The sequence below is a fragment of the Gastrolobium bilobum genome, unplaced genomic scaffold (assembly GCF_033153095.1).
Source record: "Gastrolobium bilobum isolate Gb01-03AN ecotype WA unplaced genomic scaffold, APGP_CSIRO_Gbil_v1 utg3226, whole genome shotgun sequence".
Lineage (NCBI taxonomy): Eukaryota > Viridiplantae > Streptophyta > Magnoliopsida > Fabales > Fabaceae > Gastrolobium > Gastrolobium bilobum.
Window position 1 is genome coordinate 78,373 of NW_026897987.1, and position 71,828 is coordinate 150,200.

The following is a 71,828-nucleotide window of genomic DNA, read 5'->3' on the forward strand; positions in this document are numbered from 1 at the left end:
AAAATTATAATAAAAAAGACTATTATAACCTTGAAATAAATTATAATTACAAAAATACATTGATTTCCGATTTAAAACGACGTCGTTTTGTGCTCAATGTAGATAAGTTATCTACATTGACCGTAGAAAAAATGCACCCTTAAATAAAATGAAATAAAGCAAAACTTGGTTACATTTGTAACTAGATATATATTTAAACCGGATGGATTATTTATTTTAAGTAATATTCTTATTTTTGCTTGAGTATACAAAAACCCAACACAATTTATTACTAGAAAATTAGTAGCATTTATTATCATTGTTTGGAATCTTAACATTCACTCAAAAAACCACGTACTCGAAGTTAGGTTTGATTTTAATATCCACAACCGAGGCAAGCAAAGGCAAGGGATTCTCATGAAGTTGATACCTTTTTCTTAGGTAGGTTAACCATTTTAACTTGATTGGCGCATCACAGGCGCAAAATGGAATGTACTGGTAACAAGAAGCTTAACAAATTTATGACCCATATTTGAGCATACAAGATGCAGAACAACCAAATCAATAAGAGTTTTTTAATAAGTATTAATTATAGATATTTTAATATTCTTTATTAAATATTTTAATTATTTAAATTGAACATAAATAATTTGGTGATTTCAATAAAATAAATATATTATTTGAGTGATGCAATATGATCAAGAATATCCAATCGGTCAATTATATCTTGGATGAGTATGGCAGCATATCTCTATGGAGAAGACATCGCTATGGATCACAGGTCTATGATGGTCTAAAGCATTATTTTTGTTTAATGTTATTTTTAACCTTTTTTTTTTTTTTTTACTTTTAACCACTCTTTAATAAATCCAATCCAATAATAATCTTCAATCTTGTGCTATTTGTGCTCCCCCATGAACCGTGATTGGTGCTAAATAAAAAAAACAAAGCCATCAAAATTCAAAGTGATTGGTAATTTGGTATTAATGGTGTGAGAATAAGTGTAAGCAGTGATGAGTATGACCATCACATCAACGCGTATCTGTCATCCTTGTCATCCATGATGAATGTTAAGTACCTACCGTTTCTATCATTCCTGATGCACAAATCTCGAGGCAACCCCCAAAACTATATAACACGAAGACAAAAATAAAAGTAAAATAAAAAAAAAGGAAGAGAGAGAGAGAAAAAATTAAACAAGGTATTTCTTTCTCTGAGGGGGCGAACATGGAAGGAGCTGCTTACTGTATCTCTCTCTCTCCAAAAAGCGCAAAAGCGAATAACTGAAACCCTAGGCTCCGTGATTGTTCGTTACTTTTGTTTCGAGGCATCGAATTCTCTGTGATCTGAATCCGTGAAATGTGCTTCTCGAGAACGATTCGGAATCGCAGAGCGACAGCGAGCAACGCTTCTTCCGTTGTCAACCGGTGACTGACATCGATGAAGCAATCTCAACGGTGGCAGAGGACTCTGATCCTCTGCCTGCTCTCTCTCTCCGTCGTTGCTCCTCTCGTTTTCGTCTCTCGCAGGCTTAAAGTTCTCACTCCCGATGGTAAAAACTCGTTCCATGTGCATACTCGAGTTCGCATTGTTCCGAGTGCTCTCTTTCCGTTTTGTTATCTCTTTTTTATTTGACTTTGTGCGTTTCTGTTAAATTCCGTTTCAGGACGAAGAGAGTTTCTCGATGATTTATCGAGTCATGTAAGACTCTTGCTTCTAGTTCAATTGCTTATATAGCTCAACCTGTTTAGTTTCAGGGAAAGGATATCAGTGAGAGGAAATATAGTGAATAATTTTCTTTTCTTTTTCATTAAATTAAATTTTGATTCATCCTGTTGTAGTGTCTGCGAGTTGAAAAGTTTGCCGACCGACAGCTCACTGGAATTTCTTTTGCTTTCTAGGATTTTAATCATCGATAGTCTGATATTTCATATTTAATTATTTTAACTTGAAGACATTTTTCGTTTTTTTTTTCGTGCTTCTTCAGCTGTTAATGAACTTGTGCAGCTTGTGATACTCTCTGCTATAGAAATTGAATTGATCGTTATTTGTTTGTTGCAGACATACAGGACAGATCCTTTGAGGTTAAATGCTATAGAACAGGTAGTGGAAGATTTGATTAGAATTTTTGCTATCATGTGTCAAGTCTTTCTTCTTTTCCCCACGGTGAATTGGAGAATAAAGATATTTAAGTTTTGCTTGTCTTTGGACCTTTTTTTTGGGCAATTCAGGAAGGTGCTGAAGAATTAGAAGAGCCAAAGCAAGTTGTTTATGAAGAAAAAGATTTTGGTTCATCGAATAGTTATAGTTCGGAAAAGATTAATGATTCCGAGGAATCTAGAATTGAGGGGTACAGAAATAACCTTTTGGAAAGAAATGGTTGGTATCTGTAGGTGCACTTCTTAATTTTTTGGATTTACATAATGCTACTCAAGTACTCAACAATGTTTGTTGCTGACTGAAGTTTTCATTGTTATCAAGTTTCAGAATTCGACCATGACAAAATACAAGACCAGGAAGCTCAACAGAAAGGATTATCCTCCATGGATGGAGATAAGGTTTTTACTAATTCCTTTGAATTACTGCCATTAAAAATTGAAGGACGCATGGTGTCTATTTTTTGTTTTACAAGATTTTTTTTTTTTTTACTAAATGAACCAAATTGACATAAAAAACAACTTTTATGATATATCAGCTTTGTGCTTGAGGTTTTAATTTTAAGATAGAAACTTCTCTGACCTAATGTAAATGCTGTTCTGACAAGAAATATCATAAACTTGGATATTTTGCACATTTTGTTCGACCTCTTAAAGAGTGCACTTATTATCTACTTTCTTTTTGCCAATCTAAATTTGAGAATACAGGTTTACTTAACTGTTCTTCTCTGTATTTCACTATGTAGAGATTGCTTTATCACTTGCTGAACTTATAATGTGGATTTAAAGTTATCTAAAAGCATGCCTCAGTTTTGGTCTATGTTGCACTGACAGACACCGACACGGGACACGATATGACACGACGCTCCGATACGTTAATTTTAAAAAATGCCATATTTCGATACATTGGGACACGTTTTGATATTAAATAATATTTTGATATATATATTAAAAATCATTTCTGTTAATAATACTTTGTAATTTAATATTTCCTAATATTTTTTATTTAGAATTTCATTTGTCAGCTAAAAAATAAATCCATTTTGAGTAATGATGTCTGCCAGCCTATAGAGGTGTGTGTCCCCACTCCATCACGCATCCTGTGATTTATGCTACGCGTGTTCATCACTCTCTCTCTTCCATCTAGTTAGTCCTTCTCTCTTTCTCATTTTTTACTTCCATTTCTTTTCACACTCTCTTCTTCAATCTTCGCCCAAAACAAACAATGGCATCCTCCTCCAACATGTTCTTATTCGCAGCATTCTCATTGTTCTTCTTTAAAACATCATATGCAAAACTCACCTTAGATTAGTATAACGCCCGGCCACTTCAAGAATCAACGACTATCCTCACATACTAAAACGAGACTTTTCAGTGTGCTTTTTCCTCACTCGCAGACTTCCCGGGAAAACTTCCCAGAAGGTCACCTATCCCAGATTTGCTCTCAAGTCAAGCACGCTTAACTATGGAGTTCTTCCGTTTCGGGCTACCGAAAAGCATATGCATCTTGTTAGTATAGGTAGTACCAATTAATTCTTATAAGCTATCCCAAACTGTGCAGTCTCATACCTGCACAGTCTTTGGAATCCCTCTCTTACGGGTGTCGATTCGATTCATTCGTTCATGTAACCCCCGCTGGAAGCCTGTCAGGAGCCGCTTCTTGTCCATGCCCTTTCGCACCGGCGATCACTCCCCGTCCTCGTCAGCGCTTGGGATGTTACATGCCCACCAGCTTCCACCTGGTTCGTCCTCGAACCACACCGTACTGGAAGAGAGGCCCTGCTCTGATACCACTTGTAACGCCCGGCCGCTTCAAGAATCAACAACTATCCCCACATACTAACACGAGACTTTTCAGTGTGCTTTTTCCTCACTCGCACACTTTCCGGGAAAACTTCTCAGAAGGTCACCCATCCCAGATTTGCTCCAAATCAAGCACGGGTCGAGGACTCCTTCCCCTTCTTCAAACTCCGATTCAAGACATTGTTGATAAAAAGATGGCTTTTCCCGGATATGGAGTTCTTCCGTTCCGGGCTACCGAAAAGCAGATGCATCTTGTTAGTATAGGTAGTACCAATTAATTCTTATAAGTTATCCCAAACTGAGCAGTCTCATACCGCTCAGTCTTTGGAATCCCTCTCTTTCAGGTGTCGATTCGATTCATTCGTTCATGTAACCCCCCGCTGGAAGCCTGTCAGGAGCCGCTCCTTGTCCATGCCCTTTCGCACTGGCGATCACTCCTCGTCCTCGTCAGCGCTTGGGATGTTACAATTAGTACAAGGACATGTGTCCACAGTTCAACATCATCATCCAAGACACTATCACAAACAAGCAGATCTCGAGCCCAACCACCGCTGACGCCATGCTCCGCCTCTTCCTCCACAACTGCCTCCTCCCCAACGGCTGCGACATCAACCTCTCCCTCCGTGGCATCCTCTCCGCTGCCACACATGACCTCTTCACCATGCTCGGCGGCCCTTACTACCTTATTTGTCTGTTTTTTTGTTAGATTATTTCAATTTTATAAAAATATAAAAAAATTTACATTTTTGTCCCTTGACCGTGTCCGACACGGTCAAAATTGCGTGTAGGAATGGTCAACGTGTCCAGAAATATTGACTGCGTGTCGGAACGTGTCGGTGTCTGACACGCAATTTTTTTTTGGAAAAGATTGTATCAGTGCCTCGTTGGTTTTGGTTCCTATATGAAATTTTAGTTGGACAATCAACTTAAGCATCAGATGTGTGAATGCTCCCCATTTTGCTTGAACACTATCAAGTGTCAATTCATCCCTAGTGGTTGATTCCATCCATGCCTAATGCCTAGCTACATGGGAATGTTTGAATGACTTTGACAAATTAGTTACTCATGAGGATTACTATGTACCTACCTTGAAATTTATGATTTATGCAAAGGATTGGAAGTTTTCGGGTGCATTTTATGAAGGGTTCACATTTTATAATTTGCCCCATGTAATTTTGTTATTGTTGATAGCAAGATCTTATTGTTGCTTTTGGCTTCAATATCCATGTCCAAATGTGAGCTGATGTGCTATTGGAGTTATTTAAAATGGATCAGGAAAGTAGTTTTAAGTAATTTTTTTATTATACATGCTATTTTCCTGTTCCATTTCTGAACTGAAGAATATGATTGTCTTCATTATTTTTTGGCATCTCCATGCTTTTAACTGGATTGTATATCTTCACTGGGGATGCAAATGAATTACAAATACAAAGAAATAGCAGTCATCCATGGTGGGGAACTTTATATTTCTTATATACCTATATGTATTCAATCAAAGTGTGAATGCAAATTAGATCACATAGAAATTTCTCTTTGCAATCTTATATTAATTTTTGAATTTGTTTTTATTTGCAGGGGAAATTTAATAAAACAGTAACCAACAATCAGAATATACTCACTCACTCTCAAAGAATGATAGATGAGAATATTAAAGTGACAGATAAGCAATCTGTTCGAACAGCAACCCATCATCATCAGATTTCACGCTCTCAGTCTCGGAGAGTGACAATTCAGAAGGTTGAGGAGATTAAGGATCAAATTATTAGAGCCAGAGCATACTTGGGCTTTGCTCCACCAAACAGCAACTCCCACTTGGTGAAGGAGTTGAAGCTGAGAATTAAAGAGATGGAACATGCAGTTGGAGAAGCTACCAAGGATTCAGATCTGACAAGGAGGTAAAATTTTCTTTGTAATTCTACAACATGCATTTTGTTCAGCAATTATTTTTACCATTATTTACTAAATACAATGCACAAGTTTCAAGAGGAAACTGAAGCTTTGAAAGATATACCATTTTTTCATGTACTGCTAATTTGCTTAATTGATTCCCTGTTTGTTTCAATTTGCTTCTATTTGGTCATTCCAATCCTTTGCACTGATTGAAGCAAATTAAATGTACATTGTACAAGGCTTCAGAAGAGAAAATTAGAAGTGGAGGGATCATTTTAAGAAACATGTTTTTCAGAGACCAAAACATAAGTTTTTCTCAAAAATTCAAATTCCAATCTGTGAAAATATGGCAGCTGCATGTCTTTCAGTACAAAATAATGATGGAGAAAATCATTCATGTAGAAATTTGATGTGATATGAACTGTTAGAAGAAAATGAATGTTTTTCTATCTGAAAACAAGTGAAGTTCACAGTGCTTTGCAGAAAATGAGACAAATGGAGGCTTCACTCTCTAAAGCCAGTCGTGCTTTCCCAGACTGCACTGCTATGGCTGCTAAGCTCCGTACAATGAATCATAATGCTGAACAGCAAGTTCGTTCTCAGCGAGACCAAACAACATTTCTTGTTCATCTTGCTGCAAGGACCACCCCGAAAGGTCTTCACTGTCTTTCTATGCGGCTAACTGCTGATTACTTTGCCCTGAGACCTGAGGATAGGAAGCTCCCAAATGAAAATAAGATTCATGATCCAAAACTTCATCATTATGCTGTCTTCTCTGACAATGTTCTGGCATGTGCAGTGGTTGTTAACTCCACTGTATCTAATGCCAAGGTAAATGGATTGGCTTTTTATTTTTATTTTTCCTTTAACTCAGTTGTTCTTTGCTTTTATTTTTGGCTAATGTCAAACCCTGATGCAACTGCTGACAGAGAAAAAGATACTAGGAAATTCAATATTAATAAGTTTAGCTGTCAAGTTATTTTCAAGTTAGTCCATTAGTGGTTACTTTGGACTGGAGATGCCCCTCAAGTCTCGTCCATATCAGCCAAAAGGGCTTGTCTACACTTATTGCAGTACATGTGTACTACATAATAATTGTTTATGCTTGAGGATTTTCTTCATTATATTCTTTGCCTTTGGAGTGGGTGATTATAGGACCAGGTGGTAAGAATGCATGATTCTGACACCAACTCCATCTCATTCTTATCCTTCCTTGAACCTAGATTCATTTTACTTGGCATTTCTTTTATTGGATTAATTGAATCTGAAATATATTGTATATTCAAGTGTGTAAGTCTGTATAAGGAGGCTCTCTATTTATAGAGACTAAAAGACCTAATGGGATGATCTAATGGGCCAAGCCCACAATCTAAACTATTCTAGACTATTCTAATAATAATAAATTAATATTATTTCTAACACTCCCCCTCAAGCTGGTGCGTATATATCAAAAGCTCCCAGCTTGTTACAAATATGATCTATTCGGGGACCTCTAAGAGCTTTAGTGAATACATCCGCAAGTTGATCATTGGAATTGACAAATGTTGTCTCGATCTCCCTTGACTGGATCTTTTCTCTAACAAAATGACAGTCGATTTTTATATGCTTGGTCCTCTCATGAAAGACTGGGTTAGAGGATATATGCAAAGTGGCTTGGTTGTCACAAATGAGCTTCATAGGCCTTTGTTCACAGAGATGGAGTTCCTTCAGCAATTGTCTCAGCCAGATGAGCTCACAGGTTGCATTTGCCATTGCCCGATATTCTGCCTCCGCACTGGATCTGGCGACCACAGTTTGCTTCTTACTCTTCCAAGAGATCAAATTTCCTCCGAAGAGAAAACAATACCCTGAGGTGGATCGTCTATCTGAAGGAGAACCTGCCCAATCAGCATCTGAATAACTAGAGATCTCTGAACTCTCTTTATTTGTATATAATAAACCTCTTCCTGGCGCCTTTTTAATATATCGGAGAATTCTAATAACTGCATCCCAATGGGAGTCACAGGGAGAATCAAGAAATTGACTTGCAACACTCACTACGAAGGAGATATCTGGCCTTGTCACAGTAAGATAATTCAATTTTCCAACTAGTCGGCAGTAGCGACTAGGATCTGGCAGTGGCTCCCCCTGTCCTGGTAATAACTTAACATTGGGGTCCATAGGTGTATCAATGGGTTTACAGCCTAACATGCCAGTCTCATCTAGGATATCCAGTGCATACTTCCTCTGACAGATGGAAATGCCCCGCCTAGACTGTGCAACTTCGATCCCCAAGAAATATCGAAGTCTGCCAAGATCTTTGGTCTGAAATTGATTGAATAAATGCTCTTTCAACTGATTAATCCCGGTCTGATCACTGCCTGTAATGATAATGTCATCAACATAGACCAGGAGATAAACGCACTGGCCAGAAGAGCTATGCCGGTAAAAGACAGAATGATCGGCTTTGCTTCTGATTAAGCCAAAGGATTCAACAACTGAACTAAAGCGGCTAAACCAGGCCCGAGGAGATTGCTTCAGGCCATATAAAAATTTCCGAAGTTTACATATCATTCCAGAACTCTCCCCCTGAGCAACAAAACCTGGTGGTTGCTCCATATAAACTTCCTCCTGCAAGTCACCATGTAGAAAAGCATTCTTAATATCAAGTTGGAGAAGGGGCCAGTGATGAATGGCGGCAAGGGCAAGCAACAGGCGAACAGAAGCCATCTTAGCAACAGGAGAAAAGGTATCCCCATAATCAAGACCAAAGATCTGTGTGTATCCCTTGGCCACTAAGCGAGCTTTAAGGCGATCAACAGTGCCATCAGGACCAACTTTAACTGTGAACACCCATTGACAACCAACAACAGACTTCCCGGGAGGAGCACGAACAAGATCCCAAGTGCCATTGGAGTGAAGTGCCTGCATTTCATCAAGCATCGCCTGGCGCCACCCTGGATGAGATAGTGCTTCACCTGTGGTTTTAGGGATGGAAACAGAAGAGAGACTAGAAACAAAAGTAAAATGTTGTGAAGAAAGTCTGTCATAACTCAAGAAAGAATAAAGGGGATGAGGATTTCGAGTGGATCGAATACCTTTCCGAAGGGCAATGGGAGGAGTCTCTGATGGAGGATCCGAAGGAGAAGAGCCGACGGGAAAAGGCGATCTGCAGGTATGGAGGTAATTGGTTGCTCCTCTGGAATAGGGTCACCTGCAGCTGGTAAAGACAAGTCAAGAAAAGGAACAGGAAGGACCTGATCAACCTGTGACACTGGAGACGGAGTAGAGTAAAAAGGCTGCTGATCAAAGAAAGTGACATCAGCAGAAACGATATAAGGCTTGAGATCGGGAGAATAGCAACGATACCCTTTTTGAAAACGTGTATACCCAAGGAAAATACATTTGAAGGCCTTGGATGTCAACTTGTCTTTACCTGGAGTAAGATCATGAACAAAACAAGTACAGCCAAAAATATGTAAAGGCAGAGGATAAGAAGGTGCTCCGGAAAACAAAATACTGTGGGGAACATCATTATTTAGCACAGAAGAGGGCATGCGGTTGATAAGGAAACATGAGGTGATAATAGCATCTGCCCAAAAACGGAGTGAGACGTTCATATGAATGAGAAGAGTACGTGCAGTTTCAACTAGATGTCTATTTTTACGTTCAGCGACTCCATTTTGTTGTGGAGTGTGGGGACAGGTAGTCTGGTGTATCGTCCCATGTGTATCCAGAAATTTAAAAAATTCAAGAGACACATACTCTTTTGCATTATCACTGCGCAAGATTTGAATAGAAGCACCAAATTGAGTTTTTATTTCTGCACAAAACTTTTGATAAATTGAAAATAACTCAGAACGATTTTTCATTAAATAAACCCAAGTACAACGGGAGAAATCATCAATAAAGGTTACAAAATACTGAAAACCCAAAACTGACATAGTCCGACTCGGACCCCAAATATCAGAATGAACAATAGAAAAGGGAGCAGCAGCTCTCTTATTGACTCTACTAGCAAAGGAAGAGCGAGTATGCTTTCCCTGCTGACAAGACTGACAATTCAAAGACTTAAGACCTGACAAAAAAGGAACCATATGCTGAAGCTTCGAGAGACTTGGATGACCCAGACGGCTATGGAGAAGCTCAGGAGACTCTGTGAGAGAGCATGCAACTGGAGCAGAGGGTGCATGCAGATAGTAGAGACCTCGTGACTCACCGCCCGCTCCAATCGTCTTCCCCGTACCCGAATCCTGCATAGAAAAAGACTATTTAGAAAAGGTGATAGAGCAAGAAAGAGAATGGGTCAATTGACTAACAGAAATTAAATTAAAAGGAATGCCAGGGATGTAATAAACAGAGGTTAAAGTTAAGAAGGGAGTTGGTTTGGCTTGCCCAATGCCACGAGCAGGAGCCTTGATGCCATCAGCAAGAGTAACAGAGGGAAGATTATTAGAAAAGGTAAGGGAAGTAAAAAGATCTTTATTACCACAAAGATGATCAGTAGCACCTGAGTCTATTATCCAGGGTCCAAGAGACGATTGAGAAAAACAAGCAACATGATTACTAGTATCTGGAGCAGGTGGCTGAGAAGAACTCTTTTGGAGAAGGGCCTCATAGTCTGCAGTGGAAATAGTCACTGATCCGGTAGAGGGCGGCACAACATCTGTTTGAGCAAAGTTCATATGTGGTGGCTTCAAGTGAGGGTACTTTCTATAACAACGTTCTTCAATGTGGCCCAGATTTTGGCAATAATTACACCGAGGCCTTTGTCCTCGGCCACCCTGTCCATATGACATCGTCTGTCCGCGCCCGCCTGGGCCATATGATGTCATGGGCCCGTGACCGCCTTGTCCGCGACCACGACCGCGTCCACCATTGTTCCAATTACCACGAGAGACTAAAGCAGCAAAATCAGACAAGAGAGCAGTAGAGTCAGTAGCTGGCACGTGTGCGAGGGCCACCTTATCTTGAAGATTCAGAAGGCGCTGAAAGGTCTGGGATATGCTGGGAATCTCAGTACTGGTTAGAATGTTCTCACAAACACTTTCTAATCCGTCAGGGAGACCAGAGAGAGTCACAATCGTAAAAAGACGCTCCACTTGCGTCCTGTACACTGTAGCATCCGCAGCATGAGGTAACATAGCCAAAAATTCCTGCATCAAAGAACGAATCTTACCAACATAAACTTTCATACGAGCTTCGGGTGATTTGCGCAAATCCATCATCTGGGAGACAATGGAATAAAGTTGCTGAATATCATTGGTGTAGAGGTTTTTGGCTTCCGTCCACACATCATAGCAGGTCTCAAAGGAAATGAAAATATTGAGAAGAGATGAATCAATGGATTGCCAAAGAATACTGAGGAGCTGAGCATCAACTTTCTCCCATTCAGTCATCTGATCTTTGGAAATATCAGTCTTCTTAGTGGTGAGATGTTTGTCATGGCCTTGACTGGTAAACCAGATCTTAACGGAGGTAGACCAGGTCTTGTAAGTGGCAAATCCGGTCAATTTCAGAGTTGTGATAGATGGAATAGCACTTGAAATGATGTCGGAAGAATGTTTACTGGTTCCTTCCATCAGGAACAGCGATCAGACAACCAAAAAACTGTAAAAGTCACGCGAAAAAGGAACAAAGTAGCGACTTTTGCACTGGAAACCCTCGAACGGAAGAGACCCACAACGAACGGGCACCGGATCTGGAAGGAGGAGGCAAAGGCGAGCCTGTCTGCCTTGGTTTGGCCGGAATAGGTGGCCGGAACAGTGCACACGCGCCGGAGAGAGGTGGCGCGTGAGGCCCACGCGCAGACGGCTGTGGTGGCGCGTGGAGGCGCATGCGGCGGCCGTTTGGGACGGGTCTTGGACAGAAATGGTCGCCGGCGTGAGGGGATCCTGATCGCGTGGTTTCTCGCCGGAAAGGTTGCCGAAACAGTGATGAACAGTGACGGAACAGTGTTTCTGGCGATGTGAACAGTGTTTTCCGGTCAAATAATGAATGAGGATGACGATCTGAGATCGAAAAAGGGTCTAACAATGTTCGGAGGGTTGAAAAAGGTTGCCGGTATGATGCACGGCAGTAAATAAGAAAGGAAAAGATATATATGCGGAAGCAGAGCCCTCAGATCGAGAGCTCTGATACCAAATTGAATCTGAAATATATTGTATATTCAAGTGTGTAAGTCTGTACAAGGAGGCTCTCTATTTATAGAGACTAAAAGACCTAATGGGATGACCTAATGGGCCAAGCCCACAATCTAGACTATTCTAATAATAATAAATTAATATTATTTCTAACAGGATTTATGAATATTATGTCACAAGATGAAGCTTGCATTATGCTACACTCACAATACAAGTAGGCCCCACCAGTTTTTATAAAAAAAGAAGTGATGCACAGATATCGATCTGTGGAAGGAACAATTGATTTCCTGTAACATAACCAAATGATTTCCCTTCTTTTATAGCTATTCTGAGTGCAATTTGAAGTTTACCTCTCCAGCCTGACTACCTTAAAAGAGTTATCTTGCTGCTTTGGGCACTGCAGAATCAATAAGTCGAACCAGTTAAAACACTAGAAGATATATGATATTTCATTATGGAACATCACTAATGAATCAAAATTCCTTAGCAGTACCTCCCTTCTTTTTAGACATTCTACACCTCTCTCAATTTCTCTACTGCTTTTTAAAAAACTATTGATATATTTTGCTCAAGAAAAATTATTTCTATTAGATATACAATCTCAATAGCTTAAGCTTTCCGGATAATTGATTTATGACAATTTCTTATAATATCACTTACACCATTAACTAATGAATAAACAATGATTTCCCAGTTTCTACCTTATTAGTTTTCTCAGCACTTTATAAAAGTTTCTAACTTGTAGCCCAATACGACAGATACACTGAGAGAGGAAAGCTACATGAGATCCTCTAATAAGTCTTTTTTCCCATAAGAATGCAGTCACCTTTATCTGCATCAAACCCTGTCCCTTATCAAGCATAAGGATAATGGCATCAATTGATTCTTTTTAATTTATATACAGCGTAGGATAATGGCATCAATTGATCCATATTGCTGACCTCACCTTGTGGGATAAGGCTTGGTTGTTATTTTGTTAAAATGTGTGTGTGTGAGCGCGTGTATTTTTTTTTTTTTTTTTTTTTTTTTTTTTTTGAGAATTTGTGATATATAATGGCAAGGAAGCTTGACAATGACTTTTAAATTGCAGGAACAGGAGAAACTTGTTTTCCATGTAGTGACCAATTCACTCAACTTTCCTGCAATCTCAATGTGGTTCTTATTAAACCCTCCTGGCAAAACCACAATCCACATACAGAGCATAGACAACTTCGAATTGTCCAAGTTCAATACTTCCAACAAATATAATTCCAGTGATCCAAGATATACTTCTGAATTGAACTTCCTGCGTTTCTACCTGCCAGACATCTTCCCTGCTCTAAATAAGATTCTGCTCTTTGATCATGATGTGGTAGTGCAACAAGACCTCAGTGGACTATGGAAGGCCAATATGAATGGAAAAGTAAATGCAGCAGTTGGGACTTGTCAGGAAGGTCAAACTTCGTTTCATAGAATGGATATGTTCATAAACTTCTCAGATCCATTCATTGCAAAAAGGTTTGATGTCAATGCTTGCACATGGGCATTCGGGATGAACTTGTTTGATTTGCAACAGTGGAGGAGACATAATTTAACTGCTGTCTATCACAAATATTTACAAATGGTATGGTTAAAGAAATGTCTTTATTTTGTTACACGCTTCTAGTTCATTTTCCTTTGTTCAGAGTGACTATTTTTTATCCCCTCCCTTGGCCCGTTCCCCAAAGAAATTTTCCTACATTTAAATCTCTTTAGATCTTCAGTTTGGCTCTTGGCATTAATAAAGAAATGTAGAGTTGAATTGCGCCATTTAATGGGATCTGCTCCCTTGAAATTGGATTGGATCAATCCTAGAGAATAGTTTTCTTGCATTATTAGAATGCTGAAACTAGAAGTTCATGACTTCTTATTATGATATTTTACCTACGTGTTAGGTTAGTACTAGGCAAAGATTTGACATCTCCATGACATTTAGATTTGTTGTTCAAAGCGACGTCTTCATATTTCTAGTTTTGATGATTGAATCTAATGAGGGAATGTATCGAAGTTCTTGTTTAAATTACAGTTAGATGGGGCACAAATATAAATTCTATAAATTCTGATGCAATGATTATTAATTGCAGGGTTCCAAGAGGCCATTGTGGAACATTGGAAGTCTGCCTTTAGGCTGGCTCACCTTCTATAACAAAACTATGATTTTGGACAGACGGTGGCACATTCTTGGCCTTGGTTATGACTCGGAAGTCGATAGAAATGAGATAGAGCGGGCTGCCGTCATACACTATGATGGAATTAGGAAGCCTTGGTTGGATATTGCGATGGGAAGATATAAAGGTTATTGGTCCAAATTTGTGGGGTTTGGCCACCCTATTTTGCAAAGGTGCAATCTCCAGGCGTAGCCCATAATCTAAACCTTACCTGGCACTTGTTGTTTGACTAGTTTGCTGGCACATTAATTGCCTGCTTCAATCCATTCTTTCTTGTTCTTGGCAATTCTTCTTGTAAAGCCCTTCATAGTTACACAGAATTTTCCACAGATATCTTTTTAGAAGCTTAGCTTATTTGTATTGACATTTAAGATGAAATAAGACTCACAGAGGCATTTTAGCTGCTTGCAGATGCTATTGGTTGTTGTGTACATAATTCATTCTCGTGCTCTATTAGGTTGTGCCAATGCTCGTTGCCATCAATTTACGCCAATTACGGAAAGATTGAAAGTTGGTTATATTTTACTTTGAGAAATAAACTTACTGTTAAAATGAGCTGCCATTTGAATTGTAGTGTCATTGATGCCTTGTGCTCGTTTTTCCCGTTGCATGAGAAACAAGTATTATTTCGTGTAATGGACTCTTTTATGACTTAAATATAATATAATCTGTTACTATTCGTGAAGAATATAATATCGACTATCAGGGCCTAAATGATAATATTCTGGTATTTAGTTCCCTCGTTGTTACTGGTTAGAATAGTGGTAGGGTGAGTGAAGCTTCGATTGTAGGAGTGAAATATGGGACATCAAAAAGATTATATAACACGTGGAGAAAATCTATTGGGTTTTTGCCGATATGGATACCTAACGACGGGTTTTCAATTTATCCATGATGTGTGGTGCACAGAGTGACAATGCATCAACAATAATAATCATAATTTTGACATCTTTGTCAATGTGTATGAAGTAAACCGGACAGAAGTTGCCTAGCCATACTCTGAATTGTTACTGAAGAAAAATGACAACCATCTTGGAGTTATTGCAAACAAAATTCTATAGGATTGCCAGCAAAGGCTAAGATGGGAAGAGTGAGATGTTCCATGGAGAGAAAAACCTCAGTGGAGGAAACCAGCTCAAACATAGGGATGGGGGCATCCTTGGTGGTAGCAGCTGCCTATGCTGCAACCATGTCAAGCCCAGCCATGGCTTTGGTGGATGATAGACTGAGCACTGAAGGAACAGGGTTTCCATTTGGGCTTAGCAACAACCTTCTTGGTTGGATCCTGTTCGGTGTTTTCAGTCTTACTTGGGCTCTCTATTTTGTCTACACTTCTGGGCTTCAAGAGGATTAAGAGTCTGGATTGTTCCTCTAAATCCCAACTGATGTATTGTAGAAATTGCAAACAAGTTCAATCCTTTTCTCTTGTATTAACAAATTTCTTGTCTATTTTGCTCCATTTGCTCCAAGTTCTGTCTTTATCTGGAACTATCACATCGCTTATTCTTTATTTGCTTATTTTGGTTATTTGTTTAATCTGTTACTCTAACACATAGTGTATGGAATTCTAGCCCTGGAAGTGGAAATTGCACGAGTAGAAGGATCATGTTTAGACGAATATGATAACTGATAACAAAATGAGTAAATGGTGGAAACACTTAATGAAGGAAATGTGTTATGTCTTCCAAATAATCATCACTGTACTTCCATTAATCTAGCCATGGATTGGCTGCAACTTTGGTCAGAAGGTCCATTATCTTTCTTAAACTACTATGCATAAGCCACAACACTATCATTGTTTTGTATTGGCGAAACGAGTAAACATAACTTCTAAGTAATCATGATAATATGTAGAATAGTTTCCTGTTATAACTAAGCTTGACTATCAAAATGCCTTCATAAATATTAACATATATTGGTCCAAGTGAAAGAGATTTATATTCTTAATTTAAGCATGTGGTCTTGGGAGGAATTTATGAATATGAAAATAAAGGATAAGGAGATATTCTCGCCTTCAAACCTCGATTTGTATTTTTGTATATTAGTCACTTACCTTCTAGTAAAATGATAAAAAAAAAAGAACAAAATCTAGATGCAATAGCATTAAAATTTAAAAAAAAATTGAACTTATATGATATGCATATCTATAAAGGATTAAAATAAATGTTTATTTTAAGTTTTTATATTATTAAATACCATCATATTGATGAGCACTTCATTCCTAAACTTAGATTCTTCATGCCTATTAATTTGTACTTTTTTATATTTTTGACAAGATATAATAATTATAATATTAATATTTTAAAATAATTATAATTATGTAATAAGAAATTAATAAATATTTGAAGACGACTATAATTAAAGAATCAAATTGTTTAAAAGTTTATATTTTCGAGATATCTTTAAATTCTTAAATGAGTAATGAAATATATTTAATTTTTTTGTATTCATTTAAATATTTCAATAAAATAATAAAATATTTTAAGCTTTATCTTTTTCTATTATTTATGTTTGAAAATAAATAAATAAGTAATTAATAATGATAATTTTTTTAAAATGAGATGAAATGCGCGAATGTGTGTTGCACCGATACGGGACACGAGATACGACACGACACGACACGATACTCCAACACGATAATTCTAAAAAATGTTAAATTTTGACATGTTAGGACCAGTGTTTTGAAATCCCACCCCACCCCCGGATTGACCCGGGTCAACCCTGACCCCTCCCCTCTGAGGGTTGGGGACACAAGTTAGATCCTATATGCATATCGACCCCTAAAATCCGGCCGAATTTCAGTGACTCCCACGTCAGAGGGATCAAAGGGGGTCACTGCATGTTTTTTTTTTTTTTAAATTCCACAAACATCGTTTTATTAAAAAAATAAAAATAAAAATGCTTTCTCTTCTCTCCCAGCGACCTAGATGTTTTCAATTTTCACCTCGTTGCCGTTAATCTTCTAGAAAAGGTAAGAATTTTATCTATTCAAATGAAAACCTTACGATCGTCGATGGAAAACAAAATTTCATTCTTACTTCCTTTAAATTTTCCTTTGTCACGGATCTTCTCAAAAGAGGCAGAACCGGGTCAGCATAATGACCCAATTAGAATATGAGTTTTGTACTTTGGTATCTTGATATTTTAATTAGATTGTGTAATATTGACTTTTGATTGTAATTGATGATTGTTGGTTTGTTTTTTAATATTTTCATATAAGATATATATATTTATATTTTTTTAATATATAAAACCACGTCAGCGTAGTGATCCCGTGACTTTCCGGGTGCATGATCCTGTGACCCCTGACCTCGGCCGGGTCGATGACTGTGCCGGATTTTTAAACACTGTTTAGGACACGCTTTGATATTATATAATACTTTTAATTTATGTAGTGTATATTATATTTAATATTCAATAATTTAACAAAAAAATAAAGCTAAACTTATAATAGCATTAATTTTACAAAGAAACATAAGATATTTTAAATATTTATATTAAACTCAATAAAATAGTAATCGTAATTTAAAGATAAAAGTAAATTACCGAATTTAAAGATAAAAGAAAGGAATGATTACCGAGAATAATTTTATAAAACTAAACTATCATCAGGCAACAATACAACACGCGACTTACTCAAACTCCTCCTACAAATGTATACTCGTAAGCTCGATTCTTTATATTGCAGTTATACTTTACTTAAGCCACTGATTGTGTGATTATGAATAATAATTTAACCAAAACATATTGAAAAAGAAAAGACAGAGATTTGATAAACAATTATGGTTGTTTTATTTTCTTAATTAAAAGGATCAAAGAATCAAAATCTATAGTTAGGGAAGTAGAAGAAAAAGAAGAAGAAGAAGAAGTAAAGAAAAAGAGCAATGAGAATGGGTACCCAAAACCCTCTACAAACGCTTTTCTCCAAAACCTTTCTTCCACTTTCTCTCCCCAAAACCCTACTCTCTCCCTCCGGTTTCCACCGCCACCGTGCCTTCACCGTCCGCGCCTCCCAAAATTACGACTTCGACCTCTTCACTATCGGCGCCGGAAGCGGCGGCGTCCGCGCCTCTCGTTTCGCCGCCAATTACGGCGCTTCAGTCGCTATCTGCGAGCTCCCTTTCTCCACCATCTCCTCCGAAACCACCGGTGGGGTCGGCGGAACGTGAGTTCTCATCACACTTTAGCTTCATCAACTAATTTGACTTGAGTTTTCATTTAGTTCATTTAGTTTTCGAGCGATTAATCTTTTGATTATGTGTTTGTGATATTCTCCAATGTAGCTGTGTGCTACGTGGATGCGTGCCGAAGAAGTTGCTAGTGTACTCATCAAAATACTCTCATGAATTTGAAGAGAGTAACGGTTTTGGATGGAGATATGACAGTGAACCCAGGCATGATTGGAGTACTTTGATGGCTAATAAGAATGCTGAGTTGCAGCGTCTTAATGCTATCTATAAGAATGTTCTGAATAATGCTGATATCAAATTCATTGAAGGCCGTGGAAAGGTGGGGGAGATTGGATCCAATTATCCATCTCTTAGTGTTAAAGAGCTTTCTGATTATAAGTGATAAAGTATGTTTGTCTTTTAATTTATGGTGATGATGCTTTTGTAACACATAGATTGTAGGTCCTCACGAAGTTGATGTTAATGGAAAGCTATATTCAGCAAAACACATTTTAATTTCTGTTGGGGGTCGCCCCTTTATTCCTGATATTCCTGGAAGGGAGTATGTGATAGATTCAGATGCTGCCCTTGATTTGCCTTCAAAGCCTGAGAAAATAGCTATTGTTGGTGGTAGTTACATTGCCTTGGAGTTTGCTGGTATCTTCAATGGTTTGAAAAGCGAGGTTCATGTATTTATAAGACAAAAAAAGGTTTTGAGGGGATTTGATGAAGAGGTAAACAACCATGGGTTGTACTAGTATTTCAATGGATTGCACATGATAAGCTCCCTTCACTTTCAAATTGTGAACTATGTTTGCAGATTAGGGATTTTGTTGCAGAACAGATGTCTCTTAGAGGTATTGAATTCCATACTGAGGAATCTCCTCAAGCCATCGTGAAGTCAGCTGATGGATCATTGTCTTTGAAGACCAACAAGGGTACAGTTGATGGTTTCTCACACATTATGTTTGCAACAGGACGCAGACCTAATACCAAGGTGTGGATTTTTTAATTAAGTATTTTTATTTTTCTGTGCTAGTATGTTTGAAAATTCAATAATCAGTGCTGAAAATGAAAATTTTCAGCATAGAAAGTATAGCGTTTTATTCTATTAAATGCCAATAATTTCCTTTATCACACGTTCAACACTTAAAATATAAGTCCTTTCAAACATTATAAATTCAGTTCAATCTTCATGACAATTTGGTGCTGAATGGTAATTTTAATATTCATCGAAGATTTGGAACTTAAGCTCCAGTGTATTACACACACTTCTTAGTTGCCTTGGTTTTCTTAAGGGTTTGTCCTTGAAGTTTCTTAGTTCCATTTTGCCTGTGCCACTTTATTTTCTATTTTATGCATCCAATAGAAAGAGAGAACATAGTAGATTTATTTATAAACTGCAACTTCATTGCAGAATTTAGGGCTGGAGTCTGTTGGAGTGACTACGGCTAAAACAGGTGCTATAGAGGTAGTTCACACTTTTCTTTGGTTTTCCATGGAATATTTATCCACATGATCAGTCACTCTCACTCTTCTGCTTCTTAATACTCCCATTTTATTCAGGTTGATGAATACTCCCAAACATCGGTTCCTTCAATTTGGGCAGTTGGAGATGTTACAGATAGGTTAAATCTCACTCCAGTTGCTTTGATGGAGGGCGCAGCATTAGCAAAAACGCTGTTTCTGAATGAGCCAGCAAAACCTGATTATAGGTATTTGTTGCATTATGCATCGTCCTATAGTCTTAACTGTAAAATGATTTGAGTGTACGTTGTAAGTTCAGTGCATAGCATTAGATTCTTATACTGAAAATCATTGATAGTCAATTGGTAAAATGATTGAAAACAGGGGAGGGGGAAGTTAAGTTTGTAAATATCTAACTTTTGACCTGTTGCATTTTTGCTTTTCCCTACTCAAATCATCTAGACAATTATTGAAACTTTGTCCCAGTTTGATCATTTAAAAGAATCTATATTCTCAGTCTACAACCTTCACTAATATATCGTAACAAAGCTGTACTGCCAATTAAAAAAATACTGTATGTGTTATATTTGACCTTAAATGCTCATTTTTGTTACATTTGTAGTGGCAGCATCAATGAGACTTGGCACACTTATATCTTAAATGACTTCTTAATGCTTATAAAAAATTATTACTATAAATCCGACCATAAAATTGTGCATAAATATCATGCTGATCTTGCATGCCAAGTGTTAAAAAATTTCAGAATAAAAAATATTTAAATAAATAGTTGATATTTGTTTTTGGTTTGAAAAGTATTTTGTTAGTTAATTTACATTAATTACAAAATAGTCTTAGATTAACTTTGATTTCAATTAGCATGATGATCAATGATGGATTGATTTTGTGAGCAATTCATTAGGGTAAAATTGTTTTTGATTTATACTAATGTCAATGCTTGATGCTCATGTTAATATTAATATGAGAATTTATGAAACCAAATTTTTCTTTAAAATAGTGGTTCTATGTTGAATTTCTTTAACATATTTGTTAAAATTTAGAACAGAGCTCGATATTTCGTAAGAAGTGGAAAAATGAAAAAAATAAATAATAGATTGCTAACATGACAAATTTCATACATATTAGCATTAATATTATTATGTTTTAGGCTTTTAGCTTTCTGTTTCATTTTTCCTTCTAATGTTAAGCTGATCACTCAAATTCCCCACTGTGCATGTAATGTTGGACGCTAGCATATAGGTAAATCTTTTTTTTTTGGTAAGTCATGGCCTCCTAGCTGAATTATTTTATGTTCCTCCTTTTCTAGAGCTGTTCCTTCTGCTGTTTTTTCCCAGCCACCAATTGGACAAGTTGGTCTTACAGAGGAACAGGTGACAGAACTATGGCATGTCTGAACCCATTGAGATGAATGATCTTCCAAATATTTTATTGACCTGTGCGTATTAATGCTATGCATTACATTTTGATGGTTTGCACAGGCTGTAGAACAGTATGGTGATGTTGACATCTTCTCAGCAAATTTTAGGCCACTAAAGGCTACACTGTCTGGTTTACCGGACCGGGTTTTTATGAAATTAGTAGTTTGTGCAAAAACAAATAAAGTTCTGGGATTGCACGTATGTGGAGAAGATTCGCCTGAAATTGTGCAGGTTCTTGTAGTTGTTACAACTCTTTCTAAATATCTGTTGATAATGATCAGTGAGATGTCAACTCACTTAGTTATACAATTGCTTGATAACCAGGGATTTGCTGTTGCTATTAAAGCTGGTTTGACTAAGGCAGACTTTGATGCCACCGTGGGCATTCACCCAACTGCAGCTGAGGAATTTGTCACCATGAGGACTCCCACTAGGAAGATTCGAAAGAGCCATCCTTCTGAGGTCAGTCAAGGACTCCCAGCTTGTGTCTTTGGTTCTCAATTCTCATCTTGTGTAAGATGATGTCTTGTATACTGGACTTCTAACTGAATACTTTGCTAGACGAGACTAGAGTTACCCCAAAAAATGAAAAATGAAATAAATAAAAACACTGCAACCCTGTCGGTTGAGCCCTCTAGACTCCAGATTAATTCAAATTAACCATATTATGAATTATTCATAATGCAAGTCACTCTGCTATTGTCGAAGCAAATCTGTATAATAAATTTATATTTGGGTAATGGTTGTTCTGTTTGATTTATTACAGGGAAAAACAGATTCTGAGGTAAAAACTGGAGCAGGGACTTCACATTATTAACCCAATTGTTATACTTAAGGAAACCAGCTGGTGCTTAAGGCTATGGTTGGATTGATAGAAGGAGATGGAACGCAGGGGAATGAAATGAAATAGCATAAATTGTCATTATTTAGATTGTTTTAAAAAGGATAGGAATGGAATGATGGAATCTATTCTATCTCTCCATCCCATATCTCTGCCCTTTTTCTCCTCCAAATTGGAGGGTAAGGAATGGCACTAAATTGTATTTTTATCATTTTAATAGGAAATTTATCCTTATTACCTTCTCCTTGCTCGTTGGTGTCGTCGTCAGCTTCTTGCTGTGGTCATAGCTCGTCGTTCCTTCACAATGACATGGTGTTGGATTTTCTTACTATGATGTGAATATTGGAGAGTTCAACTGATACGCTACATTTTGTTATTAACAAGTTTCTTTTATTTATTATTATTGGATATTTTATTTTGTTTTATTAAAAAAAAAAAAAACTAGCCATTTGGTCATTTTTATTGACATGAGCGTTCTGCTATTTTCAACTTTTTTCTATTTATATTTAATTTCATGTGCTTTTGAATGAGGTCTGCTGCTATTTTCTAATTTTTTTTTTTTTAATGTATACTTGATTTCGTGTGTGTTTTAAGTACATATTAGTGACTATAATTTAGTTTTATTTCTTCCTTCTGCTTATGTTCTCACTCTTTAGTACACTACATCATCATTAAAATCGAATAATTATGTTAGCTATGTCCTAGTATGACATGTGAAATTATAAGTTGATATTTAATTTCAGTTTCTGACAGTCTAGATGTTCTCCAACGAAAATATCTAATATACTCCTGTAGCATCATTTGTTTCATTTGTTTGGTACTACCAGCCAATAAAAATTCATAAATAACTGTGATATTTGTACACATAGGAGAGAGAAATGTTTTTTTATCCAAATGTCAGTTGTTCAATGGAAGAGTTACCTACTACAGTTGTATGGAAGATGTTCTCGAACTAGAGAGTGTCATTCTGTGAAAGTGCATATTATTATTTACTAAAGTAAAAAAAAAGGAAGTGCATATTTGCTTCTATTTTATTTTTATTTTATTTATTCATTTATTTTATATGAATTAAGTTCATATGAAATATTCAATTAAATATTTCCGTTTACATATCAGCGGCCATGGATCATATTATTTTAATGTTAACAACTATGTTACTTTGAAGTTTAAATTATTAGATATCATTTAATATTTTTTTTTTTATAATTTCAGTTTAACTTAGATAGCATTGAGCGTTTACATCTCCCAAGTGCGTTGCATGTGCCTTTTAATATTGATTTTTTAACGTTTTTTATTTGTGTTTAATAAATAAATATCTTTGAAACAAATAAAAAATAAGTTGCGTACTTGTTATCAAAAAAAAAAAAAAATAGTTGCGTACTTATCAAGGAACAGCACCCATTTTTTAATGCCTTTTAAAACATTTTCATTATGTCCTCTAAAAACTTTTTCAAGTTCTTGGCGATGAAGAAAGGGATATGTAGAAGCGTCTCGTTGAATTACTTGTTCATCTGCTATAATGTTATGCGAATTAGTTTATCCCTAGCAGCATACTCACTTCCACAGGGGAAGATAGAGAAGATCCAACTTGCTTCTGCTTCGCCATACCGAAAAATATTTTCAGTACTACTGTTTGTGCATTCAGTGTATCACCTATTACGATTAGAAAAAGGAAAAAGACAGTTTTCATATTATACAAGTATTTTTTTATGCTGTGATAATTCGATTTCTATGTAATTTTTTGTTTTATAATAAACATGGGGCCTACTAGTAATTAAGTCAGTATGAGAAAGCAATTCCACTAACCCAAACGTATTTATTGCATCATTACTTTATGGATAAAGTGTGTGTCATTTTAAAAGATGTAAAGTTGTGTCATTTTAAGAGAGAGAAAGAAATAGATAAAGGAGGAGAGAGAGTTGACAAAAAAATAAAGATATGGGTCCCACTTCTTTGTGAGAGTGAAAGGATATAAGTTGTGTCATTTAAAAGGATAAAAACTTTTCCCTTACTTTATAGACAAGTCTTATTTATTTTATGGGAAAAATGTGTATCATTTTAAAGTATTTAAAGTTGTGTCATTTTAAGTGAGAGAAAGAGATAGATAAAAGAGGAGAAAGAGTGGACAAAAAAATATAAAAGTGTGAGTTCCACTTGTGAGAGTAAAATGATACAAATTATGTCATTTACAAAGACAAATATTTTTCCCTTTATACATAGTCCTATTTATTTTTAGTTTATAATAAAGAAGTAATACAGCACGAGACTACCAAATATTTCGTGGTAATCGACTAAGCTCAGCCATACGTACAGGAAAGGAAACATGGTAGCCGACTATCTTACAAACCATGGCAGTATTTGGGATGACTGGGATATACATATTCTTTAGGATCCACCTCTGGAATGTAAAAATCTTTTAAGTAGGGATTTGATGGCCTAGACTTTGTATTATGTCTTAATTGATTTTCCTTATTTAAAAAAAAAAAAAAAAAAAAAAAAAAGATTTTGTGGCAGCAAATAGGGGTGCTAAACGAACCCAGGAGTCTTTGGCTCGGATCGTGAAGACCTGAGCTTACATGTCTAAAATTGGTTGTTAGCACCAGACTTAAACTTGTATAAAAGTTCGTTTAATAAAAAGGTCTCAGGTTCCAATTCAAAAGTTCGGCCTTTCTCAGGCTGATCTAATATATTATTTTTTATTTATATTTTATATTTTTTATACTACTTGTAATAACCATCTCTTTCTTCTCAATCCATTTCACCTCATTTTATCGGTTAAACAGACTTTTTGAATTATTTTGTTCTATATTATGCTGCTTGTATATACATTGAATTTATGAATATGTATGAAATTACTAATGTTGTGGATTGTATATTCTGTTAGGATAAATTTTTATTGTCTTATTTTTTTTAAACAGGCTAAACCAAGCTTTTATTTTTTTGTAAATAAGTCAGACACACCCAGTCCGATAATTTTATTTATAATATGTAACAGGCTTAATCAGGCTAACACATTTAAACACAAACTTAATCTTTGAAGACCAAAGCTCAGCTCGACACGTTAACGTCCATATTAGCAAAGCACAAAATTATCTCCCAAAACTGCAGTATATATATCCATTCAATTATATATCTGATGAAGCGAGGCCAAGTTGCTTGAGATGGTGATCAATATCTTCAGGGTGATCCACAAGTTTTGGGCGCTCAGCTAACACCCACCGTCCATCTTCGGTCATGATCATGCCCTTATTTAAATCTTGCCTCCACCGTGGTGGCACCGTGTGCTCATCTTTCAGAAAGTCACAGTCCTTGTTCACCAGAGCAATGTCCCTCCCACTCGTTACCTCAAATTCACGATTCCTCCCATGGTATCTGCACATCATCAAAACATATAATACAGCAAAAAATCTCATAGCTTCAACTCCTAAAACTCTGATCGAGTGAATTTCGCACCCCCCACTTTTTGGTCCTTATCTTTTTCTCATTTATGGAAAGATGAAAATTTGTTTTTTTTTTCACTTTTAAGGGGATGGCCCAGCTTGTCCCCTCAATCCATCCATCAGATAAGATATTTAAAGAAAAAACTTAAAATTCGTTAAAATAACGATAAATTTCAAATATATGAAAAAATTTATTTTGATGAAAAATGAGATATATTATTCTACTTAGCTATTTTTTTTATAAGTTTGGTGTTTGTCATTCTAGATGAGTTATGTCATTTTAGAAAAGAGATAGACACAGCAAAACAAAAATTATAAGAAATAGAAAGTAAGTGATTTTTTAATTTAAAAAAAAAATTATGTATCTGTCTCTATCTTAAAATGACATATCTTTAAATTATTTAAGATGACAAACATTTTTTTCCTTTTTTTAATACAATTTTATATCAAATTAAAAGAAAAGGAAAAAACAATAAAAATTAATTGAGATTCTAACCTATCGATAAATAAAAATTAAGTAGGTAACATATTCCATGCAAAATTAGTGTAGATTCGTGTTTTTTTATAATTATCATTAAAATTCAAAAACTAGTGAAGATTCGTGTTTTATAATTACTGATTCATTGAACAGTAACAACACTGACCCGTCAAGAAGATGCAAGTGAGCCTCCAAGTTATGGGCACATGCACCATCTCCATTGGGATTCAGATACGGCGATTTTTTATGGTCCAATTCCAACTCTACGCCAACATGCATATAACACCACGGTAACCCCTCCATCAGCTTCAGCACCCACGCCGGCGAATTCTCATTGAAAAATATCCCCGGCGACTTCGCCACCATGTCATGAGCGTTATGAACCCTCAACACCTTCACCCCCAACTTCGATTCCAACCTCTCCTTGAACCTCAAATTCCCAACCCTCGGCCCCGAGAATGAAAACACAGAAACATGCACTCCACGTCCATCCTTGGTCACGTTCAACCCAGTTTCCACTATATCAAACGCGCTCAAAATAGCCATGGCACTCCCCAAGCTGTGCCCTGTTATGGTGACACTGAGTTCCTCATTAGGGTACATCTCAACCAACCGCTTCACCTCCGCGAGTACCTGTTCCCTCGCCGAGTATTTGCAGTAACCGCAACTATTGTCCTTAACCTTGTCGGTGTATATGTCCAAGAAACCCGCTTCCACCTTAACTTCTTTGTCGGGACAGGGGATGTCGGGTGAAATGGGTTTGAGGAAATTCATGAGGTCGGCCACCCATTCCACGTGCGTGACGGTTCCTCTCCATGAAACCGTTATGTCCCTGCGGCCGACGCGCTTTGTGGTTGCGTCGTCTGAGACTGCCACGTAGCCTGCCCAATTGGCGTGCTTGCTCCACATCTTGTGGGGCCACCGTGATTTTTTGAAGAAGTTTGGGAGGTTCACGTTCGCGGTCGAGTAGAGGTAGCGCGTGACGGTGTAGCCAAGGTGGGTTAGGTTTAAGGATTCGAAGAATTTGTCGATTGGGAACCTGCAGCTACCGCAGTATTTGGAGTAAGGGTCGAAATCGAAAGCGTCGTAACAGGCTTGGGTCATGTCGCCGTAGCGGATCAGCTCCGAACGCATTCGAGGGTCCATTGGGTCAAGAAGCCCGGCCCAATTGTCTTCGCCGGGGATCTTACGCCACACATCTGAGACTGTTGGTTGATTTGGTTTTTGTTTTGTAACTTCTTGTTGTTCGAGGCGTGTGATTGTGGAGGACAAGGAAGAGTTGTTTTGGGTTTGGGAGGCGTTGCATGTTGTTGTTGTTGTTGTTGGAGATAACGGTGTTGCTTGCAATTGCAATTTGGAGTGATTGAATCTTGAGGTAGATTTTCGTTGGGTTATGGGTAAGGCAAATAGTATGTTTGAGATTGATGTGGCCATTGGAGTGGAAATGTTGGAGCCAAGCTTCTATAAGCTTACTCAAATGACCAAGTGACTGAGAAAGGATATGTTGTGCTCGGCAATACACTCTATTTATAACAAAAGTTTTTTTCTTATATTTTAATGGATTCAGATGGTAATATATTTAAAAGTAAACACCATTTTTGGTCCCTGGCAATATCTACGAAATCCTTTTTAGTCTCTGGCAATAAAAAAAGACCAAATTGGTCCCTAAAATTATGAAAAAATGGTCACATTAGTCCTTATGTCAACTCATCCGTCACTAATGTGGCCCTTTTTGCATACTGTTAGGGACCAATTTGGTCCTTTTTTATTGCTAGGGACTAAAAATGATTTCGTAGATATTGTCAGGGACTAAAAAAGGTGTTTACTCTATATTTAAATTAAATAAAAAATAAATTTACTTTAATTTGGAGAAGACATTATCTTACTTTTTTTATGAATTCAGTGGTGGACCCGTGAATTTTGAAATTTTAGATGGACGGTGGACGCGGATGTTTTCCTTTTACAAAAATAAAAATAAAAATTAAAGTCAATGCATGCTTCACTTGAAAAGTTTATAGATTTTTCTATTTATATTATTTTTACTTAATTAATCTATTATCAAATCAATGTAAAACTCCTTTGAATATTGACAGTTGCATTCTCGTTGAAGTATAGGAATAAAAGCAGAAATCGTCCCACGTAAATTTTACTTTATAGAAACTTTCACAAATGTTGGTGAAGTTTTATTTGTTTAATATTTATAATAAAGAAGAAGATAAATATAGTATTTTTACATAATTATTATATAAAATTCTCACGTGAAGAAATTTACTTCCTTCGTATCGCATTTGAAAATTACAGGAACTTGCAGTTAGTTGGAAATCAAAATAAGCTAAAACTTTAAACAAATATAATAATTAAAAAAAAATTAATTTCGCTAAAAAATGTGTGCAATATTTCATATTATCGTTGCGATGATTGACGTCAAATGCAATATGACAAAATTAGATATAGCTGTCATCAGGACCATTGCATGTTATGGAACTTGTATAATAATAATATAATATTGGCACGTGGATCGCGTGGTGTGTGTCTATAACTACTTAACCTGATATTTTCATGGAAGCATCGTAGTCACAAATCATTCGATCCCATAAATTTCAAAAAATAAAATATAAAAAATGAAGAAAACGTAATAAATAAAAATAAAAATAAGCTCTCGTCTATAAAAAATTTTATTCGTTCATCTTTGATATTGTCCTCTTCCTCATAATGTTTTAGTTCCACACGTGGTATGGAACGGGACAGTCACAGAGGGACCACACTTCACAAAGACATGGACTTCCTAGTAGGGATGTGTATGGGTCAGGTCGAGTCAGGCTTTGGTGCTGATTCGACCCAACTTGATTTTTATAGGTCAGGTATTTTGACTCGACCCGCTTTAATATGATCCAAGTCAAGTCTGACTTGTTTGGATTTTTTTGAACTAGTTCAGAATCGGGTCGGATCTGACCTGAAGTGGTTTCTGAAGTGAGTCTGACTTGGTTTCTTAAGTGGGTCAAATCCGACCTGACCCGTTTTTGACTTGGTTTCGTAACAAAATTTCGTCGAAATTTCTGCGTTGCAAACGACGAAAATTTCGTCACAAAATTAATTTTTCGTCCGAATACTTTTTGTCGAAAAGCGACGAAATTTTTTCTCTAATTAAAATTTTTACAAAAATAAATTTTCTATCGAAATTTAGTTTCCGTCAAAAGTTTTGACATAAATGATTTCCTTCATTAAATGTTTTAAACGAAAAAAGAATTCCGTCAAAAATTTTAACGGAATATTTTTCGTTCAAAATTTCGATAGGAATTTGTTCTCACGAAAATTTCGACGCAAATTATTTTGAGGAAAATGTTTCATTCGAAACTTTCGACAAAATTTAGATTCTCTAAAGAATTTTGACAGAATATTTTTTTCGTCAAATTTTTTTATCGAAATATTTTTTGTCGAAAATTTTTACGAAATTTTTTGACAGAAATGTATTCCGTTGAAATTTTTGATAGAAATATTTTTTATCAAAAAACTTGACGAAAATATTTAGTCGAAAATTTTCGATGGAAATGTGTTTCGCAAAAAATTTCAACGAATTTTTTTTTTGTCAAAAAGTTTAACGAAAATGTTTCCGTCGAAAACTTTCGCCGAAATTTGAATTCTGTAAATAATTTTGATGAAATTTTTTCTGTCAAAAAAATTCGATCGAAATATGTTTCGTCGAAATTTTGGATGAATATGTTTTTTTGTGAATTATTTTGACGAAATTTAGATTCCGTAAAAATATTTGACAAAAAAAATTTTCCGTCAAATTTTCTTACAATAATATTTTTAGTCACAAATTTTGATGAAAATATTTTTCGTCAAAAATTTTTACGAAACATTTTGATGGAAATATTTTTCGTAAAAAATTTTGACGTAATTGTTTTACGTTAAAAATTTTCTTTTAATGTAATTGTGATTTTTTTCACATAATGGGTATGGGTCAAGTTTTGGGTCAATGAGTCATTAATAAAACAAGTCAGGTCTAAAATTGACCCAAATAAAAGTTGGTCAGTATTTAAACCCAGTTCAAAAAAATAGGTATTTATGGGTCAAGTCAAGGTCAGATCAAGGATAGGACAAGTGAACCAGTTTTTTTGCACACCCCTACTTCCTAACCATCAAATCGAGTGTGGGATGATTTATATGGGCAATGAAAAAGTAATCAACATGGACACGACAAAAGGAAACATTGCACGAACCAATTCTAAGTCATATATAACATGAGTGAAACTACAACAATACGGAGTTTCATTTTTCATTTCCATTCACCATATTATTTGAAAGGGAATATGTTTATAATGTTGTATGAAATAATTTTATCTCATACAACAAATAAAAAAATGAGTGAGATCTACTAAGAAAAAAAAAAGTGAATCGATCCCACTCATTTTTTGTGTATGCATAAGACAAATATCTCATACAACATGAAAAACATATTTTAAACGACTCGTAAATACGAATAAACACAGACAATTAAATATTCAATTTCCTACACCAATCATTAACTGATATAGATACACTCTCAAGAGAGAAAAGAATCAAGAAAACGTTTTATTATTATCGCCCCCAATTCAGTTACATCTCTTTATACAGTACACATCACTACTTTGCTATTCTGCTAGCTTTACACATTAGTTACACTTTATATTCCAAGTCCTAACACGTGTCACATATTCAGATTACACTACATTCTACAATAGTCACGTAACCACAATGGGTCCTTCTTCACGCGCTTTGCTCTCTTACTCGTATCAACTGCCCCTAGTCTAAAGAGACCTTGTTCGCAAGGTCTAGGGATAGGCTTTGCGTAGGTTAACAGCAGACTCCCAGGTGGCATCCTCTGGAACAGATTGGGACCATTGCACCAGAAAGTGTTGTTGCGGATGTCCTCTAGAAGAAATAGTGCAAGATGCCAAAATGGCTAATGGTTGCTGCACGGGTTTGTTGTATATAGCCTGTAAGGGAAGGCTATCATAGTGAAACTGGGATGAAGCACAAAATGGTTTGAGAGCTGAAATGTGGAAGGTGGGGTGGATTTGGGAGCCTGCTGGAAGTTCCATTTGATAAGCTACGGGACTGTGACTCGATGCACTGGAAATGACCCAAAATAACGTTTAGCTAATTTGTGATTAGAGCGTTTCAGCACTGAAATTTGGCGATATGGTTGCAGCTTTACAATAACTAAGTCACTCACCTTCAATTGCCGGTCACGACAGTGTTGATCTGCCTGAACTTTCATACGATTCTGAGCTCGAGACAAGTTCAACTCTTTATACAAATGATAGAGATACACTCTTTGAGAGTGTATCTTTCATTGAGTTCAACTCTCAATGAAAGCACCAGATAATAGAGATACACTCTCAAGAGAGAAAGGAATCAAGAAAAACATTTTATTATTATCGCCCCCAATTCAGTTACATCTATTTATACAATACACATCACTACTTTGCTATTCTGCTAGCTTTACACATCAGTTACACTTCCTATTCCAAGGCGTAACAGGTGTCACATATTCAGATTACACTACATTCTACAATAGTCACGTAACTACAATGGGTCTTTCTTCATGCGCTTTGCTCTCTTACTCGTATCATTAACATAAATTTAACAAGAAAACACTAAGACAAATCAGATTAGCCTACAATCAAACTCGTGGCAACGTCAAAATTGTTAGAGAATAATATTGGTATTGGGGTGTGTTTCTCCTTAATTCTTCTTTGGTAGTTGAGTACGTACTGTATTTATTGGTGCATGATTCAATATTTGAATAACCACCCCATAATTACTACCTACCTCATAATTGAAGAAGAATCTAAGAAGAGGTGAAGGGTTTCACCTCATCTATATAAAAAAATGAAAAGCTTAGTAAAAGGTTAACTTAGCTGGTGTGAAAAATTTCTAAAGAGAATTTTGAGTGAGTGACTTATTTGGAGAAGAACTTTAATTGCCTCCACTATAGTGAAGTTTGAGTGTAAATCTCTAGTGATACTATGGAAGTTTGTTTATTGTGATCCTAATCGTAGTGGAATATTTTTATGGACTAAGTGTAACACCCTAGGTACACCCAGTGTATTATCTCATTATCGCAACATTAATAATTCTGAATCAATAATGATATTATCTTACTTTGTTACTTATATTTGTAACTTAGTCAATTATTCCCTTTATGAAATATGACTAATCTTTTTTTTTAGGATTAAAAATCTTTAAGTAGCTTCACATGATTTCAAGTCTCACTCAATTCGGAACTCTCTAGCTCAAACAGTCAACCCAATTATCAATATTATACAATAAATAGCATAAATACAACTCTTGCAGCTCATAGTCTAATCTAAATGCATACTGATCTTAGCTCTTTTAGTCTTGATATTTTAACACATAAAACTAGACATTTAGAGCTTCCATATGACACCTTATTTGCTGTATTTGGGTAAGAATTGAAAGAGTTATGATTCTTTCAAAAAGGTTGTTAAATTCTTGATAACCAGCAAAGCAGGGTTTATGGCAACTTCGGTTTCTCACCAAACTGGGAACGCGTTGGCTACCCAAAAATTCTCAAACTCAGATACATGAAACTAGATTTTTGGGGCTTTAAAATGATATAATATGTCCCGGTTGATTAAGGAACAAATGAGATGTTGCCTTTACAAAAATTGGTGAGAACCTGGCAGCATGAATTCGAACTTGGGTAATGTTTATTGTTTTGAAAACTATGAATGAATCACAACTTGAAAATTCTTATATTCTAGTACGTGAAAGTAGATATCATAAGCTGTAATTTGATGCCTTACATGCCTCATTCGGTTGAGAATTGAATAAGTAATGAATATTCTATGTTGGTTATCATATTAGGCCAAATAAAACAAAATGGACAGCACTTGACTATACTTTGGTGGTTGGGTCTTGGTAATTATGTAAGATGAAGTAAAAAAGGTGAATGGAATCACTCCTCTTAAAGGTTTGGTTGATCAGCAAGAAGAGAAGAAAGAAAAGAGTCATTTCGCTATAAGGGAAAAGAAAGTTACGATGGAAGGGTGGAAGTGAGGAGAGAGAGTGTTTTTAATTGGTTTTATATAAAGCAAAATATATAGGGTGGGTAAAGACTCTTTTACCCCCTCAAATGACTGACTTTTTGTGTACGTGTCACCACGTGAATGGTTTTGGATCTTGCGCTTTTTTTGGGCACGAATGGTCTTGCCCATTTTGGGCTCTCGTCCACTTTTGGAGAGCTTTTATTATGCTTAGGGACCACCATTTTTTGGGTAGTCTCTTAGTATAAATAGAAGGGTAAAAATGAAAAAGAGCAAAAATAACAGGAATAAAAAGGGGAAGAAAAAATTAGTTGTGAGAGGGAGCACCAAGTTGTTGGGTGGTCTTGGACCATACAAAATATTTTCCCATTTTTGGCGTGTCTGAGTAATGATTCATAAATTGATTCCAAATTGTTATGTTTTTGTAATTTGTTATTTAAATAACAATTGAGAAGGGTTATATTTACAAATTTTTTGTTTACAAACTCTTACCAACTACATTATGTACTTGTTGAAGTACACTAGGTTACACTATATTCTATGTACTTCCGAAAATACATAGTGTAATTTATAAAAGTTTGTAAAAAAAAATTTATAAACAGGTTATTCCCGGTAACAATATACTAATATTTTCGCCCATGCTTTAGTGTTCCATTTTATTTTATTTTATTTTGTATGTGCGTCTTACTTGGAAAAGTTGAAAGCATATTAGTAGCAAGTTATCTCGGGAAAGGATTTAAAAATTGCATAGATTTCATAAATCGTGTTATGCATTGTATTGTTGTACAAGTTTGGAGTTGAAACTCGGCTATTTTATCTTTTTAAACATGACTAAGCTTGTAATTTTGTTTCATTGTGCAGTCACGTGAGGATGAAAACAAGCAGTGGAGAATTGAGAAACGACTGTGTAACGTGGTTGTGAACTGATCCTTGTGCAACCATTGGGGCTGATTTTAACGGAGACATGTCCGATATCTTAAATGTTGTCACTCAAGCTCCACTAGGTGCCCAACAACAAGTCATAAATTTTCAAGCTAGGCTATTCAATTAGTGCCTTAGAACGTGGAAGGCGAGAACTGCATCTAGGGATGTGCAAAATATCCAAAGAACCTGAATTGCATTGAGAACCGCACCAAATTAAACAAAAAAAAAACTAGTTCTTCCAATCAGTTCACAAACCAGAACCGTTTTAATGTTTTAAAATAAATTCAGTTATCAATCGATTCAGAACCAATTAATAACCGGTTCGAACTGAACCGAACCATCTAGACATTGGGTATTCGAAATCATCAAACCCGAACCATCTTCTTCACTCAATGACCCAGTGAGCTTGTCTCCTATTCTTCTGGTGAAGACGAACACGAAGACGAACACATCCACGATTTCGACGACAATGACGACGGCGACTTCGGCTGCGAACCCTCTGCCGCGAACCACCCATCTCTAGTCGACAGATCAATCTTCGATCACCTTCCCCAAAACCCTTTGTTTTCAGGTTCTGATTTTTATTTTTGTTTTTGGTTTTGTTTCAAGAATGGGGTTTTCCATTTATCATCAACTATGAACTCATGCAAGTATTTTTGTTCGTGTCTGCATGTATATTCTTCGAAGGGAGAGGGGACAGAAACAGAAGGCCGTGGATTTGTATCTAAAGGCTGCGAAACTTCGAAACCCTTCGCCAATGGCACAGTGCAATTTGGGATTCATATCTACAAGGTTTTCTTCTAACCCTTTCTTTTGGTATGAAAAGTAATGAAAAATTGTTTTTGAGAGGAAAAGGTGGGGTTTGTGTGTATCTTTGTGTGTATGTTTGAATTTTGTTGTTTAGGTAAGAATTTTGAATGGATGTTAGTGTTACCTTTTTGGTCTTAGGTAGTATATTTTGAGTTTGTGAACATTGTTTGTCATTGTATTTGAAGGAAGAGTTGGTTGCATTTTTGTTATGTTTGTTAAGTAAATGAAGAGTTGGTTGCATTTTTGTTATGTTTGTTTAGGTAAGAATTTTTTTTTTTGTATCCTGGTTGGGAAAAAGACCCAAAATAGGTTAAGCACAAGAAATACAACGAATACTACTAGTACCTCCTAAATCAGCTTAAATCAGCTAAGTACAATAAAAAAAATACTAGGAGGAGGAGACAGAAAAGAACAAAAGTCCTCAAGTGCCGGATTAGCCAAAGGTAAGTTTGATAGCCAATCTGGACAACAATTACCCTCTTTATACGTATGCTTTATCTTTACTGACCATTCCCTGTTCGTCCATGCCCGTATACGAGACATTTTAATTTTTGTGTATTATTATTTTTTACATCAAATGATCCCCATTATTTTTTTAATAGGGAAAATATTTTCTCACTTTATAAGAGAATTATTTTTTTCAATCAGTGATCCTTTGATTTTCGTGTAATTTTTTTTTTAATAGATGTGAATCTCAAATAAGATGTGTCTATAGCATGAGAAATTTTTTTTACTGTATGAGAAAATTAAATCCTTTTTTTTTTCTCCTACCATATAAGAGTTTTATGATACGTGCTAGTGATATGTTTATTTTTTTTCTATTAGTAGTTTCTATTGTAAGAATTTCCTTTACTTTTAATATTAATTTTTATTTAACATTTATGATAATCTTATTAATTGATTATATTAAATATAAAAAATTTAAACCTCCAAGGGTAACTCAGATGGGAACTGAACTTTCGATGATATGTTTTGGTCATGGGTTCAAATACTGATCAAATAAATTTTTGAAAAATCTTTGAGGTTTAAAGGATGTGTCTCTCTCCTTAGGAGAGAATTAGTCTCATCCTTTTTTCAGTAACAAAGCTTAATATTCGTTGCTTCAATATGAAGGTAGCCTTTAGGGCCGTACTATGAGAATAAGGTAACCCGAGTATATTGAAGAAGATACCTCCAAGTTTATAAAAATATATATATATAAAAAACTTAGAAGCGATTGATTTTTTTATTGTTTATAAAGACTATATTATTTTATATCATCACAGCATAATCGCACTAGTTTTTTGGAAACAGTGAAGGAGTAAGTAATCATTGTTCAGATTTTAATCTTTTATGTACTTTTCAATTCAAATTAGCTCATTCTCACACCCTAAAACATTTGAAGTTGATGACTAAATAAAAAATGTAAAACATCGCCGTTGCCGGGGATCGAACCCGGGTCACCCGCGTGACAGGCGGGAATACTTACCACTATACTACAACGACATTGTGCCAATGAGGTAAAACTGAAAATATATATAATATCTAATACCGCTGTTAACAAAAACATTCATGGCAGTGTCTCCGTGGTTGAAGGTGGTTGAAATCGAGTAGATGGAAGTAACATTCTCTCCCGCGACGGCAAGTGGATATCGGAATCAGGCATGTGCTTCAGCAGGTATGTAATCTTCACGGTTTTGATTTCTCAATGGAATTTCTTTTTATAAATTATTCTATCACCAACAATATCCCTCCTCTCTTTCGTGATCGTCTTAGTGTGTAATTACACACTACTTCAATTCTTCTTCCTAATTCCCTTCACACAGAACCTTTGTTGCAGAGAAGAGTGGCGGCTCGCGATTTGAATCGGTCTTCACTGTCCATCGCGCGGCCTAACAAGTTTGTGCAGCTCTCATTTGCTCAAACCGACTATCGCACTAGGAACAGTGCTCTCTTCAAGGTTCAGATCTTTCTTGTTTCGAACGCATCAATTAGACATTTGAAATCCTCGAAATACAACACAAAATCGATTTGTAAATGAGAATTGATTTATCAAATCCACATCATTCCATAACAACAGTTCATTTGCATGCTTAACATTCCAATCGCACACCAAGTTTTCATTAGAGTGTTGGCACTGCATGCATTGTTAATTCTGTTTTGGTAACTTCTTTTGCTCTACCAGGTTTTATCTGCTGAAAAGGAACATGTTCGTGTGGTGGAGGGAAGGTATACCGTCTTTCGTGTCTTAACTTTGACGTATTTTTTACTATTTGCATGTACTTTTTCTTTCATCCATTTCAAATTTAACATGAATATATGATATAAGTGTCAAGTTCATTTGTGGAGTATGGTGCAGCAAACGTATTATGTTCATGGCCAAGTTTTGCTAATTGTTTTAAGGGAAATGTTGTCAGAAAATAGAAACCAACTTTTCTCATGTTATATATGCTAGAAATGTGTCTGTAAATGATAGACACTGATTCTGTGTCTTTCTTTTCTTGTCCCCGAAGAGCCATAGCTAAAAGCATGTTTAGCTGCTAGTACTGAAACTTACGTGGCAGTTTATTCCCCAGGAAAAAAACCTAGGTTAACAAGTTGAAAATAGCATTGTAATTTGTCTACCATGTTAGAAAAATCCATGACTTGAATTGTCTAAAGATTTTAGTTGTGTTGATTTAGTTACTTCTATTGCTTTGCAGTAGCGTTGATGAGTTATATGATACATTGGTTAAGCGTCTTCTGCCTCCAGCATCAGTGTCATCAAATCCTAATTATAAGTAAGTTCTTGTTTATGTTGCCAGTCCCATTCACTGTATCATTCTGCCAAAGTATTCTAGGTTTACCATAATTATAGCCTATAGGTATGATTTATTACTTAAACTTAACCTTTATCTTGTTGCCATGAGTAATTTTTCTTACTGTGCTTCATTATAGTGAATCAAATTCTGCTGTTGTGAAAGCTTCAGTTAGTTTGTGCAAAATTGCTGTTTTGCTGACCTTCTACTTGCCATTTTGCATTAGATTATCAGTTACATATTCTATTCTTTAATTAAATGTGTCTGCTACATTAGATCTTTTATTCTATCAAGAACTTAGACAAATAAAGTAGTTAGATCTCTCTTTTCTTGTTTTGCCAGGTTGGTGAACTAGAATGATATTGTTAAATGTTTAATAATTATGTCATCCTTTTGTGTGCTATTCCATTTATATTCATGTTAATCATGATTTCAATGATACTGCACAGGCTTTTAGTTGGCATGACTGGTCCTCCAGGTGCTGGAAAAAGCACTCTAGCAAATGAAGTAGCTAGACGTGTAAACAAGCTTTGGCCAGAGAAATCTTCTTCGTTGGACTTTCAGGTTCAACCTCCTGATGTTGCTATCGTGATTCCTATGGATGGTTTTCATCTTTATCGTTCTGAACTTGATGCGATGGAGGTTAGTGTCCTTTTGTTGCTCACCATTTTTGTTATCCATATGAAACTGCATTCCTAATTCATTTCATTATTCTTAGTACCGATGTTAAGTTTATAAGTTAGATCAAGCAATCAAATCAAATGTACTTGAAAGTGCAACAACTGGGTGTTTTGCCGTCATTTTCCATTTGACAAAGCATGCAAATGATTGGGATATGAACATGTCCTGAAGTTTTGTTTGTTGGGATATAGTGTCATTTTGAATCAATGCTACATTACATCAGACTATTGGGAGATTAGATCACAAATTATGTCCTCTTTCCAAAAATAAAATAAAATAAATAAAAATTCTGTAAAGTTAACTACATGGAGTACACTTTATAAATACTCATAAACTAGAATCCTTAGATATTGTCAATAGCATGTGGAATCATAATTCTCAGTGATGTTTTTCATAATAGAATCCAGAGGAAGCCCATGCCAGAAGGGGAGGTAAGTTATCTCTGGTTATTACTCGTCAATTTCAGGCATTGTATTGTATTCATAGAAAAAGCATTGATCTTTCAATTGGAATATCAGCTCCATGGACATTCAATCCCCTGCGACTACTTACCTGTCTCAAGAATCTAAGACTTCATGTAAGGTTTATTTACTTTTTTAAAGGTTAATGGTTTATTTAATTATTATTATTATTTTGCATGACTTGGGAACTTTAGAATTGGTTTATGTGTCATGACCTTTTTCTTTCTCAAATCATATGGATTATCTTTATGGGCCAATTCTGTGATAAAGCTGGGATGCACAGAAAGAACTGTAATCATCCATGCATTGACATTGATGGAATTCTTATTTGCTTTGTTCTTTTGCATTTTGGTACAACAATTCTTCAGGGATCAGTTTATGCACCATCATTTGACCATGGTGTTGGGGACCCAGTGGAAGATGACATCTTTGTGAACGTTCAGTGAGTATCTTAACATTGGGATATGTCCCAATAGTCAGAATTTTATTAATTTCTTGGCATAAAACATGGTATATATTTAACAAAAGCAAATGATGAATACTTTAGAGCCACCACTCCGAAAAAGATAAAAGGTCATCATGAATGAGGTCAAAAGATAAAGTTCAGGTTATTATCTGAAGATTCTCCATCATTATAATTGTGCAGAAATCCATTGTCTTAAAAGACTTTGTTATAGCCAACCTATAGTAACACTTATAAGCTGTATCAAGCGGTAAGCAGAGAGTTCAGGTGATTACATTGAAAATCTACATGTTCAAGAACTTTCTGTTGAGTAAATGTTCTAATTTTAACTCAACTCTATGGTAGTTTTATGCATGTTTAACAACTCTGAGAGATTGAGCCCTTGGCAGTCATTAGTTTTGTTGTTTATTATATTATTGAGAAATTTTGTAAAATTTCCCTTCCCCAGACACTCACGAAGTGGGTATTTGAACTGGGTCGGCCCTTTAATGCCAGTGATAGCTTATATTTTGAAATTTTTATTTAATACTTGTATTCTCATTTCTGTGCTTATCTCCATTGAGCTTTATCTTTTTTTCAGATCAGGGTAATTGATTTCCCAAGTTGTTGCTACTTGCTATGTTGTCAGCTTATTTTGGTTATGCTAATATGCACTGCATGAACAGATTCCTTTGTTTTCTTCCTTTACGTAGGCACAAAGTTGTTATTGTAGAAGGTAACTATTTACTCTTGGAAGATGGGGTATGGAAGGAGATATCATCTTTATTTGACGAGAAATGGCAAGTATTGGTTTTACTGAGGCCCATGTTTCCTCTTATATTTTCCTGTTGGCCTTGATAGTTTTGGAAGTTGTATGTTAACCCTGTTGTGAAAATGCAGCTGTGAGCCTGTGACTCTGCTTGAAAATTCTACTGGAAAATTATTCTTATGGAAGAAAATCTTATGTTAACTGGACCACATATTTTGCTGATCTTTATTTTTCGTTTGTCTAATAAATGCTGGGAATATATCTAAAAGAGGCTTTGATTCACTTTGAGCTCACATATCAATTTTTCTGTAAATTCAATAATTGGCCTAGTATTCACTGGTTGAATTGTAAAATAAATTTAACCGTAAGAGTGTACTTAGCTGGAAGAAAATATCACCGTTGTTATTCTTCACTTTTGCTTTCTTTTTTTCTCATTCTACAGTATGTATTATTTACCTACACATGTACATGTCATTAGGCTCCTACCTAAAACAAAAACGTCCAGCTTTGTTTTGTATTATTTTTATTCTGGCTTAGCCTTGTATTATTGTTTTGACATTACTATTAATAGCCTGTCTAGTGCACCATTTGTTGAAAGAATTCACTGTATTTCAGAGTAGTGTATTCTTGGTCTCCAACATTGTAGCTTATGTTGCTCATCCCTCTTGTTAATAAGAGGTACTAAAAGCAGGGCATAACTTGCAATATGTTTCAGACTAGAAAAGACAACCTATGAGACTGGGTCTACTGGTTACCGTTGTGGTCTTGGGGAATGACGCATGCCTTCGTTCATTTCCAAAATCTGTTGAAAATGGTTTTATATCCATCAAGAAAGACGCAACCTTATCAGGGATACCAGTTTGTCTAATTTGTTCTTGCTGTTCTTTTCAAGGTTTATTGATATTGACATTGACAAAGCAATGCAGCGAGTTTTAAAAAGGCATATTTCAACTGGTATTTACTATGTACTACTCCGTAATATATATCATCTTCCTCCGAGTATAGAAGGCATATTGAATTTACATGTGATTTTCTTTTCCATCCTCAATTATAGGTAAGCCTCCGGACATCGCTAAACAGCGGGTAAAATTCACGTCCTTTAACATAAGTTTATTTGTTTTTCTTCTTATCTGCCCATCCCGGATGTTGTCTATATATTTGATCTATTTTGTTGGTAATCAGTTACATACTTACATGCAAACACTAAATATCATGATGCAGATAGAGAACAACGACAGGCTCAACGCAGAACTTATAATGAAGTCCAAGAAAAATGCTGACATAATAATCCAGTCAGTTGATTTCTGAAGAATCTGTTTCTGTTTAAGTCAAGCCCAAGGAGAGTATTATAACTTTAGAAGGATGTCTGTAATAAAAGAATTATCCTTGTGATTTTTCAGAGTCCAACAAACTGATCTGTAATTACTTATACAAACAGATTCTTCGTGCATTTCTTGTAATTTTTTCCTCAGCCTTACATTATCTTGTTAACAACTCAAATCATACGAATTCTGAACAGCTTAAAGGTAAGTGATATTTTGGACGTGGTGTCCAAGTAAATACTAAACAGGCAAGCCGCTACTACCTCAGATTGTGGGGGTTGGTCGGGTGCATACATACTATTATGTTTGTGCTTTGCAGCCAATGATGTTCTGTTAATCTTTTAATTCATCTCAGTCAATTCGTCTTACCGTATGTTTGATTTCACGTTTGAAGCACGGAATGCATTTTGAACAATTAAGTCAGTTTGGGTCGTTAGGCTTTTTTACCCCTCATTTTTGTTACAGGTTTTTCTATACCCTTACGTATTAGAGAATAAATATCCTTCGGGATTCGATTCTCAGGTGTTTTCTTATGACTTCGAATTTTTAACATTATAGAAATTCTTTGACCACTATGTTCAAATGTACTTATTATTGCAAATGATGGGTTAATTGGCTAACTGGAGCTAAAAATGGCTTTTACTTCCATGACAGTCGGGTCAAATGTTTAAAGATTCTATACATCATTATGTATTATATGCATATCTTCCTTCTGGTGTATGTGCAGGTTAAGTCGAGAATGATGGGAGATTCTATTTACAAAAGCAACCTTGATTGTTTTGTCAAAACATTAAGGAATGATGTATGTTGCTTTCCACTGTAACTATTTTGCTTTCGTAAAATCATTTACCGCCATTTTCTTTTAGTTACAACCATTCACCGTAAGTGGATTCTTTGTTGTTGAGCTGGGTGAATAAAATTCTTGTAGTATTAGTTAGAATCGACCAATATGCTTTTGGCTCAGATAGTGTGTGGGGGTACTAACCATGCACAACCTGTTATGATTTGATTGAAGCTTGAATGTCATTGCTTATGCAATTTATAATGGTGTGTTTTTAAATAGCGAGTCTGAAAATTGATGCTAGGATTTATTTATCTTGTAAAGGATATTGCTTCAAGACTTAAAGCCACTGTTAATACTGCTTCAAGACTTAAAGGTATACTGAAATTTTTATGCCATAATAGTTAAAAGAGAAACTTATCTGACCCATTGTTTACCAATGCCTGCAATGTAAATGAAGAAATTTAAATGTCTTAATATTTGCTCTAGTTCTGATTTTGTTATGGCAATTTTGAATATGTTCAAAACAAGCTACTGATCATGGATGAAAGCATCTAAACCCCTACTACAAAAGCAGAGTTAGCAGTTTTGAGCTCAATTTTCAATATAGTAAACAGGTAATAATAGAGAAGTAGCAATCGAAATCTGACTAATGTAGTAAATTATGCAGTAATAATAGCTTGACCTTCTAAGCCATGAAAATCCCTTTGCGTGGCCAAACTAGGAGCATGTCTTTTGTGATATTTTCACAGGTCCTAATACTGTTTCTCTCACACACAGGATACACACACAATTCTCTGAATATACCTCTATTGTATTACTGATTCTACCAAGCCACTTTTCAAAAGTTACAATGTGTTTTTTATAAGCAACAACAAATGATTAAGAATAATAATGACTAACATAGGAAATCTAAACATATTAAATATCCACTAACATATGCCTAGGGACACACCATAAACCAAAACAAAACCTTCCATATTTCCATTTTCTTTTATATAAATTAAAGATTAACCTAACAAAACTCTCCCTTAATCTTTAATATCTCTACCGTCCTTCATGCCCATCTTCTTCTTACAATTTTCTAACAGCAACGTCGACAGTGACTTTGTAAAGATGTCACCAACTTGATCTCGACTTGCAACATGAATTAGCTCCCTTTTCCTTCTTTAACTTGATCCCGGATAAAATGAAATTTGACATCAATATGTTTGCTCCCCTCATGATTGACCGAGTTCTTAGCTAACTCGATCGTGGACTTGTTGTCAACTCAAATCTCGGTTGGGCCGACTTGCTCTTGCTCCAGCTTGCTTAGTAAATTCCTCAGCCATATTGCGTGGCAAACACACCAAGATGCCGCAACATACTCGGCTTCACATGTAGACAGGGTCACAGTGGGTTCCTTCTTCGACACCCAAGTAAACGCTGTGTTTCCCATGAAGAACACATAGCCAGCCGTGCTCTTCCTATCATCAACATCTCCGCACCAATCACTGTCTGAATAACCCGTCAGTTTGTATTTGTCCGACTTCGAGTAATGAAGTCCTTGTGAGATTGTTCCCTTCACATATCTCAGAATTCTCTTAGCCGCCTTCCAGTGAGTGTACCCCGGGTCTTCCATAAACCGATTTATGATCCCAACACTCAGACACAGATCCAGCCTTGTAAATGTCAAATATCTCAGACTTCCAACTAGACTCCGGTAGTAACTCGGATCAACTCTCTCTCCTCCATCATACTTCGAAGGTTTCAAACCGAGTTCCATTGGCGTTGAAAACGGGTTGCAGTCTATCATTTTGAACCTTTTCAGAATATCTTTTGCATAAGCTTCTTGAGATACAAAGATTCCAGATTTGTCTTGTCTCACTTCCAGACCAAGGAAGTATCTTATTAGACCGAGATCCGTCAGCTCGAATTCTTCCGTCATTCTTTTCTTGAAGTCTTTTATCATTCCTTCATCATTACCCAGAAAAATTAAATCATCAACATATAAGGCAACAAGTAAAATTTTACTTTCCTTCTTCTTTACATAGAGAGCATGTTCATACGGACACTGCTCAAATCCATCATTCTTAAAGTAATTATCAATCCTCGTGTTCCAGGCTCTTGGGACCTGCTTCAAACCATATAAGGCTTTCTTTAATCTCAACACTTTTCTTTCTTCTCCGACTTTCATGAACCCCGGAGGTTGTGTTGCGAAATCGGCAAGTATACCGTTCGTTTCAAGTAATAAAGTGATAAGTAGAGTATCGTTCCCACGAGGATTAATGCACCAAGTACTAATTTAACTATTCTTTTCTTATTGGATTAACAAAAAGAGGTTTTTGAAAGTAATTGTGTTTGTAACAATTTTGAACTATTCAATATTTCGTGAACAATTCAAAGAGAAGTTTGAAAACTTTAAAGTAAAAGGTTGAGATTTGAGAAAAATATTAAAAGAAACTATTGCAGTAAAGGACGCCAACACCTTTCCGATCCCCGCCTTGTAATCTTGATTAATATTTATATTTAATTACCCAATTGATCAAACAATTCACCATCTATAATTAATTAGTTAAGCCCTAATCCCTTAGTGATCTTAACTTTATTAACCTATTAGAATCCTAATCCCTTAGAAATCCTTTTTCAAGTTAATCTTTTAACCCAATGAATTTTCCACGTTTGCAGTTCATGTAGCCTATCCCTAGTGCATACATGAACTGTTATTTTACCCTTGTCAGGAACTAGAATCCCAATATTCCTATTAAAAACCCTAACCGTTGCAATCCTAATAGAGTGATCAATTCTAAAAGAATTAAAAGATGAAGAATAGGATAAAATAAATGCAATTTGAAATAATTAAATATAAATTTAACCAAACTACAAGGGTTCACATCAAGCGTTGTGCCCTTACCACAATATAAAAAGACTAGCCAGACATACTCATGTCTGACAAATTAATATAAAAAGAATTCATAAAAGAAAAAGAATAATCCTGATCTCCAGTGTGAGTCTCCAAGAATTCTCTCCAGCTAAAGATTCTTTGCTATGAGGTCTGGATCTCTATTTATAGAATTGTGCCTTGCTTAGAAATCTTGATCAAATCCTCATCATATATCTTAATCAAATCTTCATCATATATCTTGATCCAATCTTTCTGTTACAATTTTGAGATAAGTTGAAGATTTTCCTACAAAAATATAATAAAATCAGTGACAAGATATCTGATTGAGATTTATCAATTTAATAACAATTATAGCCCTTTTTATCCAAGATTGATCAAGATTCTTTCTCTTTTTGGCTTAAAATCATATATATGCTGGAGGCATATCAGGTTGTTCGAGATACACCTCTTCCTCGAGTAATCCATTCAAAAATGCCGATTTCACGTCCATCTGATAGATCGGTCATCCAAATTGGGTTGCTTGAGAAATCAACAGCCGTATTGCCTCCATTCTTGCCACAGGTGCAAACACCTCGTCATAGTCTACTCCAGCCTTATGCTTATACCCTTTCGCCACTAGCCGGGCTTTGAATCTCTCTATCTCCCCCTTAGCATTCATTTTCTTCTTGTAGACCCATTTTACACCAATTGGCCGACTTCCCTTTGGTAGCTCGACTAACTCCCACGTCTTGTTATTTTCTATCGCCTTCATTTCCTCATCCATGGCAGATTGCCATTTCTCATCTCGGACAGCTTCCTCAAAGCTCAACTCCTCAGAATCTGCTAACAAACATATCAGGTGTGCTTCATTGGTTGAGTCATACAAGTCTTGTAGGCTTCTCAATCTCGGTTGTCTTTGCTCTTTATCATTATCAGATTCATTCGGATTCTCTGGAATCCGGGTCGAATGTTATCCGACCTCAATTGATATGTGTCCGGGTTCCACATTGACCCCGGATGGACTACTCCAGTCCCATCCATCTTACTCATTTACTTTCACATCTCGGCTCACCAACACCCTTTTACTGACGGGGTCCAGCAACTTGTACCCCTTCGTCTTCTCATCATAACCAATGAACACGAACTTCTTACTTTTGTCTTCAAGCTTCGTCCTCAACTGATCCGGTATGTGTGCATACGCAATACTCCCAAAATTTTTAAAATGACCCACTGAGGGCTTCAAACCACTCCACGCTTCCTGCGGGGTTTTATCATTCAGACTCGAATGAGCATATCGGTTTTGCACGTACACTGCACACTGTACGGCTTCTCCCCAAAACTCCTTTTTGCATGTTCTTTGTTTTCAGCATAGATCAGACCATATCCAGGATAGTCCGATTCTTCTTCTCAGCTACTCCATTTTGCTGGGGTGAGTATGGCGCGGTCAGAAACCGCCTTATCCCGTGTTCTTCACAATATCTTTTAAACGCTATTGACACATACTCCCCACCTCGGTCTAAATGGACCGATTTGATGTATCTTCCAGTTGTATTTTCAATCATCACTTTAAACCTCTTAAAAGTATCCAGCACCTTGGATTTTTCTTTCAGAAAATAAACCCAAGGCTTACGACTAAAGTCATCAATAAATGAGACAAATACCTTTTTCCACTGAAGGACCCCGGAGTTATGGGTCCACACGGGTCGGTATGAATAAGTTCCACAGGCTGCTTAGCCCGGTATCTCGCCGTCCTTTGGAATGGTCTCCTTGCATGTTTTCCCAATACGCAGTCCTCACAAAACTTTCCTTCAGAGTTTATCTTCGGCAGTCCCACCACCATGTTCTTCTTCATCATCTCGGTCAGACCACCATAATGAAGGTGTCCAAACCTTCTATGCCACAAATCCATCTTATCTTCTACCCCGGGCTGCAGACAGCCGACCTCTAAGCTCCTTACTTTCAGTTTGTACATCCTATTCTTCTCCATCTGAACTCGGGCTATCAACCGCCCTTGCTTATCTTTCAACAGTAGAACTCGGTCTATCATTAGAATCGAGTAACCCTTCTCCATCAGTTGTCCAATGCTCAATATGTTACTCTTGAGCTCGGGCACGTAATACACGTCCTGAATCATTCCAACTCGTCCGTCCTTTTGTAGAAAACAGACCGTACCACGGCCTTTTACATCAATTTTGGACGCGTCTCCGAAAGAGACATGTCCGGCTTCCACCGTCCTCAATTCTTTGAACAAATGTTTGTAACCACACATGTGATTACTGGCACCAGTATCCTAGTACCACTTTGTTTCACTCTTCGAGCTAGTTTCACCATGTGCAAACATCAGAACTCCTCCATCTCTTATTTCTCCTTCTGCAACAAAGTTTGAAGTCTCGACAACTCTCCTTTCATCTCGGATATCCTTAGCGAAATGCCCAACTCGGCCACAGTTGTAGCATCTGTCCGAGTTGCAGTCTTTTGAATAATGGCTATACTTGCCACACTTATAACACTCTATATTACTTTGATTTGACCACCGGCCTCTTCCACCTCGGCCGCGTCCTCTACCTCTCCAGTTTTGCTGACCAGTCTCAGCTTTTTCTTCATGTTTCACCTCCTGACCTCGGCCACGACCACCTCGGCCATTTCCACGTCCACCTCGTCCACGACCTCTACCTCAGACATTCTGAGAGTACAACACATTTTCATCCTTAATTGTTTCTTTTGTCTGGAGTGCTTGCTCAAGAGACTCCTCCTTCCTTTTCTCTTGCGTTGTTCATGCGCCTCAAGGGAACCTGCTAGCTTGTCAACAGAGAGCGTAGACAAGTCCTTGGACTCCTCGATTGCACACACCACGTTCTCAAAGTCGTCTGTCAATGACCTCATAATCTTTTCTACTACTCTGGAGTCGGCCAACGCCTCTCCATTCCGCTTCAACTGGTTCACGATGGTCTGAACCCGAGTGATGAAGTCTGACACTCCTTCGGTCTCCTTCATTTTCATCCCCTCCAACTCTCCTCGAAGAGTTTGAAGTCTGACTTGCTTAACAAGGTCTGCGCCTTTGTAGACTGTCTCCAATATTTCCCAGGCCTTCTTTGCCGTCGTTGCGTCTCCAATCTTTTCAAGACCATCGCTTTCTTCAACAGCTTGAAACATCATAAAGAGTGCTACTGCATCCTTTGTTCTCATCGCACTCTACTACTTGAGTTGATTTGCTGAATATCCTTATGTTGTTTCAGGTTCTACGAACCCATTTTGAACGAACCCCCAACTGTCATAGGCTCTTAGAAGAGCCTTCATTTGGATGCTTCAGTTTTTATAGTTCACTTTTGTCAGGCAGGGCACTGGCAGACCGTTACTCATATTCTCCATTGGCTCAAGCTCTGATACCAATTTGATATTTTCACAGGTCCTAATACTGTTTCTCTCACACACAGGATACACACACAATTCTCTGAATATACCTCTATTGTATTACTGATTCTACCAAGCCACTTTTCAAGAGGTACAATGTGCTTTTTATAAGCAACAACAAATGATTAAGAATAATAATGACTAACATAGGAAATCTAAACATATTAAATATCCACTAACATATGCCTAGGGACACACCATAAACCAAAACAAAACCCTCCATATTTCCATTTTCTTTTATTTAAATTAAAGATTAACCTAACATTTTGCAATAAAAACTCATGAAGTCTTAGAGGTCTATATGTAGATTTTCTGGTTGTCTGTTTGAAAGAGAATTTAGAATTTGAAATAGTTCAATTATTCACTATGGAGAAATAGTTCTTCAACAAGGGTTTTTGTACAATATGTTTTGTGCTTTCGTAAATGTAATCTCTCTTTTATGCATACAACCTGATTAATATTTTCTACTCAAAGTATTTTCCCAAATTTAGCGACTAGATCTAAAAGCGCACTAGTTGAAGTGCCGAATCCAACTTGGCCTCAAACTTCAACTCTATCTCTCAAGTGCTCCCGTGAAGAATGAAGTAGTGTCTACCTTCCCAAACCATGTATGAAACTGGTCATCAGCGGTTTATTGCTTGTTATTTTAAGCCACCAAAAAAAATGAAGATAGACGGAGAGAGGAAAAAAATGGAAATAGCCTACCAACTTGCAATGGAGCTGAAAGCAGCAATTTGATGTTATTTATTATGTATAGACTTCTTTTCCCCAAGTAATAATTTTCAAAAGAATATGTCACACTATATTAAAGAGTCATTTATTCGGTTGAAGATGACTCATTATATCTTATCCACGTGGGTGATGTAGTAGAAATGAGTTGTTTCTCAAAGAAAGGGATGCATTCGATCTTTGAGTAAATTATGCGTAAGAAATCAATCAAACACATGTGGTTCTTATTCTAAAAGGGCCAGTCCCCAGTCAATCAAGCAGCTCAGACCGATTGCTCTTTGTAATGTCCTTTATAAAGGACTTAGCAAAGTTATTGTGAATCGCATTAAACCTTTCTTGGGGAATTTAATTTCTCCCAGCCAGACTAGTTTTGTTCCTAAGCATCACACCCAGGACAATATTATCATTACTCAGGAACTGGTCCACACGATGCATAAAATGAAAGGAAGGAAATGATTCATGTCTATTAAGATTGATTTGGAAAAAGCATATGATAGGCTCAATTGGAACTTTATAAGGAGAGTCTTAATTGAGATCAATCTACCAGAAAAATTAATTGATGCAATCATGAGCTGTGTCACAAGTGTTCAAACCCAGATTCTTTGGAATGGAGCAATCACTGAAGAATTTAGACCGCAACGGAGGTTGAGACAAGGGGATCCTATCCCCTTACCTCTTTGTTTTGTGCATGGAGAAATTAGCTCATCTAATCCAAAGAGAAGGTATGCATAGCAGCTGGAAACCAATGAAGGCAAGTAGAAGGGGTCCAGAAATTTCACATTTATTTTTTGCTGATGATATTCTTTTTGCTGAGGCATCCATGGAGCAACTAAGTTGTATTATTTAGTGTCTGAAGGATTTTGCTGATATGTCTTGGCAACTCATAAGTATTGAAAAAACATGTATTTACTCTCCAAGAATGTTAGCAATGAGGTGGCTTCTGAAATATCCCAAGCCAGTGGTTTCAAGAGAGTGAATAATTTGGGGCGCTATCTAGGTGCACACATGAAGCATGGTAGAATCCGAAAGCATCATTATGCAGATGTGATCTCAAGGGTACAGAATCGTTTGCAGGGATGGCAGGCGCAATGTTTGTCCCTCTATGGTAGAATTACACTTGCAAAAAGTGTGATATCTGTCATTCCTTATTTCCAAATGCAAAATGGTGCCATACCATTACCCATTTGCGATGAAGTTGAAAGAGCTCAACGAAAGTTTATATGGGGAGATACTGCCCACGAACGTAAGGCTCATTTAGTAGCTTGGGACCAACTGTGTAAATCAAAGAAGGCTGGAGGTTTGGGCATAACACGTTGAGAGAGCAAAACACAGCCTTTATGACAAGATTATTTGGAAGCTAATAAACCAACAAGACAGTTTATGGGTTCAAGTAATAAGAGGAAAGTATGGGAGAGGAAGTGATTGGAGCCGACAAGCAGAGGCAAAGGTTGGAGATTCAGCGTTATGGAGAGCTCTCTGCGGAACCTGACCATCAATTCTGCAACAGTTGAGTTGGTTAATAGGAGACGGAAGAACCACCTTTGTTTGGACGGATAAGTGGTGTCGGAATGATAGAGTTCTTCTTGATTTCACACTTCACACTCCCCCTATTTTTGAGCTCCAGTTAACAGTTCGAGACTGTGTTGATTGTAACACCAATGATTGGAAGTGTGATTACTTCTCCAAATATCTTGGGGAAGATTCTTTGAGGAGTATCCAGGCCATTCTTCCCCCCTACGAGGACGAGGAACCTGACTCTCTTCATTGGAATAGGCTGGCTAGAAGTGAGTCCATTGTGCACCATGCATAACATAATATTATTGGAGAACCAGCACAGAATGCTCCAATTTGGACAGCGCTTTAGCAGTGGAAATGTAACGCCCGACCGCTTCAAGAATCAATGAATATCCCCACATACTAACACGAGACTTTTCAGTGTGCTTTTTCCTCACTCGCACACTTCCGGGGAAAACTTTCCAGGAGGACACCCATCCCAGAATTGCCCCAAGTCAAGCACGCTTAACTATGAAGTTCTTCCGTTCTGGGCTACCAAAAAGTAGATGCATCTTGTTAGTATAGTTAGTACTAATTAATTCTTATAAGCTATCCTTAGTTGTGCTGTCCTATACCAGCACAATCTTTGGAATCCCTCTCTTTCTGGTGTTATTTCTGTCCTATACCACCTTTGTTTGGACGGATAAGTGGTGTCGGAATGATGGAGTTCTTCTTGATTTCACACTTCACACTCCCCTATTTTTGAGCTCCAGTTAACAGTTCGGGATTGTGTTGATTGTAACACCAATGATTGGAAGTTGGATTACTTCTCCAAATATCTTGGGGAAGATTCTTTGAGGAGTATCAGGGCCATTCTTCCCCCCTGCGAGGACGAGGAACCTGACTTTCTTCATTGGAATAGGCTGGCTAGAAGTGAGTCCATTGTTCACCATGCATACCACAATATTATTGGAGAACCAGCACAAAATGCTCCAATTTGGACAGCGCTTTAGCAGTGGAATGTAACGCCTGACCACTTCAAGAATCAATGACTATCCCCACATACTAACACGAGACTTTTCAGTGTGCTTTTTCTCACTCGCACACTTCCCAGGAAAACTTTCCAGGAGGTCACCCATCCCAGAATTACCCCAAGTCAAGCACGCTTAACTATGAAGTTCTTCTGTTTTAGGCTATCGAAAAGTAGATGCATCTTGTTAGTATAGGTGGTCCCATTTAATTCTTATAAGCTATCCTTAGTTGTGTTGTCTTATACCAGCACAATCTCTGGAATCCCTATCTTTCTGGTGTTTTTCGATTCATTTATGTACCCCCGCTGCTGGAAGCCTGCCAGGAGCCGCTCCTTGTCCGTGCCCTTGTGCACCGGCGATCACTCCCCGCCCTCGTCAGCACCCGGGATGTTACATGCCCACCAGCTTCCGCCTGGTTCGTCCTCGAACCCACACCGTACTGGATGAGAGGCCCTGCTCTGATACCACTTGTAACGCCTGACCGCTTCAAGAATCAATGAATATCCCCACATACTAACACGAGACTTTTCAGTGTGCTTTTTCTTCACTCGCACACTTCCCAGGAAAACTTCCCAGGAGGTCACCCATCCCAGAATTGCCCCAAGTCAAGTATGCTTAACTATGAAGTTCTTCCATCCGGGCTACCGAAAAGTAGATGCATCTTGTTAGTATAGGTAGTACCAATTAATTCTTATAAGCTATCCTTAGGTGTGTTGTCCTATACCAGCACAATCTCTGGAATCCCTCTCCTTACTGTGTTATTCGATTCATTCATGTACCCCACCGCTGGAAGCCTGCCAGAAGTGCTCCTTGTCCGTGCCCTTGCACACCGGCGATCAATCCCCGTCCTCGTTAGCACCCAAGATGTTACAGGAAAGAACCTCAAAGAATTATTATTTTTATGTGGTTAGCTATTCTTAACAGATTACCAACTCGAGAAAGAACATCTAAGTGGGGTGAGGGGACACAAGATTGCCCATCTTGTCCAGGCCAAACAGAATCCCTCATGCATGTTCTTAGAGACTGCAAGCGTGCAAAGAAGCTTTGGAGTGAATGGTTGGAAGGCAGAGTTCCTAGGAGTTTCCGTAACAGCATTGGTATAATTGGTTCAACCTCAACATCAGAGCTCAAGGCCAGGGAAGATGGAGCAAGAATTGGAGAGACATATTCTATGCATCTTGTTGGTTCCTGTGGAAATGGAGAAATGTTGATATTCATGATAGTGAATTCAAGAGACCCGATAAACCCAAGATTTGCATCTTGGAGGTCATACAGAGCATTCATAATGCTTATTTTGAATCTATCCCGCGAAATTCAGCGAGTGCAGTTCATAATCATAGTGAGGGTTGGATCAAATAGGTTACTTTAAAATCAATGTGGATGGAGCTGTTGGTAGACATAATAGTATTGGTGCTTGCAGAGGTCTAATTTGGGATGATACGAGAATGTGGTTAAGTGGCTTTGTCTATTATGTTGGGAAGTGCAGCAGTTTAGAAGCATAGTTGTGGGCTATTTATCAAGGCATCCTTCTTGTTAGGAGACTGAACTATAAGAATGTGACCATTGAGTCAGACTCAAAGGAAGCTGTGGCAAATGTCTCATCAACTAGTGATCAAAAGAGTGATCTGCAAATTACTATAAGATCAAGAAGCTCCTTAAGACTCAAAGAGATATTGGAATCAAGCACATCATACGTGAGGCTAATAAACCGACGGATTGGCTAGCAAAGAATAGTCTGTAGAATTGCCATCAGATAAACATACTTGTGCTCAATTCACCTCCTGATGAGATCAAGACATTACTTGATGCTCATGCAAATGGAATAGTTGAAGCTATGTTGGAGACTAGTGATAGGTTCCAGACATTAGAATCTGTTTAGTTTTTGTGTTTTTTTAGGCTAAGGCCCTCCTTTGTTACCTAAAAAAAAAAATTATGCGTAAGAATAATAAATTTTACTAGTTGATTTTCGTAAATTTAACAGTTGTAATTTATTGGGTCATACATTAATTAATTATTAATTTCTGATAAAATATAATCGTTAGACACACGAAAATTAACGGCTAAGATTTGGTCTTACACCGATATAAATTGATCCTATATATATACATATATATATATATATATGAGAACAATATTTCTCAAGTTGTTTGAGATATATTTATCTCCGGCCAGCCCAAAACTACGTCTTTTTGTTTATTTATTTTCTTATATTTATTGATTCAGCTTTGAATGGTTATGATTTCTTTTTTCTCTCTTCCTTTATCACCATTGATCCATCTTTATACGATTATGATTTAGTGGCCGGAGATAAAGTTATCTCAAGCAACTTGAGAAACAAAAAGCCCTATATATATATATGATATAGGATCAACTTACACCAGTGTAAGAATAATAACTTTTACGCCAAATCTTAACCGTTGATTTTTGTGAATCTAATGGTTATAATTTATTCAGAATTATGTGACTCAATAAATTATAACCGTTAAATTCACGGAAATCAACGATTAAGATTTGATGTAAGACTTATTATTCTTAAACCGATATAAATTGATCATATTATATATATATATATATATATATATATATATATATATATATAATTTATTGAATCACATTTATTAATTATTAATTCTTATTCAATTAGAACCATTAGATTCACAAAAATCAACGGTTAAGATTTGACGAAGGGTTATTGTTCTTACACCGGTATAAGTTGATCGTATCCCACACACACACACACACACATACATACATATATATATATATATATATATATGGGTTAGGATCATTTTACACCAATGTGAGTTACATTCTTAATCTTGTCCGTTAATCTCACTTATATCTAATGGTTCAAATTTTTTAGTAATATGAGTCATTGGATACAAGTGGTTCAATGATCAAGATTGAGTGTAAGACTTCTAACTCTTACACCGGTGTCAAACTTCAGATGAGGTGTCAAACTTCAAATTTGACACCAGTGTCAAAAGAACCTACCTTATATATATATATATATATATATATATATATATATATATATAGTTGGGATCATTTTCTATCGGTGTAATTTACACTCTGAATCTTGACCATTTATTCTATATTTATGTCTAATGGTTCTGATTTATTACAAATTTAATCCTTTAAATGCAAGCAAATATATCAATGATCAAGATTTGGTGTAAGACTTCTTATTCTTACAACTGCGTAAGAATATCCTACGTACCTCACACACAGTCAAAGGATCATGTCTCATATATATATATATATGGAAAAAGTCCACCAATGCCCCTGTGGTTTGCTTCAGAATCACCTATGCCCCTGTGGTTTTTTCTATCACATATGCCCCTGTGATTTGCAAAAGGGTATTTTTTTATCACATATGCCCCTGTGGTTTTTTATTTTTTACAAAGCACATGAACATATGTGATAAAAAAAAAACCACAGGGACATAGGTGATTCTGAAGCAAACCACAGGGAGATTGGTGAACTTTACCCTATATATATATATATATATATATATATATATATATATATATATATATATAGGTTTACATTTGTCCAGCCGCTTGACGTCCAACAGTTAATTATTTGCCATATATATAGGTGACATAATTAAATGAGGGGAATTATAATCATACACTTATCATTGTTGGACATCGAGTGGTTGGAGAAATAATTTTATCATATATATATATATATATATATATATATATATATATTTGTAAACGCTATTTTTTTTTAATTTTTTTTTAAGAACAAGTTGTAACCATGCATAACTTAAATCTACCAACTGCTACAATTCCCCTAATTATGAGGGGCCATTTACGCGTCTGGATGCTTTTGCACTAATATTTTATCCCCATCAGCTTTTAAAAGTTTGTCAAACACACCACTATTCACATACAGAGTATATATAAATTATATGGAAAATTAGACACCAATATCTTGGACGGAATATAATAATAAATTAAAGAACCTATTTCAATGGGCATGCATAAATGCTCCATGAACACGCACATGTTCTTGTTTCCCCATCTACCATGTTCAGGGAACATTTCCATTATCTATTCGATCGGTTCTTGATTCAAAACAAAAACTAACGTAAGTGTAAATACAATTTTATTATTATATAAGAACTGATTATTGCCATGGAATCACATTATGAAAAGAAAAAACTTTAGAAGACAATTTTAAATGTAGAGCATGAAAAATATCAATCGCTACAACAGACAAGCACATTTTTAAAATTATTATTAAGCAAGCACTCACACAAAACAAGCAAAGATCGATATATAAGATAGCCAAGTCTAACAGCATAATTTAGAGGCATTATTGTTTCTGTTCATAATTAATACTTAGACTTCTCATTGTTTTGTTTGAAATATTATATAACAAACCATAATGATACACAAATCAACTATAATTTAACACCATGCTATATCCATCTGTCTCTGTGGCAGCTTATCCTTCCTTTTGTTACTAAGCCAACTAAGCACCACAACTAAAAAGGATGAGTAGGTCATGAACTGGTATGACTAGTCTAGCTCCTGTTCTTGCATTTCTCCATAGCTCTTGGTGCTGAAATAATAAAAACGTTTTTTTTTTTAGAATGTGCTTCTAAATAAGATCAGTAGAATTGATTATGTATATATGTACATATATTTCATGGCTGAATAAAAGGTTTATAAATGAAATCATGACTGATTAATAGGATTTCTTTCTTGCAAATAGTAATTTAAAGACTTGATACTAACCAAGACCAATAGCCTCCTTTCCTTTCATGATACGTAAACGCTTGCATGATTCAACAAACATCCTGGTTGACAGGAAGAAAATCCGTGTTATTATACAAAGTCTGTGCTATATATAACTTGCAGTTAGGTTAGCCCTTATAATACTCAAGTGGTTCCAATTAGAAAGTTTAATAAGGGTAAATTTGAAATTAATATTCATGCGGTTTATTAATCTATTAGTGTTTATACCGAATTGGACTTATCATCAAAATACACATTTTATATTTTCAGATATTTTTTGTGCATATCAATAATAACAAAAACAAACAATAAGATAATTTGGCATAGAATCACAAAAGGAGGCATTTTTGACACAACCATTGAGACCCAATTTTTTGTTCTCCTGTTACAAGGTACAATTATCGTGGCCAAATTCATTTTAGATTATGTAAAGGTGAAACACTTACTCCCATGGGACATCCCCGACAAGCATCCAGTCACCATCCTTGTCTTCATAGGCTGGGACATAATCAGAGCTGTCCAAAAGATCCATCAGCTTACTCTCATTCATGAAATCTTTCATTCCTTGGTATCCACAATTGCCTTACATGTATCAAGAACACGCATTAATTAGTAATCAATATCATCAATATGACCTGATTCATTAGTCAAAGCTAATTCTAACGTTAGATATGCATATGGAAGACTAATTAATTTCCCTTTTTAAGAAATTGAACTTAAGTTCCATTTTTAGGGCTGTATATTATTTCACTCAAGTGTTTTTTTTTTAATTTATTTTAAAGGTATAGACCCATACAAAAATGGGTTTAGTGTGCGTTCTTTTAAAGGATATAAGCTTATGTCCTTTCGGTCCTTATAATTATGTATTCCAGAGAGTACGTAATTACAATATGAAATTATTTTTTTCTCTTTCTCCATGTTAGCCGACAAGTTTCTAAAAAATTTATGAAAGAGTAAAAAAAAAAAACATTTAATATTTTAACTATGTATTTTCTGGACTACATAATTATAAAGGGGTGAAAGGACGTAAGCTTATATCCTTCTTCTTTAAAGTATATAGTTTTCCCTAAAAAAAAATTGTGCTTAATTTACCAATGGTGAAGGAGCTGAACATTTTGCCTAAAGAATCGGAGAGGTCTTGGTAACTCTTGTACATCTTCAAGTCCACTTTGCGGAGGTAAGGTGCTCCATCCATGCTAACTTTAACAAAGCTTGCATTAGGGTTGTTCTTCTCACTCTCCTCTCCAACGCTTTTTTGCACAGCCAACATGTTCTTCCGGAAGGACCGGACAGGTGGCCAACCCACCACTTGTGCCCTACACATTCCATTTCATTTGAATTTATATATGGTTATATAAATAAAGCTAAAAAATATAGTTGGTGATCACTGAAAGCCATGTAGCTTTACTTCAAAAAATAAATATTAAGCACGTAAACCTGTTTCTATTTTACACTAATTCAATCCTCTTTTTTATCCTTTGCATATAAATAGATAAGCATCGATATATTTAAATTTGCTTAATTATTTACTAGTGCAGTTTGAACTCATCCAGTATTTTACATGACCTATACTTGTAAAAGAATCTACAAAAGAAGATATCATACTATGACTGACTAGGACAAGAAAAATATGACTTTTCTGTGGTGTTTAACACATCATCAAAACTAGCAGAAATAACTTTAGATTATTGGCATTTTCTCTATAACTGGCTAGGCACGTAGAACACATTTCAAGCACGAAATCCGTGATTCTATATTTATGTTGCAGGAGAGTTGACTGAAGACGTCTAGAATTTTCTGTCGTGTGTTATAGAAGAAATAAACATAATATTTCTTTTTGAGAAAGAAAAAGAAAAAAAAAAAAACACCCTTTTTTCTATATATAATCTCTCTCTATCTCTCTGTCACAAATCTATATTTCAGCGTCTTTCATTTGTTTCAAACTTGCATGATCTAAACTAATTCACCTCCGTTTCTACCTCTTTCTCGTGCAAGCATAAAAAATTCACATGCTTAGCCTTAAACATACCATGAATTAATATATGGCAGTATAAAGCTATGTTTACATGCTTAGAAATTCTAATGAAGATCATGAAAGTTACAACTAGCTAGAAAATTAAGAAGAAACCCCATCTTTCTTATATTATATTATATATAAAAGCATGATATTAATATTTAAGAGTACAATTAAATATACTTACTTGGCTGGAGGCTTGGCAGGATCTGCAGGCAGAAGGGTTTTCTCATTAGGCAAAGTGTTGTGCTTATGACTTAGATCTGACCCAGAAGTTGCTTCCTTAGATGAAAGATTAAGCATAAAATCCACTGTGGTTATTGTCTCATCAGTTTCAGTCTCAGAGAATCCTCTCTTCCTTACTACTTCTTCAGTGGCTGTGGTTCCGTTTCCAGGCAATCCAAGCCTCAGTTCAGTTTCCTCAAACCCCATATTCTCCTTCTTCATCAGTCCAACCTCCATGAGTTTTTAATTTCACTCTCTTATATCTATCTTTCTATCTATCACTCTTTCTCTCTCTAAGCATTGAGTAATTTGATTTGGTTGCTCTGTGCCAATTAATAATAGGGGCAGGGAAGGACAGAGAAATGTTTAAGGAGGGGATCGAAGCGTTTTGGGCGTGGTGGGCATTAACACAAGGACACATGGTGCGCTCTGTCTTTTTAATCAAGTTTTAGCAGGAATCGGTTTCTGACACGTGGAAGAAATGTGTGAGCTGGAATTTCCTGTGCTTGCTGGGCTTGGTGACGACAAGGTGATGTTATCTTCCTATGATTGTTGAGTGGAAGAAGAAGTCCAAGTCGACACATCCCATGTTGGTTGCTTACCACTTTCTTTATTAGTCTCCTAGCTAGGGTTTCCATCATTTCACACACAAGGGTGAATCAATTAATTATCATTTTAAATTATTATTTTTAATATCAGACCTAATGATATGGTCTCATTAATTCTATTTTTCTACGAGTTACGACTTCAATTATATCCATGTTTTTTCCTCCCTCAACTTATATGTATTTAGTATGTATAGCATATAGCATTTTATTTATAACTGAACCGCATGCACACCCAGACATGGATAAATCTATAGAGTAGTTGTGAGTGTTATTTTCCTAAGGAAAATTAAACAAAGAAAGGTATACTTTATGCAACTTTCTTTGTATTGATAAAATATAATTCTATTGTTTCTATTGAATTAATTGTGATACCCTTCTATTAAGAAAAGATCATCATTAATTGCAGATGAACTGCAATATTTATCTTTGGATTTAGCACCAGGTATAATTCGTCTTAGATCGATGATCCACTCAGGATCGATAAAAAAAGATTCGAAACTCAAGTAGTTCTTTTCCCGAGTGAACTCGTACGTGGATGCCTAAGGGAAAAAAAAATTACTTCCAATATAATTGATCATTAATCAGGAATACATTACTTCAAACTAAACTCTCTAACTTTCTACGGCATTTGTCTTAGGGTTTATATTTCTTATGCAATATGAGAAGAGTTTCCTCATGCTATATTCACATCATTTTGCGTTTTAATTTTTTTATTTACTTTTTCCAGTGGGCCCACCAAAATATGTGTGTGCTATAAAAATTCTCTTCTTATGTTGTATAAGAAGTATAAAACCTTTTGTTTTAAGACAAAAATAGTTATCATGTTGCTACAAAATCATCTTCTCATGTCACTCTGAGTTCATTTTTCGTTCCAAGTGCTTTTTTTTTTTATGGTGGAACCCACTTAAACTATGTGTCTCCTTGAAGAGTTACTCTTCTCCTATAACATGAGAAGTGTAACTCCCTTGTTTTTTTTTTTAGATATTCCAATCGATTTATCGTTTCACGACTAGTTCGATTCGGGGCGGGTCACAGGATTAAGGCTTTAAACCCTTTCCAAAGATTGTATTGAGGAGGATTGAACATGTAACATCCCGAGCGCTGACGGGGGCAGAGAGTGATCGCGGGTGCGAAAGGGCATGGACAAGGAACGGCTCCTGACAGGCTTCCAGTGATGGGGGTACATGAATGAATCGAATCAACACCCGAAAGAGAGGGATTCCAGAGACTGTGCTGGTATGGGACGGTACAGTTGGGAATAGCTTATAAGAATTAATTGGTACTACCTATACTAACAAAATGCATCTACTTTTCGGTAGCCCGGAACGAAAGAACTCCATAGTTAAGCGTGCTTGACTTGGGACAATTCTTAGATGGGTGACCTCTTAGGAAGTTTTTTCGGGAAGTGTGCAAGTAAGGACAAAGTACGCTGAAAACTCTTGTGTTAGTGTGTGGGGATAGTCGTTGATCCTTGCAAGTTATCAGGCGTTACAGAACACATGCTCTCACCCTCACCTCACTCTCACCTGCTCAGTTCCATGGCGTCAACTGAGCTACAATCATTTGGTTAACCCCTTTGTTTTAATGAAGTGAATTCATTCTTCTCTATATAAAATTAAGAAAAAAAATGTTACATATCAATCGGAATTATTTTCTATATAGATTGAATTGTCAATCAATACAATAGCCATGCATAACGCACATAATACATATTTTTTTTAATACAATGGTGGCAATGAGGTCTAAACCTATAACCTTATATAAACTATCCAAACCTCTCACTACTAAGTCAATCCTAGTAACGATAATACATATTAAATCAGCATATATTACTGAAAGTGACGATACTTGATCTCCGATAATAGGAGGATTTATGTTGTAACACTTTATTCAACATACGTGTGAGACCCATATTTTCTTTTCTCTCTCTTCTCTTTATATAACCCAATATTGACTTCACATACTTTTATGTGTGTGTAGGAGATAATTTTATCTCCTACAACATGAGAAACATGAATCCCATATATATATATATATATATATATATATATACGAGGCAAGATACATTGACACCGATGTCAAACTTTAAATTTTTACACCAAATTCTAACCGTTGATTTTCACCAATCAACGATTATCATTTATTGAGAATTAATAATTAATTCATAAGTTTGATTGACAAAAATCATAACTGTTGATTGGCAGAAATCAACGGTTAGGATTTAGTGTCAAATTTCAAAGTTTGACACTGGTGTCAAAGAATCCTGCCCTACACACACACACATATAGTGGGTCAAGATCATTTTACATCGGTAAAGTTACACTCTAAATCCTCATCGTTGATCATATTTATTTCTAACGGTTATGATTTGTTAGATATTGGAGCCGTTAGATGCAAGTAAATAAATTATTCAAATTTGGTATAAGACTTCTTATTCTTGCACTAATGTCGGTAAAGTTACACTCTAAATCCTCATCGTTGATCATATTTATTTCTAACGGTTATGATTTGTTAGATATTGGAGCCGTTAGATGCAAGTAAATAAATTATTCAAATTTGGTATAAGACTTCTTATTCTTGCACTAATGTGTGTGTGTGTGTGTGTGTGTGTGTGTGTGTGTGTGTGTGTGATAGGTTATACTTACTACCATTTTTTCTTACCACCAATAACATCAAGTAAGAGCCGTTGATTTTATTTTAATCCAACGATAATAAAGTTGATAGTAAGAGGTGGTAAGAAAAAATGGTAGTAAGTTACACTCTCAATCTTGATCGTTGATTATATTTATATCTAACGGTTCTGATTTATTAGATATTTAAGTCGCTAGATTCAAGCAAATCAATGACCAAAATTTGGTGAGACTTCTTATATTTACATCGGTGTAAGAATATCTTTCCTCGTATATATATATATATATATATATATATATATATATATATATATATATATATATATATATATAAGTCAAGATCATTTTACACCGGTGTAAATTGCACTCTTAATCTTGATTAATGTTTATCTTATTTATATTTAACTAGATATTTGAGCTATTAGATGTCAATAATTCAGATTTAGTGTAAAATTTATAATATTTTTTATAGCGGTGTAAGAATATCCTACTGTCATATGACTAATTATGCTGTGGCCTTTCATTTTATGTAAATCTATCTATATCTATGGCTGGTGATAATTGTCAAACTAATGCGTTGATTCTTTCTGAAGTAGGCGTGTCGCCTGTTAAGAACCATTGAGCTCAGATTCTTGTTCTGTGGCACAGAAACAAATGAAACACAATAAATTAATTAATCACAAATGAGAAGCATGATTGGGGTTGTAGCCTACAAATGATTCTAAACCTCATTATAATTATGTTTCTTTTATGCTTTATATTTAATTATGAACTTCGGACATATCACCTATTATAATTAATTATGTTTCTTTTATGCTTTATATTTTAAGAGCATGCCTTCTTGATTAATTATAATAGGTGATATGTCCGAAGTTCATAACAAGGAATTAATAACCATAGCTTAATAAGTCATATTACGAATAAAAGTACACAGTGCTTTTTCTAGCCAGACCAAAAGTTTTTGTTGGGGTGTGCCCTTATGGTACATGCGCGAAAGGTGTGTCTCACAAACAATAGAAATTGTAAAAAAAAAAAAAAAAAAAAAAAAAACAACGGATATAGGTGTGCAATTATTTGACAGGCACACTTAACTATTTGTTGTTACGGTGTACATATATAAAAGATTTTTGGTTTGATATGTAAGGTTTTACTCCAGAATTGCAGGCACACGTGGTGGCCACGTTCACCAATTTGGCCCCAATTATGTCCTCCCCTCAACGTCTGGGGTGAATCAAACTGGACACTGAGAAAAAGAAAAGAAAAGAAACTGAAGATTGTGTTCAAGATTACGTTAGAGAGGATCTATATACAGTTAACGTACGAACTAGCTTCCGTTAATTGAGACACCAAAATCTTGTATTTTGCAATGGCCTTTAATTTGTGGGATGACTGGGATCCTCATTCATGCAAGTTGAGGGACATCGTGTCAAGGAAATCCGTATTGTAATCAAGTTTATTAACTTATCAAGTAAAGCAATATATTTGTGTTTTCAAAGATTATATCTCCTGGAACTTCTCTTTATATTAGGTACAACATAACCTAACGTGTATTATTATTATTATTACTATTTTTTAAATGTCAAGGAATATTACTATGAATTGAACTCATAACTTTTATTCAAATATCTGTCTCTCTCCCCCTTCTACTTTGCTAAGGTCAAGCCGTACTTAACATGTATGCATTTAGGCACATCTCAGGTGAACAATTAATATTTGATTGAGTTTGAACTCATTAGGTATTTCTTTAGAAAAATCATTCCCCCCCCCCCCCCCCCCCCCCCCCCCCCGTTTTTCAAACTCGAATCTTTGTATAGTATAAAATTTATAGTTCCCTTAAAAAATATTTAATTGAGTCCCCAAATTCATCTTATCGTTTAGCATTTTTTACCTTAATTATTTTAAAAAATTAAAACTGCAAAGATTACATTATAAATTTTAAACCATAAGAACTTATTTAAAATTTTCAAAAAGCACAAGAATTTACTGAATAATTTGACTATATTTTATAAAAATTGGACATTTTTTTAATTGCTTTTCCCTCTGAATTTGATACATATTTATTGGGAAATCAGTAATAAATAATATTTCAAAAACAATCCTTCAGAACCATAAGAACTCCCTAAAAGGGTACATCCATATCATTTTCCTGAATACAAATTTCTAAATTGGAAAATGGCAGCATAACGGTCAAACATGCATGTGAAATTTCATCAAAAGGAGGGAATATCGATTAGGAAGCAATACAATATAATATATATACCAAAATAGGTATATGAGCTGATTTCATTTCTCTTTTTCCTTTTCTCCCACTTCCCCCTAATCGGGTTTAGGAAGAAAGATGGAGGTAGGAGGGGCCAATGTAACAGAGGCATGTGGAAAGATTCATTGGGTAGACGTGTGAGGTCCCACGGAAGAGACCATGTGGGCTTGTTGGCCTTATGTACCCCAAGTGTCATACCCTATCCCATGTGCGCCGCGGAAGGGCACCCCCACTCATGCTCGCTTTTAAGTTTTAACCCTTTTTTATTGACTTTAATATAAATTTCACATTACAATTCAGACTTTAGAGATACGCCTACAACTCAACAATGAACAAGAACAATGCTTCCTATAAATAGGAAAAATTAAACTATACTTTTCTCAAACGTTTATGTTGGGCCGAGAAGCAGTGTTTAAAAACTCGGCCCGGCCGAGATCAGGGATCATGGGTTCAACTGGGGGTCACTTCGCTGATCCAGTCTTAAAGAAAATTGTGTGGGTCTTAACAGAAAAGCTTCCACTACCATCTCCTATGACTTCTGCGGCTCTGCCTCTTTTGAGAAGGTTCTTGACAAAAGAAATTTAAATGAAGTAAGAACGAGATTTTGTTTTCCATCGACAACCGTAAAGATTTCATTTGAATGGGTATAATTCTTACCTTTTCTAGTTGATCACTGCAGCAATGACTGATTGATTATAAGTTCTTGAAGATTCATGGTAGTGAGGTGAAGATTGAAGACGTCTGGGTCGCTGGAAGAGAAGAGAGCGATTAGATTTAGGTTTGCAAGCATTTTCATTTTATTTTTTTTTATATAAAACGACGTTGTTTCATGCAATTTTTTTTAAAAAAAAAAAAAAAAAATTGTAGTGACCCCCTTTGACCCCTCTGACCCGGGAGTCACGAAACCCAGCCGGGTTTTGGGGTCGTACGGGTCAATGTGTATATAGGGTTCAACTTGTAACTCCAACCCTCAGACGGGAAGGGTCGAGGTTGACCTGGGTCAACTCGAGGGCGGAGTGGGGTTTTAAAACATTGCCGAGAAGTGCTCAAGTAAATGTGAGAGTAAAAGTAGTGAGGAATAACTATAAATAAACTGAGGAGCAATTAATCATTAAAAAGCAAATCTACCCAAACTGCGCAAGCGTACGCATCAAGTAATATAGGGTATATTATGAGCCCCAAATTATCATCCTCAGGAAATAAGTGTAAAAATGACATTTGAAAGAGATGTTGACAAAATTAATAACAAACTACTACTACCAATCATGTTCTAAACTAAGGTCAACCAAAGAGCACTTGTCATCAGCTAATTGAACAAGTCAAGAAATCTGAATTGACAACATAATTAATGGGTTATCCTTTTTATTTCATCGAAACTTGATGTGGATAGAAAACTCTAAAGTAATTAATAATAGCAAATTGAATCAACAAGTGATAAAAACAAAATAGGAGCAGTATCAGAGCAGAAGTTCAAATCTGAAATTAATTGTGAGGTCTTTTATCATCAAGTGCCAACAAGAAGTAGATTAAAAATAATGTGATTCAAAGAGAGAAAGGCATAGGCATTGGGATTGCGATTGATACTTTCACCCTCTTGATCGTTCTTACAATGTCATAAGTTTTTAGAATTGAAAAATGTTATCGACAGCTATACTATATATGGGCTCCTTAGATATCTTGAAGTAAAACGACTACATCTACTCCAAACTATCTTTAAGGATTCGATGAAAAAATCAAGAGAGACTGTGTTTGCCTCCTTCGAAGAAATATGGTTGAAAGGATCACTATTAAAACTGATTTGCACACAATTGTGCTTCTCCTTCTGGGTATTCCTCTATCTCAGAGAAAATACCCTAAAACTTCTAAATTTCTCCATATTGCCTTGTGAGGGCCTCATCTTACCAGGTGGTCCCAGGATGAAGTTACAAACCAAGAGATATCGCAATATTATAACATTAATCCAAGAAACACACACATTTCAATTTAGAAAACAAATTTCCATTATAAGTTCAATTTAAGACAAAGACGGCTACTTCTATCTTACCCTTATCCCACTAAAGAAACTTAGCTCATGCAAGAAAGCATGATAAAAATAAAAGAAAAAGATGAAGAAAAATTGCATAAAGCTTAAAGTGTGAAAATGGCGTATAGCACAACACGAATGTATCCTCCCGAGAAGAGTCTGCTACCTTTTAATTTCAGGTGCTTTAGCCTTTTGATGGTTGCTCCCTACCGTTGATTCGATCAAAGGCTCTCAATTCTTCAATTCCTCTCTAATAAGATCTCTCCTTTCTGCCCAGTCAGCCCTATCCATTGCAGTAATTGATAGTTTGCTCACGTTGAGGTGCTGATACATTCCTTCCCTGCTACCGCTGACGTGGCGCCTTCAGATTGGTTCTCTTCTGCTCCAAGGACGTTGCAACAGTTGTTTTTGTCTATTTTGTCTTTCTCTAATTTCTTCACTCCCAAGTTTGCCCTTAGAAGTTGTTGGGCTTTCTTCTACAGAGAATAGAGTCCTGCAAAGAGAAGTTTCAGTCCATTAAGCCCAATGATCAAAATAAAGCTGAAATTCTCTCAGTACTACTCAAATTCCATATCTGCAGTTGCTCCAACCCAATCTAATCAGAAATTTCTCCTGAAGCTAAACTTGGAACAAAACATTAAAACTTAATAGCAAAGAGAAGAAATTAAGAATATGTAAACACTAAATGGATCTCAATTTTTGAGAACCATCAGTTTCCCTCACAGGATCACTTCTTAATATAGTATACCAAATTACAATGTTTCCAATTTGATTCTTATCGATCGTCTCTCGTCAAAGTCCATTTATAAATAATGCAATATACAAAATTCACATTTAAAATGTCCAGTGGTCAAGAGAACCAAATATATGTCCCACGGGGATGTAATATGTTTATCTAGGAGTACTCTTAGTGACAATGGTATAGGCAAGGCCCTTATCGAGTTTTCCAAGTGCTGTGTAACAATGGTAGGGGTGTTTATCAGCCATAATGGTTCTCCAAATGAACAGAGTAATAGCTCACAGAAATAATATAACAGTCATGCCCTAGTAGTGAAGGAAGGGGGTGTATTTATAGGGTCAGGTTTGACTTTCTCAACATGGAGAGAGAATAAAGAAAGAGGGGACAAACAGTACCACCGCAGCCTCATCTTGCTAAGGCAAGACGCATTGCAGCCATTGTCAATCTAAAATGGCTGTTTGTGCATGAAAAAACATAAGGATATCCCTTGAGAAGTATAACACCTCTTAATTCTAAATATGAATTTATATGTTATAATGTGAATTAAAAGGGTAGGATTAGAGAAAATCCAGAAATTAAGGCCAAACTGTGTGAAAGGGGCAAAATGGTAATTTACCAAACACGTAACCCGAGGCATGAAAAATTGAGTAGAAGACCTCAAATGACAAAAATATTTCCGGAAACGGACTCAGGACGAAAAATCGAGTGGATAGGCAAATTTGAGAAAAATTGATGAATAATGATTTTTCCGGTGTAAAATATTGCGGTATAAGTGTACCGATAAGCGTGAAAATTTTATCAATATTTTTAGGAAACAAAAATATGTCGTGAACCAGAAAAATACGTAGATTATGGATTTGTAGTTGAAATTGATAATGGGGATTAAAGTTAAATCGTGTGTGAGATCCGCCCTACTCAAATCCACTTAAGTTATCTTCATTTCCCTCACAAACTCACGGCTCTCTCTCTCTCCTTCCCCTCTCTTCTTCACGCACGAACAGCCCTCTCCTCCATGAAAACACCTCCAAGGCCGCAGCTCAAGCATGTAGATTTGTGTTCATGGAGCTTTTAGGTGCTCCAATGGTGGAATATGTTTGGGAGGAGCCTTATGCCTTGTGTTTGGTTAAGCTTCTTCACCATTTTAACAGTTGAATCATATGATTTGAATTATGAACCCTAAAGAGGGCTTAGTTGGTTGATGGGTTTAGAGAGCTCAATTGGAAAAAGTTTGTACATGAATGTTTCTTAGAATAATGTCTATTAGCTAGAAATGCAATAAAAATTATTGGTGAAATATGTTCATAACTTAGGAAATTTTGCATGATGCCATGGATTTGTGAGAGTTGAATTGTGTAAGGAATGGATTGATGAGTTGTTATATGATGTTGAAATATGATTTTATGATGAGTATGAGTGTTGAATTGGATTAAATACCCCTAGATTGATGGGCATGGGCAATTCGACCTATTGAGGTCATGGTTGGTTTGAAGATATAAAAAAATGGTATAATTGGTACTGTATGATTGTAAGTGGTGTTTAAATGGATGATAGGTTGATATGATGTTGTGGAATTGGAAGAATGTTGGATGTATTGAGTATGTGGTAAATTGACCTATGATGATGTATAAGGAACAATAAGTGTAAATAACCCGTTGGCCTAAGTGAATAAGTTTGGGGCATGAGTATTTTGAAAGTGAATTGTTGTCTTGGAATTGATATATGATCATGATTATTGATCATGCAGGTTGCCTCTCACGGACGCTATGGAAGCGGATTAAGCTTGGAGCTTATGTGTGGAGCATTGGCTTCGGAGTTGAGGTAAAGCTTTGAAACTTGGGTTAAGTCCCTTGTGTGCTCCACCACACCTAGTGGAAGGTTGTGGTTGGATTTTGTGTCTTTGAACATTGTGTGAATATTTATGTTCATGCATTATTGCTTGATTGTGTGACATGCTTGGAGCATGTTGTGTGTGAATTATTTGATCTCTGGCCAGTAGATGTGTGTTGGTTTGGACTTTCGCTAGAGATATCCTTTGGGGATTCCGGTCGGGTTGTTGTCGTGGGGCCAACTCTGGGAGCGGTACCAGGATGATCCAAACGTGGGACTTCCGCTGGATAGGGCTCATTAGGAGTTCCAGTTGGGTTTTTCCATGGGGTCGTCTCAACCATGGGAGAGGCACCAGGAAGATTCCGGGAGTTATATGATGGGGTCCTTGAACGGAATCCTGATGTGGATGTTCTTGGATTTGTCCCCAATTGTTTGTGATATTGTATGCCATGCATTTCATACTATGTTATTTGTTGCACATTGAGTGAGCCATGGGGTGAAGTGATCCTCTAGTACTCTTGGTTTACTGAGATATATTTGTATATCTCACCCCACGTTTGGGGATATCATTTCAGGTTAGGTCGAGCCTGGAGGAGTGGAGCATGAGGTGCACATGGAGGGCATAGCATGTTAAAGGATTTCATCGAATACACCTAGTATAGTGTTTAATACTTTGGATTTAGGTTATGAGCTTGAGCATGTTGATATTGCCATGCTTTTGTATATTCATGACTATATGTAAGTTTTTCAAATAATGGATGTATAACTATACCTTGGATTTATATGTATATTCTGTGTGAGCATGAGATTTGTCCATAGCCACCTATGATGTATTTGAAGCATGTATAATATGAAGGAAGGTCTTTAGGCCTATTGTAGAATTGAGTATAGGTACGATTAACAAATGCATGTAATTGAACTTGAAACCTAATAAGTATTGTATATGTAAGATAAACTGTGATGGGTTGTAAGTGCCCCAAGTCATTGTTGGTCCTTGTGTGTGCCACCCATGTGATTTTATGCACCTTGAGGTATTAGGATTTGTTGGCAAAATTGGGGATTTTTGTAAAAACAAAGGGAACTCTGGCAAATTTTCGGGAACTGTTGGAAATACAAACAGGGTGTTGCCCAATTTTCGTCTCCCATATGAAGGAATTGGACCCCTTGACCTTCTTGGAAGTTAGAGATCTTTCTCTTAGCTTTCCAATGAGACCAAGATTGTGTAAATTGGAGTTGTATAACTCAAGTTATGGGCAGAACACCATAGGAAGGTCAGATTTCATGTTTTAGGCATACAGCCCCTGTATCTTGACGCTGTTGGCGCCGTTGACACTGTCTGCTAGCGCTGTCAGCGCGGGAATGGCGCTGTCAGCGCGAGGTTCCTGCTGTTTCAGCACCCATTTTCTTTGAAATGTCATAACTTGGGCTACGGTACTCCGAATTGAGTGCGGCTCGAAGCCACGTGAAGCTAAAGAGAAAATCTATAACATACTAAGAAATGAGAAGCATTTGATAGGTTTAAAATTGTGGGAGTAAATAAAATGGTTAAGACATTTAATATTAAAAATGGATAGAACAAGTTTTAAGCTTTGTTGGTTTATGGGAACCACTTAGCAACCTTTAAACAAAAAAAAAGTGTATGGTATTAGGCTCTGGTATTAATGATTCCGCATAAAGTGTTGGGTTATGATTACAGTTATTTTAATGGTGTAAACGATGTTAAAAAGGAAAAAGTTTTCCTGTAAATTCAAATAACTTCTGTGATTGTAACTGCGCTTAATATCATATTCAATGTTAACAATACCGGTGTACAACGGGCTGTTACAAGAAACGCTACTTGTCTCCTTGGGGAATGCCCTCTCTGGGCCCTTAAGTATGCGCTCCTCATATTGGGTCTGGACCAATTTGATAGTTGAACCAACATTTATATGTATTATTATTATTTTTTAAATTTAAGAAATATATCTTAAAACTTAAAATTATTTAAATGAATTTATAAATAGTGCAATATAATTATATAATTTAATTCTCCCTTTTTTTTGTTGATATATCATTATGGATAGGAAGCAAGAGGAGAGATGAATAGTTACATCGTACTGTATGGTCAGTGATCATCATAGACGAATGATTTATATTTCCTTTTGTTCTTGCTGAAATAATTTTGCAATGATTATTGATCAGAGATATTGCTAGTTTATTCACTGGGCGGTGGTTAACACTTAACAATGAGATCTATTAAAAAAATATTTAAAACTAAATAAATAAATAAATAAACATCAGAGTCAGACCAGATAGGGCCTCATCTCAACTAGGAATAGAAAATCCCAAAAACAGAAAGAAACCTACAAATCACATTATTAGAGATGATTGGCGTTTGGTTGTGCCAGAGAGAGATTCGGACACCTTCCTAAGCCATAGTCATTTGTTGATATATAATATAACTAATTCTCCATTTCAATGCATAAAAAGTTGTTCCTTTTCTTGGATCTCGCATGATCAGATCCCATATTGTGCTTTCTCGAGCTCCATGACAAAGTCCAAAGTCAATTCCATGCATCCCAAAAGTGTACACACACCACTAAAAGTTCCCTCTCCATTATACCATCCTCGAAATCGAAATCCCTCTTGGTATTTAGATTTCCATGGTTTTGTTTTGTCAATGTTTCACATTCAGTTTGTGTCAGTTTTGCACATGTCACTGGTTTAGGCTATAGGTAGCTAGGGTCGACTTTATTTTGTTGTGTGAATTTAATTGATTACATTGTACTCTATCTAGCTAGACTCATTATTTAACATGCATAAATCTCATATTTGGCGATACAAAAATATAGATCCCGCATGTCACCTTTTCTCTTTCATGGACAAAGGCTTTAATTTATATCATAGTCTTTCTATGGTCTCTTTGATTACTTGACCTACATATTCTTTTATTTATTTATTTTTCAATTGAAGGCAATAAGCTAGAGAATGGACTGAACATCAAGGACCATCTAGGATATGAACTGAACATTTTTCATTTCTTTGTCAACGAAAGTTATTTTATTTTTTATTTTATTTTTTTGTGGGGTATGGTCAACTTCAATATGCTACTTCTACAGGTATCAGCAACTGCCACATTTTGGTTGTCGGTTTGACACAAAAGCTGACATCAACCCCCGCAAACACATGTAACTGGGGGGAGTCAACGGCAACATTCAGCATTCAGCAAGAACAATACGTTAAGCCATGTTACAA

General features: G+C 36.2%; 5 protein-coding genes and 1 non-coding gene across 8 annotated transcripts; 3 read left to right on the forward strand and 3 right to left on the reverse strand.

Annotated features, from left to right (window-relative positions):
• The first annotated feature begins 1,162 nt into the window (after positions 1-1,162).
• LOC133311960 (probable galacturonosyltransferase 6) lies at positions 1,163-14,610 on the forward strand. 2 transcript variants are annotated; one of them, XM_061513092.1, is made up of 9 exons: positions 1,163-1,531; positions 1,646-1,680; positions 2,041-2,082; positions 2,211-2,358; positions 2,461-2,537; positions 5,514-5,833; positions 6,302-6,659; positions 13,041-13,553; positions 14,053-14,610. In XM_061513092.1, the coding sequence occupies exons 1-9, from the start codon at positions 1,420-1,422 to the stop codon at positions 14,326-14,328; spliced, it is 1,881 nt and encodes a 626-aa protein (XP_061369076.1). In that variant the 5' UTR covers positions 1,163-1,419; the 3' UTR covers positions 14,329-14,610. The 2 variants fall into 2 exon arrangements, with proteins under 2 accessions (XP_061369076.1, XP_061369077.1); XM_061513093.1 differs by having other exon boundaries at positions 2,467-2,537.
• A 3,374-nt stretch (positions 14,611-17,984) lies between these two features.
• Positions 17,985-22,407, forward strand: LOC133311951 (glutathione reductase, chloroplastic-like). Its single transcript, XM_061513080.1, has 10 exons — positions 17,985-18,301; positions 18,420-18,645; positions 18,761-19,039; positions 19,126-19,302; positions 19,723-19,776; positions 19,872-20,020; positions 21,097-21,160; positions 21,269-21,439; positions 21,533-21,670; positions 21,975-22,407. The coding sequence occupies exons 1-10, from the start codon at positions 18,021-18,023 to the stop codon at positions 22,023-22,025; spliced, it is 1,590 nt and encodes a 529-aa protein (XP_061369064.1). The 5' UTR covers positions 17,985-18,020; the 3' UTR covers positions 22,026-22,407.
• A 2,767-nt stretch (positions 22,408-25,174) lies between these two features.
• On the reverse strand, positions 25,175-27,401 carry LOC133311978 (phospholipase A1-Igamma1, chloroplastic-like). Its single transcript, XM_061513120.1, has 2 exons — positions 26,134-27,401; positions 25,175-25,421 (listed from the first exon to the last, which is right to left on the reverse strand). The coding sequence occupies exons 1-2, from the start codon at positions 27,399-27,401 to the stop codon at positions 25,175-25,177; spliced, it is 1,515 nt and encodes a 504-aa protein (XP_061369104.1).
• An 8,768-nt stretch (positions 27,402-36,169) lies between these two features.
• TRNAD-GUC (transfer RNA aspartic acid (anticodon GUC)) lies at positions 36,170-36,241 on the reverse strand. The gene has a single exon. It is a non-coding gene; the product is annotated as a tRNA-Asp (tRNA).
• A 93-nt stretch (positions 36,242-36,334) lies between these two features.
• On the forward strand, positions 36,335-41,460 carry LOC133311962 (putative uridine kinase C227.14). Of its 2 annotated transcripts, none has more exons than XM_061513097.1 (12): positions 36,335-36,413; positions 36,562-36,695; positions 36,921-36,964; positions 37,438-37,515; positions 37,983-38,175; positions 38,615-38,645; positions 38,733-38,791; positions 39,044-39,117; positions 39,831-39,917; positions 40,779-40,851; positions 40,941-40,969; positions 41,108-41,460. In XM_061513097.1, the coding sequence occupies exons 1-12, from the start codon at positions 36,350-36,352 to the stop codon at positions 41,109-41,111; spliced, it is 870 nt and encodes a 289-aa protein (XP_061369081.1). In that variant the 5' UTR covers positions 36,335-36,349; the 3' UTR covers positions 41,112-41,460. The 2 variants fall into 2 exon arrangements, with proteins under 2 accessions (XP_061369081.1, XP_061369080.1); XM_061513096.1 differs by having other exon boundaries at positions 40,779-40,840.
• Positions 41,461-55,803: 14,343 nt separating this feature from the next.
• Positions 55,804-58,895, reverse strand: LOC133311965 (auxin-induced protein AUX28-like). Its single transcript, XM_061513101.1, has 5 exons — positions 58,470-58,895; positions 57,361-57,584; positions 56,715-56,850; positions 56,269-56,330; positions 55,804-56,092 (listed from the first exon to the last, which is right to left on the reverse strand). The coding sequence occupies exons 1-5, from the start codon at positions 58,742-58,744 to the stop codon at positions 56,055-56,057; spliced, it is 735 nt and encodes a 244-aa protein (XP_061369085.1). The 5' UTR covers positions 58,745-58,895; the 3' UTR covers positions 55,804-56,054.
• Positions 58,896-71,828: the final 12,933 nt, after the last annotated feature.

Bases quoted from the DNA above. Each gene is read 5' to 3' on its own strand.
- LOC133311962 (XM_061513096.1), top strand. From the start codon at position 36,350: ATGGAAGTAACATTCTCTCCCGCGACGGCAAGTGGATATCGGAATCAG. The intron at 36,414-36,561 runs GTATGTAATCTT...CCCTTCACACAG, and splicing joins TCAGGCATGTGCTTCAGCAG to AACCTTTGTTGCAGAGAAGA. The intron at 38,792-39,043 runs GTAAGGTTTATT...ACAATTCTTCAG, and splicing joins TCAAGAATCTAAGACTTCAT to GGATCAGTTTATGCACCATC.
- LOC133311965 (XM_061513101.1), bottom strand. From the start codon at position 58,744: ATGGAGGTTGGACTGATGAAGAAGGAGAATATGGGGTTTGAGGAAACT. The intron at 57,585-58,469 runs GTAAGTATATTT...TGGAATGTGTAG, and splicing joins CCTGCCAAGCCTCCAGCCAA to GGCACAAGTGGTGGGTTGGC. The intron at 56,093-56,268 runs GTTAGTATCAAG...TTATTATTTCAG, and splicing joins AAAGGAGGCTATTGGTCTTG to CACCAAGAGCTATGGAGAAA.
- LOC133311951 (XM_061513080.1), top strand. From the start codon at position 18,021: ATGAGAATGGGTACCCAAAACCCTCTACAAACGCTTTTCTCCAAAACC. The intron at 18,302-18,419 runs GTGAGTTCTCAT...TCTCCAATGTAG, and splicing joins ACCGGTGGGGTCGGCGGAAC to CTGTGTGCTACGTGGATGCG. The intron at 18,646-18,760 runs GTGGGGGAGATT...TGTAACACATAG, and splicing joins TCATTGAAGGCCGTGGAAAG to ATTGTAGGTCCTCACGAAGT.
- LOC133311978 (XM_061513120.1), bottom strand. From the start codon at position 27,401: ATGGCCACATCAATCTCAAACATACTATTTGCCTTACCCATAACCCAA. The intron at 25,422-26,133 runs GTCAGTGTTGTT...GATGATGTGCAG, and splicing joins CACTTGCATCTTCTTGACGG to ATACCATGGGAGGAATCGTG.
- LOC133311960 (XM_061513092.1), top strand. From the start codon at position 1,420: ATGAAGCAATCTCAACGGTGGCAGAGGACTCTGATCCTCTGCCTGCTC. The intron at 1,532-1,645 runs GTAAAAACTCGT...ATTCCGTTTCAG, and splicing joins TAAAGTTCTCACTCCCGATG to GACGAAGAGAGTTTCTCGAT. The intron at 1,681-2,040 runs GTAAGACTCTTG...TGTTTGTTGCAG, and splicing joins TCGATGATTTATCGAGTCAT to ACATACAGGACAGATCCTTT.